Genomic DNA, 72,089 nt, shown 5'->3' with positions numbered 1-72,089 from the left:
ACAGTGATGATGCCTCTTGAAGAACTGATAGCATATCCACAAGATTGTGGTCATAACAAATCACAAGTGCCAAGCAATGCAATGCTTTTTTTCTAAACAAAGCAGAAGTGTTACATAAAGAGTATTTTCTCTAAACATTTCTGGGGAAACTGTTGCAGGTTTTAAGATCTTACATCTGAGCAATATTGCATCCTGTCAGAGGGATCTGCTGTGAATTTTAACATTTCAGATCTTGGACAATATGTCATGTTAGTCCTTACAGCATCTGCAATGCGGTAGTCATCTTTAACAATTAAAAAAACCTTTTAATATGTTTTCTGGGTTCCCCAAACCTAGAAATTAAGAAGCCTTATTACTTTTTATTCAAAGGTAGTCAACAGTCTCCAACTCCTGCTTAATTAATAGATATCACTTTAAATGAGATATGTCATCTGAATAATAGAAAATATTCTGTAAAGTTAGGCAGCTTAAGTCTGTCTGGGAAGGGGAATATTTCTCTCCATTGATCCTTCACAATGCTTTTCAAATTTGATGACTGCCATGTCGACCTTGCATAAGGATCTCTATGGGATGCTGCTGGTCATCCATGGATAATGAGATAAATAGTTGCTATTTGTAATGTACTGCTGACTGATCTGTGTTCACGCTTTCAAGAGCCATATGTGGACAGTATAGGAGAAAATGATGAAAATAGATCCATGTAAGAATCTAAAAATCTGACATTTGAGGAAAAACAGCTTTTGCCTACCATTACTTTCTCTCAAAAAGGAATGAGAAGTATAACTGGGCAAATAACACATTTATATTCCAGCATGCACCTATTTGAAATGTGTAATGAATTTCTTTGTTTTGTACTCTCACTTAAAAGGACATTTGCAGGAACAAAAGCCATAGTTTGAACCTGGAAACCAAATGATAGGCATTTAATGCTTGAATTAATAGAAAGATACCTCAGTCTGTAGTGTTAGAATCACACAAGCAGTTCGTGTTCACTTTTTATAACACACTGCAAACTTGCAGTTGATGCTTATGAGAAAGAACATTTAAATTGTGAGTAGAACATTTAAGTTTGTGTAACAAGGTGGCCATTTTGTCTTTCTAGCATAGCTTTAGAGTGATGGTCATTTCTATTCAATGGCTAAGTGGATCAAAATTTGGGGGTTTTTTTGTCCAATCTCTGTGCAGAATTTTTGTCATAAAGGTTCCTGCAGCAGTGACAGGAAGGTTCACTCATACAGTGAGAAATTAGATAAGAAAAATTACAAGTGTTTTTATATAGAAAACTCAGAACTAAGAAACATATATTTTAAGGGTTGGCTTCTCTGATAATTGCATAACAGGAAATAGTATTTTCTTCACAAGTTCAGAGCTGTCAACATAAAAAAATATGGCAGCTTTATCCCAGTACTTAATTATCTGTAAAAAAGAATTGCTTGATACAAATCTGGTATTAATTTTATAACTCTTTAGAAGAAATAAAAATTTGGAATAATATTCTTTCAATTTAAGCCATAATGGAACATAGCTTTTTGTGGTAGTTCATGTCATTATTACTATTGGACACAACCTCATGGAACTTCGAAGTCTTTTATCCACCTACATTTATTACAAGAAAGTAAAACTGGTTATTTTTAAAAAAATAGGTAAGGGAAAAAAACATGTGCTGCCTTCAGGTATTTCCAATCTACAAAAAAGGAAAAGGACACGTGATGATTCCATACACTAAATTGTTGCTAAACTATAACAAAACAGTTCTCTAAGAAATGGTTTTACCTTAGCTACAGTATATGCAATGTTTCTTATGTAAAATAAGATCCCCCTCACAAAATGGGAAACTCTGAAATCAATGGCACTCCATAGTTATTTGCCTCCTCCCAGTCTCTCAGGTAATCCCAGTATCTAGGAGGCTACTAGTTTACCTGAATTTTGTTTATTAAACCAGAAATAGGACCAGCTGAATAATATGAATCCTCTCACACCAGTGGAGGCAACATCCTCCCTCCAGGATAGTGTCATTGGAGAGGACTGGGTCTTTGTCTTTTTGCAGATATTTTCATTCAACTACCACATTTCTCTTCTTGCTGATATAAGAAGGTGAAGTGAGGTAGTGTCTCAGTTTCAGCCAGGATAGAGTTAATTTTCTTCACAGAAGCTAGTGTGAGGCTATATTTTGGATTTGGGATGAGAAAATGTTGATAAGGTGCTGATGTTTGAGTTGTTAAGCAGTCAAGGACAGTCCAGCTTCTCGTGCTGGCCTGCCAGCGAGCAGACTGGGGGTGCACGGGGAGCTGGGAGGGGACATGGCCAGGACAGCTGACCCAGGCTGGCCAAGGGGATATTCCATACCATATGACGTCATGCTCAGTATATAAAGCTGGGAGGAAGAAAAAGGAAGGAGTGGAGGGACGTTCGGAGTGATGGCGTCTGTCTTCCCAAGAAACCATTCCACGTGATGCAGCCCTGCTTCCCTGGAGATGGCTGAACACCTGCCTGCCCATGGGCAGTAGTGAATGAATTCCTTGTTTTGCTCTGCTTGTGTGCGTGGCTTTTGCTTTCCCTATTAAACTGTCTTTATCTCAACCCACGAGTTTCCTCACTTTTACTCTTCTGATTCTCTCCCCCATCCCACCGTGGGGGAGTGAGCGAGCGGCTGCGTGGGGCTTAGTTGCTGGCTGGGACTAAACCACAACAGGTAGAAAGTATTATACTATGAGCATTGGGAGAGGAAATTTCAAGCCTCTCTTTATTCCTGATTGTTTGAGCTTCACAACAGAGACAAGGCAGTCAGAATATCAGAACAGACAAAACTCCTCTGTGCTCTTCTCCAACATGCTGCTGGAGCAGCCAGCAGAATTTCACATTTTGGCAGCTCCGCGCATTTTCACATCATAAAAGAAAGAGGCAGGTCCACTGCAGTGGTTACCTACATATCACCTGTTCAATTCCATTTTGAAAGAAAGATGAAAATCTGAAAAGTCAGGCTAACTGAAGCATTGTGGGCATGGCTGTTGAACCAGCATTTCCCGTTATGTTATTAGGATCAGATCTGGCTTAGGGGTTGCAATATGAGACTGTATCACACTATACTATGAACTGATGTTACAATCAGACCATATCATATTGGATATAATGCTTCCCATAAATTTCAGGCTTCACCTAAGAGTGTGAAGTATGACTCCGTATCTATGTGTAATTTAGCAATCCATTGCGTCCAGTGTCTGTTGCTGACATGACATATCAGTATCACCAATTCTTAGAATTACACTTATATAAATTTATGTTTTCAAGGCTTTGTTGGCATAATGAAAGCTGATGTTCTCTTTCACAGGGCCAAATATCAGTTCTTTTCTCAAGGGCTTTCCACGAGTCCTTCTAGTCATGAATAATTTCTCTGGTATCTAAAATGTCACTCATTTCTTCTTTTCTCTGATTTGACCACAAGTAAATGACTCAAGACTGTCAGCGCACAGTGCAGTGTTAAAAATGTTAACAGAAGATTTTTCATCCTGAGCAATGTGATTCTCTCAGGACACAGCTCCATCAGCAAGGCCTGTTTACAGCCTTGAGCATTTGAAATTTCACAATGAGAAGCAAAGTGCAAGGCTTAAAGTCATATATTGTGTCAACTGCACGCACACTAGCAGGTTATGCCGTTTCCAGGAATGAGAGGAAGGATAGGAGATGATACGTGAAAATTGTACCAAGAGCAGCGGATAATTATGTCGGAATTCTCTCAGAATTCATGGGGCCCTATTTTCTTTTGCACTATGGAAAACTAGGATATGAAAACACATAAGTGGTGAGGTTTAACTTCTGAATATCAGCTGACATACATACAAAACAAAATTCTAAGTTTCTTCTGATGAGTATTGTAGGAACCGAGGTACTACCCCCTTTTCACACTCACAAAAGAGGAGCAGAGCTACATCTTAAATGTCTCTGATCTTCCACTTCCCATATTGCTTTAGCCCATTGTACACATCTCTCTTTGCAAATGCACAGCTAAATCAGTGCAAAAGGGAAATCTTAGGGCAAGACAAATGTTTCAGATGTGACATTACATGCAAGTTAATGAACTATGTGTCTATTTCTGGTTCCAACACATGCCGTGCCACCCACGGTGCCATGGTTCTGGGTGGGTGGCAACCTCCCTCTGACAGCCTCCCCCCCAGGATACCACTGCCCTTGGCAGCTGGGGCTCTGCTCCCAGTGAAGGACCCTGCCTTGCCCTGCCCTCTCTGTCCTCCCCTGCTCCCTGTACCCATTTCAAATGGGACACCGCCCCTGTGCACCTCTTCCCTCCTCCCACTTTCAACCTCCCTCTTCTCTCCCTACTAATTAAAGTTTAATATCAAAATAAACAAAAACCCACACATTTGATTTTTTATGACATGCAAAAACAGGAAAGAAACTTTCTGAACTTAAAGCCACAGTTACAGAAGGTTTGTTAGACAGTAAGGTATTACAATAAGATATTCTCAGAGGTCATAAAAAGGAGGGTTTTATTCCATTTTCACTACAGTTTTACAAGAAAAAATGTAACACACCTGTAAAACTTAAGACAAGCTCCATCTTCTCCCTGAATTTGGATTAACTTAAAATAACATAACAAGAACGAAGTAATTTTATTTGCTAATTCATAATACCTTCTAGTGAAATTAAACCTTGTGGCAGTTTGTGAAATAAACAAGTAGCATGCTTAATCCCAATGAGCTCTGGTCAAAGGAGACTTTGCAATTTCTTTTACAAATGTTATAGCTTATGACTGGATTTTTCTACAATTGTTGCACCTTTATGAATTTGTGGAAATTCAACCTTGGTGAGGTCCACTGCAGTGCCTGGGAACATTTCAGCTACACATGGCTGTTCTCAGCCCGCTTAGGCAAAGGAAAAGGGACTGAAGTAGCCAGCACACAATTTCACAGTGGAATAGGAAATTCCCAAATTTATCAGACAAAAACCACAGGCATAGCCATGCTGCAGATCATGAAGAGAGGGATGCCTCTGAAGACACAGAAAAAGTCCACCCACATCCAGGCTTTCCACTACAGAAGCAGCAACCGAAGGATACCCACCCCACTTACCTCCCAATTCTGAGAGGCATGTCCAGCCAAACTCACCGAATCCCCTGTGGGTGAGTGGCCGGCCCCTGGCGTGGGAGGCATCCTGGCATCTTGGTTGAAGCTTGCGCTGCGCAGGGCCTGTCGGAGCTGAGGCTGGAGCTCTGGACACGTGGAGCTGGGCTTGGCAAGCAGCGATGCCAGAGGCTTCTCCTCTGCTTAGAGAAGCCTCAATCTGCCGTCCTCATAGCACAACGCCAGGGACTTGAGGCTCAGACAGGCCCCCACTTACAGGGTGGCCATGGCACCCAGCAGCAAACAAGGCTGCTTTGCTCCCAGTCAGGGGTGCTCGCTCTAAGCTGCACCCCGCCTCCGGGCTGCTCGCCCAAGCAGGCTGCCAGGCAAGCCTAGTGCGTCCAAGACTGGCGCCCTGATGCCAGGCAGGGCAACACCTGGAGGGGACCTGAGCTCAGCTTTCAGACCCCACAGCAGCAGGAATGACTCTCAGCAGCCAGGCAGCAGGGCACAATGGCAGATGGCCACTAGAGCCCACACCCCAGGGAGGGTGCTGCCTGCTCCACACTCCTCAGCCCCACACCTCTGAAAGGCAGGGGCACGTGGCACCCGCCTGCTTACAGGGGCACCTCCAAGCCTGGGGGCACACAGAGGCCTACCGAGAATCCGGTCCCCACCGCTGCTCAGCACGAGCACCAAATACCCCCAGAGCAGGGGATGCTGACCAACGCTTACAGACTGCTCACGCTGCCTAGAGAGCTCTTCAGGAGCCTACCCAGAGACCTCAACCACAACAGTGGGGCGGGCCTGTCAGCAGAAAGCCATAGCAAATACTCAGCTGCCCCTACAAGCAGAGCAGTTCCTCAGCCTGCCCGGGGACAGGGTCAGGCAGGTGTCATTCCTGTTTACTGCTTAAAGCAGCAGCCTGCAGGAGTGCCTGAGCCCTGCTTACAGGGAGGTCCAGGTGACAAAGGCCTCCACAGCTTGTGACACACACCCTGACTACAGGCTTGTTGCGCTGAATGGGCTCCTTCAAGGACAGACAGGCAGGCAGGAGCCCAAGCCCTGCCTACAGGGTGGCCACACTGCCATTCTTCCTACCAAGTGGGCAAGTGCTGTCCCAAAGTCAGAAGGAGCAAGTCTGAATGCTCCTCACCACTGGAAAGGAGGCATGCTCAAGGTTCATCTTCCAGGTCTGGGAAGTCCAACTAATATATACTGCAGTGATTTTAAAATTAAAAAAAAAAGTTCAGTTAAACCACATACAAAGCCATGCACACAGCCACAGACACACCACACCCACAAGCGCACAGACAAAAAGTGGAATTCCCAGAGGCGGATGACCAGCCCAGGCAGGTGCAAGCCTCCCAGACAGGCTGATGGAGGCCAGAGCTCTCAGCATGCAAAGGGGCATCAGTTGTTGCAAGAGGCCACTGCTGGGACAAGTCCCGATTACAGGTTTGTCACACTGGCCGTTGGACCAGCTGGCCGAAAGCTGCCAGGGCAAGGGGGCCCATCCCTGCTTACAGGGGTGCAAGGGCTTGTGGTGAGCTCAGGTTCCCCCCCAAGCGAGGGGAGAAGGACTCTCACCCTCCTTATAGGGCCGTCACTCTCCCCACGCAGCCAACGGAGCAACGTGGTAAATGGCCCCAGACCCGCCGAAGCACCGCAGCGTTTCCCACAAAATAAGGGCGCTCCCCCCCTGAGACACGCCTCAGCCTTCTGCCGCCGCGGAGGTACCGTAGCCTTTCCCGCCCAAAGCACGCCCCCTGCTGTTCGCTCGGGGGTACACCACCCCTTCCCGCCAAAGCCCCATCCCCGGCCCCGTCGCCCCGAAGTACCTCATCGCTCCTGGGGTACCTGAGCGCTCTCCTCTCCTGGCGTAACTCGGCTGACAACCCAGCACTTTCTTCCCAAATACCTCCTCTCCCCCCGCGCGAAACGTCAGATAAAGGGGTATTGCGGACTTACTGAATTCAGATTACCAGAATATTAATTAAATTCTGTCTGTGACACCGCAAAATGAACACCCGCTGAGGTACCTCAGCACGTGCTGCACTGCTCTACCTCAGAGGCCTATTAGACTGTCATCTATATAAAACACAGTCGAGATGCCCATAATGGACAGTAAAACAAACCAACTCTAAAACTTGCCTGGATCCTCTGTAAAAGAAGCCCTAACAGGACTGCTGCTCCAAATTGCCAGCTCTCCTGAGCTGTCATGGCTGATCTGAAGCAGGTCATACCTACAGAATCGTCACAAATTCTGAGAAGCACTGGAAGAAAATGTTCCATCAGAGAAATTTTATCCATAAATTATTCTGCAAGAAAACAAGCTTGTAGATAAAAAACTCCCTTCTATTATGAAACAGCAAATCTCCTGAAAGATTTTAAAAAAAGGTATGGGGTTGAGCGCCTTTGATGCATCATATCAACACTTCTGATGGTGAAGAGATCAAGAAGCCTATTTATGGAGATCAAGATGCCAATTACATTCTTTGAGGGTTCACGATGTAAAATATTAGAAGTAGATATCAATGTTCTCGGCCTAACCCATTTTCTGTGACATAGTGATGAGAGGAATATTGAACTTAGACAGAAACAAAATAGGTGAGGTTGCTCACTGTAACACATAAAAAAACTCCTACAGGTATCAGAGAGTCTAACATTTTACTCACTTCTTTGTGTGGAAATTTCTAGTATTTATGCTTAACCTAAGAATGAGCTTTCTGTTGAAAAATAAATCAACCATGAGGACCACCAAATCTTCCCATGACAGTGTAAAACACTTAGAAGAATTTGGCTTTCCTGTCCAGTTATGGACAGGAGATAACTGGATCTCCTGTCCGTAACTGATTCCAAAGACACCACCATCCTGGGCTGCAAGCAGACTAGGAATTGCAACTGGTCACTGCCAGACTTGCTTGCCTAACAACTTCATAACTTGGCCTTTTATTTTCAGCTGAATGTCAGTGAATACGTGACTGAAGATACATTTTGATTCACCAGACATTGAGAAGCACTAGGGTTGTAAAGACTTCTCAGCCAGTTTTTTGTCTCTCTCAAACAGAAATGTCCAGGAAACACAGTATTTGAAAAATCTGGAAAATATATCAATATATAAATACTGCCTTTCTTCAAAAGGAGATGAGCTGGTGCAAATTTATTTAGATTATACATTAACTAAATGTAGGTCAGAAAATGAAACACTTTTATCTGTGGAAACATTTTAATTCAGAACAAGTAACTGTAATTGGTGAACTAGTCTTCTGAACATGCTTCAGATTAGGACTGTACCATCCGGAATTATCAGCAATTTGATGAAATGACGTACTTCCAGTTTTAAATTCATTGATATTACTGGAATCTATTTGATATATTCTTTATTTTGGATTCATGACTAACATCACAACGTACATTTTGCAGAACAAAAATTAAAAATTGCCTAACAAAAACACCTAGCTCCTTCTATTTTTGGTATTCTTATTTTATAATTAAGAGGCGTCTAGGACTAGCTGAGTAATCACTGCATTACCTAAACAAACTCTTTTTCAAAATAGTAAGTGTTTTGTTAATACTATTCCTGATCCCAGTCAGCTTCATGGAGGACACCAGCCCCACAAAACATGGTTTATTGAATACATAATACAAATATACAAATTAAATACAAATCACAGACTAGGTTTACTATATTGCATAACAACAGACAACAAAGAAGGAATTGAGTGAAGATTCCATGCACGTGGCAATAGAGTAATAAACCAAAGAAAGAGCATGCTTTTTGTTTTAGTAATTGTCCTTCGAGCATCTTTGATTTTCTTGTTTTGTGTACCAGTTACTAAGAGTAAGTGCAATTGACAGATATTTTAAAAAGATAAAAAAGATAAGCACTCAAATAATGTAGCTGCAAAATTTCTGCTTTACCTTCATACTTCAAATTTTTGAAGTCTGGCTAGCTTTGATTTTTTAGATTTGACATTACTATGGTTATGTGAACCACTAAAAAATTCTCTACTGCTTGATTGTTGCCCCCCTAAATACTCCAATATTGCTCTTCTCTGCTCTTGTGCAGACGTACAAGAGTACATAGTGTCTTTTTCCAAATAGTTTACTAGTTAGTTTATAGACAGTTTGTCCACAAACTAGGGCTTCCTATGTCAATGTCATATACATCACAATGTCACAGTCTAACAACTAACGCTCTTAGATTACCTTCTCATTCACAATTACTGCTTCTTTTTCAACTTTTACCAGTTGCCAGATTTCCCCTTGCTACCATGGACATTGTCTTGTTCTGGTGTTTGATGTTCTAGTATCACAAGTCTAATGTTTTTCTCTATGGAAATAATTGCCCTTTCACAGTTTCATTTTTCTCAATCTCTTAAATCAGTGCTTTCACCAGCCTGTCTGTCACAAAGGCTGACCTGTGCCTTGCCAGTAATTCCTCTTATTCCCAGATAATCCAATCAGTTCTCTCTGGCACTACAGTATCCAATTCCCTGATGACAGTGTGACCTCTGATCTGATATCATTTGTACTTACCATTTGAACTTACTGTTTGTACTTTTCCACCCTTGTATTGAGCTCTTCAAAGTACAATGAGATTCCTACCTCATTGTCAGAGAGCAAAGATATAAATATCAGTACTACTATTAAGGTACTCTGTTTTGAGTTCTAGAGAATGGAAAAATGAGCAATCAAATCGGAAGCATCAGCTGCCTGAATGAATAAGATGTAGGTTAAAGATACAAGGAAGTGAGTCTGAGGAAATGGCTCCACTTACAAACTTGCCATCTGAAGTTTCTCTTCTTTTCCATCTGCAGCTGAAACTCTTTCCTCTGCTCTGACACTGAACAAACAGGATGGTTACCTAAGAAGGCTAAAAAGCAGAGACACACAGCTGCCTTACCTTTCTCTGTGTCCATGTAGCCATTTTGCATATATGTGATTTCAGCTTTATGGGAATAAGGAGCTAATCCATTTACAATAAACAGGTGTTCCCAGATGAACAGAAAATAAATGAGCATCTCTGGACTGTATTTCCTTTGAATATATTGAGTTATCTGAGTAAGCAAATCCAGTTAAGGAAATTATAGGCCTTCTCTTACTTTTACCAGAGAGGGCCATGATTGTTTAAAGTTCAGGAGTGTCACTTCCTGGACACAAGATGAAGGATGCCTTTCTTGCGGATAGAATTAAGCTCTAATTATTTATCAAGGAGTTCATCTCAGGGTGTGAAATAGATGTTATGTCTCTTTAATGTTTTGCTTCTCTACTCTTTTGTTTCTCTACTCCACATTTTTGGTTTTTTTTATAGTGATCTACTTTTGGAGCACCTTCTTCCTCAATTCTTTCTCTTCTTGCCCCCAAAGAAAACAGGACAAAGCAAAGTGGTCTAGTTTCTAACATCCATCAGAGTATGATCTTGGATAGGGGCAGTAAACAGTGATTTGCAATGAACACATTGCTTCTGAGTGGAAGGGACTGAACTTCTAGTGAACTTTTGCATTATTTTCCATACTGTCTCAGAACTATGTTTCTGATGGAAGTATGCTAGCTTATACAGAGGGTTTCATCCAGAAAATAAGGTAATGATGGAAGGTAGTACTTACATCCCTAAGGAAGACAAAGTCCTAGAATATCTACATTCACAATGACAGCTTGATAGAAAACAGAATCGGAAGAAAAAAAGAGCTGGCCTGAAAGTATGAAACCTCCTAGCTGTAGACTTATTGCATACAGATGGTAGATGAGGATAAAATTGTAATTTTTGCTAGCATATGAGCATTTTTCTTAGCTTAATCAATACAGCAACCAATACTTCTCCAGTTTTTTCTGAATCCATCTTGAACAGTAAAAAAAATTTGTCTATTGCTTATCTACAAAATTCAGGAAGCAAATGTCAGATACTGACTGACAAATGGAATTTTAAGATATTTTAATTAATCTAAGCAATAAGAAAAATAAGATAATTAAGGGATATATGACATTTCCTGAAATAAACTGAAATCTAATCTGAATATACTGGATGATATGTCTCATAACGTGCTCATTTTTTGTGTGTGAGGGGCATCCACTAAATTATTATCACCAGTAAAATACAACGCAGAATGCAGATACTACATTCCTTTTTTCAATAAAAATGTTTTGTGCTTTAGAGTGCCATATTGTGCTTGAAATTAACCTTCTGAGTAGGAATAGTAAGCCAGTACTGAAACAGATTAATTTCTTTTTAGTGTTGGCTAAGATGCCTATAAGTCTCTCTGGAAAGTTCTGCACAGAATTAAGAGCAAATACACCATACAGCACATGTATTATGTCTGTCTCTTAGGCAATGTCAAACCAATTGTGTATATATGTTAATAAGTTGACTGATAAGTCTCTGAGTGTGTACAGTAACTCAGAGCATCCCCTCTGTATGCAGCTTAGAATAGATACATAGAATCATATAGAATTATTTAAGTTGGAAAAGACCTTTAAGGTCATCGAGTCCAACTGTAAACCTAATATTGCCAAGTCCGCCACTAAACCATGTCCCTAAGCACCACATCTACAACATGTCTTTTAAATACCTCCAAGTATGCAGACTCAACCACTTCCCTGAGCAGCCTGTCCCAGTGCCTGACAGTCCGTGCGGTGAAGAAATGTTTCCTAATAAGCAGAGCAGGCAGAGAGTTCCTGTGCAGTAGCCATTGCTTCATGAGTTCTGGATGTTAGGGTGTCTCAGGGGAATCAGGCACTCAGGAATTACTGCTCGAGAAAACAAAAAAAATCTGTATTGGTTTAGGCCAAAGACTCATCTAGCTAAATATCCTGTGTGCAGTGATAGATGATGGTGCTTGTCTAAAGGAAAAACATAATTAATAAAGCTAGTATAGGTGCTCCTAGCCTGCAGCAATTTGTGGGTCAGGAACTTTCTGAGGCAGTGACGTTATCTTTACAATTAATAAAAACTTCTGGTATCCAAAACATTATGTGGAAAGGAGTTCCATAGCTCAATTATATGTGTTGTGTGAAGGACCATCTTACTGTTTTTTTCATTTTGACCTGCCTCATGAAAGTTTTAATGTCATTGTTTTTATACCTCTTGTTATTGTCAAGTGTTGTTCCTTATTCATATCCTTATGAATCTCTCTGACAGTACATCTGTGTTGTCTTTTGCAGACAGAAGAAGGCTGTCTATTTAGTACAGAATCTTCCCTACACTTGTTCTAGTTCAACTATACCCTCTCTGACATGAGGGATTGCATATGGTATTCAAGATGCAGAAGCACAGTTGATTTATTCTGCAGTATAATGTTTTTTTCTGTTTTGTTCTCTGTTCATTTTTTTCTATTTTTCTTTCTCTTTCTGTGTTTGTCTTTCTCTTTTCTTCTTCCTTTTTTGGATTCTTATCGAATGCTCAGCTAATGTTTTTATAGACCTAATTGTTATAATCCTCAGGTGTCTTTCAAGATTTGTAGTAAACTGGTCAGAATCCATTATATTATCTGTAAAATTAGGGCTGTTTTGTCTCATACATATGATTTCACAATTTTTGTTTCTGAAATTTTCCTGCTGTTTTATCACCCAGCCACTCAGTCTCTCAATGTTCTTCTGCAATACTTCACAGTCACCCACATCTTTACTACCCTCATTAGTGTAATAGCCAGTAAATTCTGCCACCCCATTTTTTTCCAGATCACTTGTGACAACAGGTAAACCAAAGTTTTCATATGTTGTCCACCTAATGCCTCAGGCTGACAAGTGTCACAGGAAGGTTAAGAAGTTCAGCTCTTCCACATATTCAAAATTCCCCTTTAAAAATGAATCAGCAAATAGACCAGAGATGTTTCATGATAAAATAGTAATAATACGATTACTTTTTACTTTTTACTGGCTTAAATAGGGGGAGACAGGATATTGGCACTCTTGATCCCATTTGCACTGTACCTCTCCCTTTGCCTGGTCAAAACTAAGGTAATCTATGTAACAAATGGCCACTTAGTGCTATGGGGAGAAAGGTTTTGATTGTTTCATAAGGTCTGGTTTACTTTCTTTCTGAGGCACTGTAATAGCATTGCTTTTCATCTTATTGTACAGTTCATCAAACAAAAAGAAGTATTTTCCATTTTGTGAAGCAGAGAGTGCATGTTTTTCTAGTCCTTCTGGACCAAATATGAATCACATGATTGTCTGAGATTGCAGGAGACTGGATATGATGAGCCATGTCTCTTCCATCTCTGTTCCTTGGTTCTCAGAGCCTTGTATCTACAACAACAAATTACTACTAAAAAAAGAGATAGGATTAAGTCAAACAAATGAGAAAAAAACCAGAAGGAACATGGCATGATAAGAGAATGGAGGGCATATAGAACTCCTGGGATAGATGGTGGGGCAGTGTGAAACATAAATTCCCTGGATGGGAAACTCAAGTTAGGAGGGAAAGCAGAGTCAAAGATTTTAGGAAGTCCTCTGTAATATATTCATTCTAGTTTCTCTTCCCGCTTTCTTTATATCATTTAGGCACATTGGGTACAACTTGTGTATGTAAGGTGAAACATGCTTGCTTTTTCTCTTTCTGATGACTACTATTTCAGAATAATCATTGAGTAAGTGCTCTCAGATGTGTTTGTTTCCATGTGTGTCTTACTGGTGATGTCATGAGAAGACAACTCCATCTACACGAGTCTCAATTTTGTCTGAAGACACTGAGCTCATAGGCACCATAACTTCGCTCAGGAATGAATGCCATTATTTCATCAAGTGGGTTTCCAAAAAGACTACTTTCTACAGACATAAGTTTTACTTATGGGAGACAGTGTGATGCAGATCTTACCTATCAGTGAGGAATCAATAACAAGAGTTGAGCACTAAGGCAGTGTGCTTTCAGTAGCCATTTTTGCTAGGCAGAAAAACTTCTGTTTTCTAAGATATTTTCATTTTTTGTAAGGTTTTGGTTGTTTATTTGCTTGGGTGTTTTTTAGGTACAGAGAATTATAATCGAGCCAAAGGTCAAATATACATCGGTTCCCTGTGGTTAAGTCTGAATGCAATGGAAAGATCATCATATTCCAGCCAAACATGATGATGAAAATGAAGATGAAAAAAATGAAAAAAACCCAGTGTATTTTCTGCAAAGAACTCCCTGAGTACCAAAACAAATGTGAAGGCCAAATGAGTATGCATAAAATTCTTGAGGACATAATGATTTCCCAAAAGCTATTCAACAATGAGTCTAAATATGCAACTTTCTCACCCGCTGATCTCCTGAACCTTCTTGTTGTCTTAGGTTAGGCTACTTTCTTTGGATACTTCAAAGTATGTTTTTATGGTTTTCCATACAAAACAGTTTTTGTTTCAAAGGGACTTTTTAGAATTTTTCATAATCCTTTTGTTACTCTGTTTCTTAACATTGGTGTTTTGGGAAAAAAATAATAATCAACTAGTTCTTCCTCATGACTGGGAGGCGGTACAACTCTCAGTGCTAGAGTTTGTATATTGTCCCTTAACTCTGAAATAGCTTAGCTCTTGGGTCTTGACATTTCACATCCTACAGCCCATTTATGCTGATGCTAGCATTTGTAGGGCTACACAGTGACATGTGGGATCTGGGACTGATCTGGCTAAAAACTAAGCTGAGGGAGGATGGTGGTCGTTTAGTTTTCACTGGATTTCCCTACACTGACTCACTTGTGTCTGCATGAACACTAGTGCTGGCACAAGGAACAGGGCAGAAAATGAGAACTGGGGGAAAGGCAAAACTGTCTATTTTGCTGGCAGTGCCAGTTTATGCTGCATTGAAGTTATGAAACTACAACATAAGAAATACAATCTGAGATGTCAAGTGTGCAGAAAGTTACAGCAAAACATCTAAATACAGGGAGAAATATTTCTTACATTCAATTATTACATAAGTGGATTAAAAATTACATTCTTAATTTCTTCACATATTTCACGCCTAATGCCTGTCGTATACTGACACTTTAATGAGTGCCTGTCTACTCAAAACATTATTGCAAGCACAGAAAGAATGCTAGGCTGTGCAGACAAAATGAGAAGGATTGGTTGAGAGGAAAGCAAGGTCTTTCAGGTTCCGCAGACAGTTGGTGAAGTGCTCTGATAGCCACAAAAACTTCACACAAGGTTGTGGGAGACATGCCTGAACCGCAAGAATTTTTGATAATCAGATAAACAACCAGTTTACTAAAACTTGTTATTTTTCTTATACTAAGGGCATTATATGGAAGCCACACTCAAATTTTACAGAGCATATTACTCTCTCCAAATGTGACTCCCTGTAAACTTCAATATGCTGATTTCAGCTATACAGGCATTTGAAATTTCTGAGCTATTTATATATACCAGAATAAATCACATTTATAGATGCAGCTTGGATGAAGTTGATTTGGCAATGAACCAAATTATGCTTATATTGGTATAATTTAAAATATTGGACTGAAATCATAACTAGAAAAAGAATGTAATAGATTCTAATAAAAAACTTGATAAATGAATTGTACAAACTCTTAAAATAACTGGAGATGAACCAGTCTGTCCAACAGTGAAGGTATTTGGATTGCTATTGATGAAATTGGCTATGGGCAGCTCAATCATCAGAAAATTACTGGCTATATTTGGAAGAATAAAGTAAATGAAGAACATGGGGCCATAAGATAAAGTCGGGTATTTTTCCAGACTTAAAAATATATTTTGGGCAAAAAGTCTTTTATTCTTAAAAGTCATATTGGTTCTTTTCATCTAATTATAAACTGCCCAACTCTTTATACACTGAAAGAACTAAGGAGTTTGTGTAATTTAACTCTGTACAGTAATTTGAAGCTTTGAAATTAGTAAAACATTCTGTACTGTAGCTATTTTAATCTTGTTTCAGAACCAGATCTCTCAGCTGTGCAAGCTAAAATATTGATTCATCTGGGTGGAATGAAATATGACTAGCGAAGGTGATACAGAAAATTCTGTTGATTCTGATTTCCTCTCCCTCCCACTGCTCCTGACCATGAATACCTTAACCTCCAATAGTTCAGTTGATGAATGAAAAAAAAGAGGCTGAGATAGGAGCAGTAGTTTCAAAACTATTGCAAATTTAAGCCCATCGTTTCCCGCTGAACCTGGACTAAATATAAGGAGGAACAAGAGTCATCACCACCATATACAATGAATATCCCACCCACTGGATGAGCATCCAGGCGTCCTTGGACAAAGTCTTCACTGCAAATTGGTATACAGGCATATTAATATAGATATGTTACCAAGGATTGTCTAAGGCAAGAGAAGTGTAGATAATTGTAATTTTTTCCTGACCTTGTTTGGTAAGGGATGTAATTAGTCAGTCTCTTTCTATTCTATTTCTATTCAACGGGTGGCATCAACATGCAGCTTAAGGCTACTTCTTATAACAGCAAAAAAATGGTTTTCTGAAGGGATTGAGTCTGCAAATGGAATCAACCATTCAAAGAAAGTTTTAAAGTGATTTGTTCAATTCCCTGAAGTAATTATTCTTGGATGTTAGAGTGACAACTCAGATGTCAGCGTTCAAACATTGCTGGTCATTTTAGAAGACATATTCAGCTCATGTACATACCTAGTTTTGTAGGTCAAAATGAAAGCAATTTGGAAGACTATAACAGAAATTTTCTCTCCTTCATCAATTTAAAAAATGAAGTATTGTGAAGAGTGATGTGAAGTACCATCCTTTTGCTCTGGGTCACTTGGAGCAAGTCTGCACTAGGAACTTGAAGCATGGCAAAGGCACATAGGGATGTAAATTTTTGATATCACTATGCTGGCAAAAAGCCCCACTGTGATTGCAGTTTTATGTGTTTAAAATGCTTTTTCCAGTACCATTGTTCCAGTACTCATCGAATTCATACATTCTCATTCTTCTCTCTCTCTATTTAAAGGAGAAGGACTGGTGCAGACCTGAGCTGGAGTTGAACAGCTGTATAACTGTACCCACATCATATGAAGGAGCAGTAAGTGCTGTTCTGACCAGTGCTAATGAAAAGGCTAAATCAACACTAACGGAACTCCCATCATCTCTTGGCCCAAAACAGGGAAGAGTGTCATCAGGAGAAGAAATGATCTTCTGAAGGCGTTCTGTGATCCCACCACAGGATATTAGATAAGAAGAAAACAAGTATTTTTGTTAATCCAATTATATTATACCTCTGAATGTGTAAACAGATTTCCCAGAAATTTTATCACCTCATGGTACCTGGAGACCACATGTAGAGCTGTGAGGAGTAATTTGTCACTAAGAAGTGTCTGTGGCTTCAGTTAGTAATGCTACAGTTCGGTGAAAGGTAAATTGCATGGTAATAAGCAAGGGAAGAGGATATGGCAACTGAAACCATCAGGACACTGTAACAACTCACTTTCAGATTCTATTTTTATACACCTTTAAAACAATATTTCCAGGGTGTTCTTTTTCTTGCTTATTATTTTATATTACAAATAATTCTTAACTGACATAAGAGTCTCAAGGAAGATATAAGTAGCTGATTATACTGATGAAACACCAAAACTAGTTACTCACAAAACGCTGTCAAATTACCTAAGTAAACCAACTTGAAATTTAAGAAGAAATGTTTTCAGAAGTATACCTTCATGAAGTATACCTTCATCATACTTTGATGACCTTGAAGGTCTTTTCCAACCTTAATGATTCTGTGATATTTTTCAAATTGACTGTGTTCCTTCTATTAATTAAAGTGCACTGTTCTTATACTACCTATAATCTCTGATATCAGTGTGTATAGTCCACTAGAATATGAAAGCATAAAAAGTATAAATGATGTCACGATAGTATTTGTTTTCATATTTCAATTATATTAGGAAACATGACTTCCTTTCTTATTGATGTTTTTTTCTCTTAAGACATAAAAAGCAGCATATTGAAATCTCCAAGTGATTTTCCACCTTCAAGTTCAGGATTGATATCAAGATGAAACTATGTTTTTCAACAGATTCCTCAACTGCATCCAAGGAAGTTCAATCAAACATTGTAATAATAGTTTGAATGGTGTCATTTTAGCTTGAGAAGTATGATGGGAACTATTACACATAACTGTCTTAGCCACAGGGATAGGTAAAAGAAATGCAGAAAACAACACCTCCAGAGAGCTTCATCATAGAAATTGCAGGCAGAAACCAGGCCTACAATCACTTTTAGCCCTGCCTTGACAGATGACGTTGGATTCCAGTCCCAGCAGTGACATTTCTGAACTGCTCTGACCTTGAAAACAAGTATTAGATTGTGATACTGTGATTCAAGTATTCATCTACGACATGACTCTTTTCTTAGAACATCTTTGTGCTTGTGCTGCTGCTTTGCAGATTACTTAAAAATGCCCTGGCTCAATGGATGATTATGTTTACTATGCATCATGAGCTCAACTATCATCAATCTAAGAGAAATTCTATCTTACATGTTACAGGCTAAGTTGCAGTGTTCAGATGAAATAAAGTACCTTCTTGTTTGAAGGATGCTGCCAGTTCTGCACAAACACAGAGGCAACTGTCAAAACACAATCTAGGTGCCAGAGTACAGCTACAAAACACTTACTAAAATCCTTTAAAAAGCAGGAAAGACATGATTCATGAGACAGTTGAAAAATTTTGCTTACAGAAGTGCAAGGTAGAGACTTGAATATGCTTTTACATTTATAAGAGGTTTATATTTAGCAAATAAAATTAATTTTCATTTCCTTATCATTCCACTAATTCAGTCCTACACTATGACATAAACTATTTTACTTTTTGTTATGAAAGGATTTGGCTGATATAAGGGCTTTGTCTGCTTTGGGGAAATTATTCCCTCCCAGTCACACTAATCAACTTTCTCACACAAACTCACAGATCTTGCATTGTGGTCCATTTCAGGCACATATCAAGTCCCAGCTCTGAAAAACAAGCAAATAAATTAAAAAAACCCTCAAACTACAAATAAACTCTCCTTGCTTGGTTTTAGAATTAAAACTGGTTTTGCAGGTTTTTTGCAGGATTGGGTTTTAGTAGGACTCTGCCTCTACTTTAATTGTATATACATCTCATTTCTGTCAGTTCCTTAGGGATGAAAACCTATTTGCCAGTGACATTCAATATAAACGACGGTTATGATTGCCTGATACTTAATCTCCATGCAATTGACATCTAGTTGTTTTTGATATTTAATTGCATGGATTAGATTCTAAAGATCCCTTTTGTTAAAGAGCTTTCAGTACAGGGCAGTAATGTTCAGACCACATGCCCCACATACCTCCCTTCAGGATCCCAAGGTGGTCATTGGAGAGAAGATGATTCCTAACCTAGGTGATCCGAGTAACTGCGCAGTGAGAGAGTTTACTTCTGCTGTTTGTACGTAGAGCCTATACAGGCTCCTCACTTAAGACAGTGCAAAAAATACCAACTGCCCATAATGTGCCTGTTCTGATTGACCTATACGTAATTGTAGATAAATGTAAAAAACCCAACCAATGAATTATGATATATGCATATTTGCATATGTTTAATTTTCCTACTAAATAAATTCTGCTGATTGCAACTGCTGTGTCATGTTGCAAATGAAGAGTGTAACTACCAGAGAAAGACACCTTCTGCCTGTCAGATGCTACCTTCAACCTGTGCGGGGTTCCTGTGAAGCGCTCCTGTAATGGTTTTTTGAACATAGCTGGACTTTCTGGAGAAGAATGAAATGTTTTGGGTGCCCTTTGAGCTGTAGGCACTCAGTTCTCTCAGAGCTGGAGGGGAAGTTTATTACATGGAAAACGTATCATTCTCCCCTCTGCTTTCATCAGATACTCAAGTCCCAGTCCTCTTTGGCAGTCTCAGCATTATTGGACATAACTTTTTCATGTATTTATGAGGTTCCTCGTTAGACCTATATTGCGCTCTGCCACTCACCCTGTTGCCTGGGAATGAAGACAGCCTCAGCTCTTCATTTGGAAGCCAGTCCAAAGGGCAGAGTGATGAAGCTCTGTGACAGTCAGGAACACACAGCGTTGGCACAGGCGCACAATTGTCAGGTTGCAGATTGGAGCTGGGGTTAAAGGGTCTGTAGGCTCACAGTCAGTGACCTCTTGGTGATGCTTGTCTTTCGCACATCTTTTGGGTTTTCCCATGGATAAATCACGTTCAAGAGAAGACACGTCTTGTCTCCTAAGTTATTGTCATGGGGAAGAGCTTTAAGTCCCCAAACACACAGAGGTGGGCGAGTGCAGGGGGAATTCCCCCTTTCTCTCCTACAGAAGATACTGTGTATGGCCAGATCCCTGGATGCCAAGAGAAAAAGGCTGAGACACCAACAGGCTCCCCCACAGAGTTGTGTGAGGCATCGGGCAGACACCAAAGAGCCCTCAAGCTCCAATGGTGGATATTTATGGTGAACCTGGAACATAAATGGGCATTTATGTTGTGGTGAATGGTTTGGTGATCTTAAGGGTGTGGTTAGGCTTTGTAGAGCTAGGTTTATTGGGTTACTACAGTAGGGCTAGGTAGTACTACAGTAACTTGATACTATAGAGCATTTCTTAATTTTACATTTTAGTGACATGAATCTTGTGTTGTTGTCAGCATATTTATAAAATACCAAAACTAATCCATCCCAATAGGTCCTCAGCAAGAGTAGCAATGACCTCCAGCTTTGTCCTTCTGGCAAGCCAGGTAAAAGCAAAGCTTTGGTGTTTGATTTAACTAAAATTTACTAAGCATGAAGACTTAAGTAAACAAGGCTTTAAAAATTATGACAAAATTCATTACTATTACCTTCCATCAGTTTTTAATAGAATGCCTTGTTTTAACAGTGGGCACAAACCAAACAAATATTAACCAGGCAGTTACTGCCTCCGCGCATCCCGCCACTGCCTGCTGTGCCAGAGCCGGTGGCGGGCAGCTCTTCAGCTGCGCCGCTTCTCCCGCCCCGCAACCGCCGCGTCACGAGAGCGCCCGCCCACGCATGCGCTCTGTCCCTGCCCGGGCCCATACAATCCCAGCGTCTCGGGGCGGCCGGAAGTGGTGTGTAGCTAGGGGCGGGGCCGCCTGCCGTGTGGGGCGCGTGCCGCCAGTGCCGAGATGGAGGCACAGATGGAGGTGGTGGCGCAGATGGAGAGTTTGGCGTTTGAGCCCGGCACCGCCGGTCCGGCGCCGGGCGAGGAGCGGGCGGCGAGCACGGAAGGGGCGCCGGGCGAGGAGCGGGCGGCGAGCACGGAAGGGGCGCCGGGCGAGGAGCGGGCGGCGAGCACGGAAGGGGCGCCGGGCGAGGAGCGGGCGGCGAGCACGGAAGGGGCGCCGGGCGAGGAGCGGGCGGCGAGCACGGAAGGGGCGCCGGGCGAGGAGCGGGCGGCGAGCACGGAAGGGGCGCCGGGCGAGGAGCGGGCGGCGAGCACGGAAGGGGCGCCGGGCGAGGAGCGGGCGGCGAGCACGGAGGGGACGCTGGGCGAGGAGCGGGCGGCGAGCACGGAGGCGGCGCCGAACCCTGAGAGCCCCCAGGAGGTTGGTGGGGAAGACCAGGCGCTGCCGCCCCCGTCCGAGGGAGCGCGCTGCTCGCCACCGCCTGCGAGTTCCATCGGGCCTCCTGTCGCCGCCCCCTCGTCGGCCTCGGACAGGTGGGTTTGGCCCCGGGGCCGAGCCGCGGGCGGCAGGGGCGCGTCGCTCGCTGCGAGTCGCGCTCCCCCCTCCTAGGCCTCCTTGGCGGCAGCGCCTGTGGCCCGCGGCGCAGCGCTCTGCCAACGGCGTGTCCCAGTCCCTCTCCGCACTTACCCCCCGCCCCCCCCCCCCAGTGTTTCAGCTTCTGTAGCTTTCTTTTTGCCCTTAAGGGTGCCATTTTCAGTTATATTTCACTAGGAGTTTTATTGTTGAATTAATAAGCCTCCAAAATAATGACTGTGAGGGTCTAGGGTTTAATGAAAACATGAGTTTGGCGGCGGTGGTTTGTAGAGCGCCATGGTTGGTTGGGCCACCGGGACGACCGTTTGCATGTCTTGTTTGACATGGTCCCCACAGGGTGCGCCTACATCCCTTGTGGCAAGACACCTGCGGTGTTATTGCTGAAAAAACCTGAACGTAGGATTCAGAGTAAAGAGTCTGCAGATCTCAGCTCGTGCTCTAATGTTGACATCTTGGTGGAAAAGTTCATTATGTGCTTTTTGTAAAAGATTCCATTTTCTACTTGCATCTGTGCTTTTATGTTCGGTGTAGTTGGCGAAAGGTAACTTCGGTTAGATGTGAGCTCTGTTTCAGGCTTAGAAGCTTGCACACTTTGTCCGTTTCAGTGAGTTTTGTGTTTTCTTTTTTGGCCCTTGCAGCAAGATGGGTATGTGCTCCTTCTAACTACTGGAGGCAGAAATGAAGTCTAAGGATCTCCTCTTAAAGATAGTGAGCTTCATTAACAGTTAATGGGTTAAAGCTTAACTGCGGAAGTACTTTGTTTGCCGAGTTCAGAGTTTTCCTAGAACGTCATGAAGTAATGAAGAGCAAAATTTCAGGTCTATGGCAGGGGCTTTACCTGTAGTCTTTTTTTTTTTTGCTTCTGAAATCTGTTGCGCTGATGTTCAGATGAATATTGATAGCTTTAACTTACTTAGCTGCTTATGTTTATTTCAAACTTTTTTCTTTCTTTCTTTTTCCCCCTTCCTCCATTGATTGGTCTCTGGTAGTCTGACTGATTTTTGTCTTTCCGCTATGTTGATTTTGTTCCAAGAAGTCCATATTTGGCTTTTTCAAAAAGGCTTATTTGAGAGGTGCTCTTATTTATTGTCTTTCCTATCAGAGTTTGAGGGGGGGGGGTGGGAAAAGCAGCTGCATATAATTGAAAGCCATACATTTGTTTGTGAAGGAGACAATGTAATAGCAAAGAATCTAGAGAGGACTGTGTTTTTGTATTTATTTATCGCTTTGTTTCTAAATGCTGCTTTGTTACTGGCCAGATCAGGTAAGAAAGGATAGATGCAATTTTGCAAAAGTTTGCTTGTCTCAGTGTATTTTTGTGTAAGACTTGTAATGTGTGTTTTCAGTTACCAGGATCAGTTACCTCATGTGTTTGTTTCTTCCACCAACTCTTGAAGAACTTAAGACTTTTGCTAAAAGGAACATGTTGACATGAATAAAGGCTGGTTTCTTACTGTGCCCTTGAAATATTAAAAGTCTTAAGACAATAAAGATACCTTATGCATGTGCTAGTGAGAAATATTAAATTACTAATCTGTGTGAATGGGTACTAGGGAAATTCAGACAGGCCATGAATTATGAAACTAATCCCTTATATCTGCAAAAATTAGAGTGTCGGGGTTTTTTTACCTTCATAGTGCAAGACGCATTGCTTGGAATAAGTATTTCCTTGACTTTCACTTAGCTTTATGCTAATGTTGGGAGTGTACAAGAAGAGTGACTGTGAGCTATAGAAGGTAGCTTAGTGCATTACCTTTGAAAATTTTGGTGTGCTCAGTTACATCAAGTGATGTTCAATACTGGGAATTTAAATGGTACATAAAATGGAAATATGCTGATAGTGCGTAGACATTGTGGTCCTAGTTTGGCTGTATTGATCTAGCACCTATACTGAAGTGATCATCCTGAGACTCTAGTGTCTCATTTCACTTGCAAACCAATGAAGCGTAGGTCCCAAACGCTGATTATCATGTACGTCTGACAGAAAGAGTAATGCTGGTGCTGGACTTTTGCATGGGGCAGCCAGTGGGAGAAACTGGACTAGGTGAACTTGGAGAGGTGATTGCTCTCATGCCACATGCACCATTCAACAGTGAAACAGTGGGAACCCAAACATGCCATTGTAGTTAGCATTTGCTCTGAACTCCTGAAGCTACTACTCTTATGAGATTTTTTTTTTTTGTATGATCTTGTCCAGTGGCTTGTAGGTTCAGAAATGAATGCTGCTCTTCTGTATACAAATGTATAAATTTAAGAAAACCTATCTGGTAACGAAGAGTATTTGAGAAATGTATAATTAGCCACTCTTTTCATCTGTATTGTAGAAGTCTATATTCTAACTCCCATGTTTGTTTTATTCAGTGATACAGATTCAGATAGTTCATCAACTACATCTTCCTCTTCATGTTCTCCTTCAACAGTATCTGATGAAGATGATCATCCAAATGAGAAGGATAACAGGTCTTACTGTGTTAAAACAAAAGATGAGCTGCCTATTGATGTGAGTACAATGTGGTGTCTTTTAAACCTTTTTCTATTAACGAAACTTAAAATATTTTAACTTAATGTATTTTTAAGTCATTGCAATACTTAGTGATTGAATGTACGTTTTTACACTAGATCAGGTATAGCAGAGTTAGGAACTCCAAATGTCTTATTTTTTCAGTGTATTAAGACCACTCTGAAGTGAGGTTCGCAGCTCATTTTAGGTTCATATTTGTATAAAATGACAGTTGTAATTAATGAAAACAAATAAGTTTCTGGATATTTTAGTACATCTTTGGTTATTTGTGTATTGCAGGCTTTGATCATCCTTTCTCTGTGTGAGAGACTTGAAGGTCTGATATGTCTTACAGACATGTTTCAAATATGCTTAGCCTTGAGGTAAAAATTTTGAATGTTGTATTAAGCCTCTCAGAGGTTCAGATTGCATTGCCTCTACTCACTTAGGCAAAATTATTAGAGTGGCCATAGAAGTGGTTTGTATTTGTTTTATACCACAGTTTTTGGTATAGCACTGGTTTATGTATTGCAGATCAGTACCTTAATTTGCATCAAGATACTGTCTTTTGTTTTTGGTTCTCATAAATACTCACTAAGCATTGCTGCCATTGTTCCTCATTATCTCAAAATTAAGTGGTTTAAAGGAGTGAGTTTTAGTAGTAATCAGCTAACAGATGATTAGCTGTGCATCATTTGTAATGGATTACATGGAAAAGGATAATATAATAACTCTATAATGTCAATTTACGTTAGCAGTTTATGTTTATCTGTTATTTTGTAGATCTCTCCCCTTCATAAAAAATGCTTTCTGGAATGAGAAACAAGTCAGGTGAAGGGTACAAGAAATTATTAGAAAGGTAGAGAAAAAAACCTCTGAAGAGCAGATACATTTGGATACGTTTACCTTTGCTTCAGTACTCTCCAACAGTTTGTAATGAAGTGCTAGATGGCTGAAAAGGCCGAGGCATTGACATGCATTAGTAGTAGCAACAACAGGAGATAGGAGTATGTTAATTCTTAAACTGTTGCTCTAGAGTTACTTGGAGTAAAGAAAAGCTCTTAGGATATTCCTTTATTCCTGAAATTAATCAAAGATTGAGAAACACACATAATGTTGTGTTCTGAAGGGGTAAAACTTCAGAGCAATTCCTGCTTACATGTACTTAGTTTTGAGGTATGATTAATAGTAGAACTGTTATAAGTGCTTTTTTAACAACTTTTTTTTTTACAGCATTGAACTTTTGAACGAAAGTCCTTGCTCAAATAGATGTACTTATCAGGTTTTATTTACTTTTATCTTAATTATTTAAATAAAATTCATGTTAGTCTGAATGCTTTGTTGATCTGCTCTTTTGTCTCATTAGCTTACTAGCTTCAAGTACAAGTGTTTACAAAACGTTGTCTGTCTTTTAAGTACTGGTCTGATTTAATTTCATTGGTTCAGTAAAGCTATAGCTTTTTGCAAGTGATAATTAATGACAGAAGTTCTAGCAACTACATTATTTGCTGCACCTAGTACTAAGCCATTCTACAGTAATAGAATTAGTCTATTTGAAAATGTTGTAGATTGTCTTATGTAAATTTGAGGGAATACAATTTGAAAATGTAGATATTAAAAATGAAACATGATGATTAGTCTCTTACCCAAAAGTCCCCAGTAGTAGTGAACTTGCTAAAGCATGGGTCAAAGGTAAAAGAAAAGATTAAAGAAAGTATGTGGCTGGAATATGTGCTTAGGGGGAAAAAACATGCAATTATGAAGGAGTGTTAGTGGAACGATTTTAGAAACCTCCTGCTTTGAAGTGTAGGGTTGGCAGATATTGTATATAGTATGACAGATAGTACAGTTTACCAATTTGAGTTTTACGATAAAAATCTTAGCTTTCTTCCTCCTGGTCTTTGGCCTTTTACTTGCTCTGGCATCCATGACTCGGTTAAGTCTTAGCAGTGAAGTTGGTTAAATCTTGGAAAATTTACTGTCCTGTAGAAGGGTGTGGTTTTTCTATCTGAATTCACATCTTGGCTTTAACGCTGTATTATATGATCTGGGAAAGTCTTGACCTCTGTTTGGTCTTTCAGTTGCTCTAGAAGCCTTTTCTAAGCGCTTTTGTTAACAGTGAAGATTATCAGGTGAAGTTTTGATAAGACAAGTTTCTTCTGTTGGAGGGGGATTTTATTTCTGGTGATGGCCATTAAAAGTGCAGTTCAGTGCTAAGATTTGGACTCTACCTCCAAATTCAGAAGATGTTGAATTTGAAGATAATTCTTACTCTAGTTGCCTTTACCTTGTATATTGTATAGTCCATACCGAATTCACAGCAGTATAGTATATACATAGAAATCTTAGTTTATGCGTAACTGTCCTGGTTTCAGCCAGGATAGAGCTGGTTTTCCTCACAGAAGCTAGTGTGAGACTGTGTTTTGGATTTGGGATGAGGAACTGTTGATAATGTGCTGATGTTTTGGGTTGTTGCTGAGCAGTCAAGGACAGTCCAGCTTCTTGTGCTGGCCTGCCAGCGAGCAGGCTGGGGGTGCACAGGGAGCTGGGAGGGGACACAGCTGGGACAGCTGACCCAGACTGGCCAAAGAGATATTCCCTACCATACAACGTCATGCCCAGTACATAAACTGGAGCTGGCCGGGGGGCGGAAATCGCTGCTCGGGGACGGGCTGTCGATCACGGGGTGGTGAGCAATTTCTGTATTGGGCATCACTTGTTCTTATACATTCCTTTGTTGGTATTATCATTATTGTTCCCTTCTTTCTTTCTGTCCTATTAAACCGTGTTTATCTCAACCCACGAGGTTTTTCCTAATTCTCTCCCCCGTCCCGCTGTGGGAGGGAGAGTGAGCGAGCGGCTGCGTGGTGCTTAGTTGCCGGCTGGGGCTAAACCATGACAGTAACTTAGAGGTGGATGATGAGTTTGGTGTTAATCAGCCTTTGATAGCAAATCTTAATAATTATAGTTGAGGAAAAAAGTTTATAATTTGAATATTGTTTGTGCAGTACTCATTTGTATATCTGAAGTTCAGTGCATTTTTCCAAAATGTTCTTGATGATTATCCTTTTGTACCAAATACAACTTTTAGCTAAAAATAGTTTTCTCTGTAGGTTGTTGTGATCTTTACATCTTCTGTAGTGGTCTGAGTCATGGCATAAATGGACAGACACCATTTTGTTGAATCAGATGATACATAACTGGTGTATATCATACTATTTTATCAATTGTTACGTACATTTTTGTTCTGTCATGCATTGAATGTGGTTACAGGTTGTCTGATTTTTTTGGTTATTAATTATCTAATTATTGTGTTGCACATTGAACTTAATTTCTCTAACTTGAAAGTTCAAAAAGATGAACAAAATGTCTATCAGTTGTTGGTTTTCTCCAGTTGAATAAAATTGGCTTCTACTTTAGTTGCAATGGAAATATGTAGTGTCTCAATAGAAAAGCTGTCTTCAAAAGTGACATTCCTCCAAGATGAGTTCATTTAGAATTATCCTGAAAGAGACATATCAAACTAGATTTATTTTTAATTAAATCTTCAAAATGCTAGAAGGTTTTTCTGATTGTCAAATTTAAGCAGCAATAAAGTGATGAATGTCTTGGTGTGACGAGATTATATTCTGAACATGGACTTGATATTTTCAGGAACTGCCTCCTGTTGAAGAATTATCAATAATTTTGCCTGATGATGTTGAACTGAAGCTCTTTGGGACAGTTTCCAGCATCATTGAGCAGTTAGGTAGGCAAGATTGTTTGCTTTGTTTTTAATTAAAATAACTTTTGTATACCTCCGCATTAATTGCGTACTTAACTGTTCCCTCACTGCGTCAGTACTGCAGCATTCTATTTCAGGGGTAGTGGGTTGCTGATTGAACTCAGACCACTAAATGACAGCTGTGTTGAATTCCCTTTTAGTTGGCTTACATCTTCAGAAGATGTAACCTACTATGACTATTCTCCATGTGTTTCTGTGTGACTTTCATGTTCTAATTTTTTTTATAAAAAAGCCTTTCTTCACCGTGTGTTATGATCTTTATATTACTACTGGCAACAATAAGATTGAATGTTTACAGTATTTTAAGAAATCTTCTGGTTATACATGCTATATTTGAATTGTCTGTAAAGATACAGGAGGCATGTAACTGACAGCGCAGATGCAGTACAATGCAGTCCAAGTGCTTGCTTGTTAGTATATGAGTACAGGAAAAAGACTTATTTCTTTAGGCAGTGGAGCAGTGCTTGGGTAATTGGTATATTATTATGTTAGTTTTTTAATTCTTTGAACTTCAGTTCATTGCATACCTTGTCCAAATAAATGCTGCTCCTGTCAGCAGTCATCGGACAGCATGACTAACATGATATAAGGTGCTGGAGGGTAAGCTTAATGGGATTGAGACATACAATGGATGTAAGCTTAACTGCAGGCAATATGCATTTAGGGACCTCTTCAGATCTGCCTGGGACCTCAGTTTTTGATAGGTGAAATCAAAGTTTTGCTGAAACTGGTATTAATAAAATATATCCATAGTATGTTTGTATTTAAGCTTATTTCAAGTGTTCCATTCTGCTTGAACTGCTTTTAAAGCAACTTTTTTAAGAAAATTAGAAATTCAGTTCAATTTTGAAATTAAAGTATTTAAGTTTAGTGGGGTACAAAAGAATTAAAGCAAATAGCCTTTACTGTTAAGTGTATTTTATTGTAAAAGACTATAGGTAATCCAGGAAATTCCTTCACAGTATTTCTGTCGTTTTTGTTGGTTTGATTTCATTCATGTGCAGGAAGCTTGTTAGAGAGTGTGGAAGGTAGTAATCTGGTCATTGTCATCTTGTTCTACTTTGATCAATAAGCAAGAAAGGGCACAGAAACCTTTTAAGGTCATGTAGTCCAACCCTGCTGCAATAAGCAGGAACATCTTCAACTAGATCAGGTTGCTCAGAGCCCCGTCCAACCTGACCTGGAATGTTTCCAGGGATGGGGCATCCACCACCTCTCTGGGTAACCTGTGCCAGTGTTTTACCACCCTCATTGTGAAAGATGTCTTCCTTAGATCTAGTCTAAATCTACCCTCTTCCAGCTTAAAGCCATTACCTCTTGTTCTGTTGCAACAGGCCCTGCTAAAAAGTCTGTCTCTATCTTTCTTATAAGCCCCCTTTAAGTACTGGCAGGCTGAGTAAGGTCTCCCCAGAGCCTTTTCTTCTCCAGGCTGAACAACCCCAACTCTCTCAACCTGTCCTCACAGGAGAGCTGTTCCAGCCCTCTGACCATTTTTGTGGCCCTGCTCTGGACCCGCTCCAACAGGTCCATGTCTTTCCTGTGCTGAGGGCTCCAGAGCTGGATGCAGTACTGCAGGTGTGGTCTCAGCAGAGTGGAGTAGAGGGGCAGAATCACTGCCCTTGACCTGCTGGCCATGCTTCTTTGTATGCAAACCAGGCTGTGGTTTGCATTCTGGGCTGTGAGTGCCCATGACCGGCTTTTCATCCACTAGTACCCCCAAGTCCTTCTCGGCAGGGCTGCTCTCAATCCCTTCATCCCACATCCTGTGCTGATACCGGGGGGGTTGCCCCAACGCAGGTGCCAGGACCCTGCACTTGGCCTTGTTGAACCTCATGAGCTTCACTCAGGCCCATTCCTCGAGCCTGTCCAGGTCCCTGTTGATGGCATCCCATCTCTCAGGCGTGTCAACCACACCACACAGCTTGGTGTTGTCTGCAAACTTACTGAGGGTGCACTCGATCAATAATAATAATTATTATTATTGATAATCATGGGGACTTCAGGAAGGCTGTTTTTAGCCAAAATGGCAGTAAGTTAAAAGAGAAATGGTTGAATCATAGTTTGCAATTGTTCTTATTTTTGATATAGTACATGAATGTAAAAAAAGCTTTATTTAAAAAGACTTCAGTTTTGAAAACCGTCCTTAATTTCTAATCCTCCTTGGTTCATATAACCTTTTCAAATCCTGTCAGTTTGCGGGTAGGTGAATTCTTGAGTCTGTATTCTACTCTGTGTAACTGGAATGTATGAATTGTTGAATTTAGATTGGTTGGTGAAAGTTAGAAAACGGACTAATAATCATACATGAAATAAAGCTGTAAGAATAGACTAAACCCCAACATATCTGTTATTTTTCTGCTTTTACTGTCTTGCTTTCTACATGTTTTCTTTTCTGTTCTTCTGGGAACAGGTGTCTGGCCTCAATTTCAGTGGAGCTGTGGCCATATTAGCTGTGCTAATTGTGGGGGTGTTTTTGATTTTTGAGCTAAATTGATATCTGTGATTACAAGGTTTATATGTGGTATGAGGGGAGTTGAGGTCTTATTTGTAATTTCCAAATATTATTTTGGCACAACTATCAGTATCCTAAGCACTTTCTGTCCCTTTGATGTATCAGAAGTCACTGCTGTTCTCTGTAGCAAGCTTCCAGGTTCATCAGTCTGCAGTGCGTGATACCTGTAAGTTGGCTGTTTCATACTATGAGGTGAATTTAAGGCTAGAACAGTATAGATTCATGCTTGCTTTTCACACTAGCTAAAAGCAAGATGACTTTCTGTGAACATTAATTTGTGCGCAGTGTGTCAGAATTTAAACAGAACTTTTGCTATATTTTGCTTCAAGGTACTTAAAGAGGAAGGAAAAATTCAGTGTGTGGGTTGTAGCCTGGAAAGTAAACAGCTTTGGTATATATGAGCAACCTGCCCTGGGGCTGCAGTTTGTGCCCTGGAATGTGGAAGCTGAGGATTTTGGGTGGGTTGGGGTAGGGGGAGCAATAAGTCAAAGAAGCTGTAGGCAATAATGTTTTTCCTGCGTTTCATGGGACTGGCATGAGTTATGTTTTCAGAACATTTTCCTTACCCTACTGGAAGACTGGGGGCTGTGCATGATCAATCAAGTTGGGAGCATCCTTTGAGAGTTTTTGGTGTGTGGTGTTTGTTTTGTTTGTTTGGGTTTTTTGTTCCTTTTTTTATGCTAAGGTATATTTCTCATGAGGGTTAAGCAACACATTGGGTTCTTTCACTATGTATTTTATCTTACAGGTAGGCAAAAAATCAAGTGATTTCTCTACTTCTCTTGAAATTCAGAGAACTATTAAGGCTGTAGCATTGTCACAGACTTGCTTGGCATGTCACAAGGTATTTGCAGATTGAAAACATAGCAAAGCTGGAGTTTTAGCTTGATGAGATGTTTATTGCTTTAAGCCCTGTTATGTAAGTTTAGCAGTGATAATCTTGTTAGTTTTTGTTGGAGTCTGAGTGACACTAAGTGCTTGATGACTTTTTGATGCTGGAGAGGCATTGAGAATGCTTAGTTGAGCGTTCTGTTGTTTTAGAGGTAGAAAAGATTACCTTCAGAATCAGAATTACTGAGTGTAATGCTGCTAGGCTTGAATGAATTCCTGCTACTTCTGTAGACTAAAGCAACAAATGTGAACTACTATCAAAGAAGGGAGTGAAGTACTCTAAAGATTACAGTAAAGAATAAGCTCTTTATGTCTCCGAATCTGGAAAACCTAAAAATGAAGTAGCCTGTATATCAAATTACGTATTTAATGGAAGAGCATGCTTCTGTGTCCGTTTATAAGTGTTTAAGTCTACTAAGTGTTAAGATTTCATATTTTGAGCTACTAGAATGACTTGCTTGCTCTGACCACTCATAACATCCTTAATCATGGATTAGGCCCAAATGTAGTATGAGACTATGATATGACATTAAATGGTGGAAAGGTTTCAGATTGTTTATCTGCATACCTCAATGACACCACCAGTAGTTACTGTGACTGGACTGCTGGACATCTTTTGTGTTCTGGTCTGATTCTTATGACTTACTGGGGGAAGTTATAATGAATAACCATCTCCTATTCGTTTTTACAAGGATAATTTAATTTGGAATACTAAGGCGGCAGAATATATCTGCACTCAAAAAAACATATTTTTTTTTTTAAGTTCAATTGCTATGGACTTATTTAAGAAACATCCTGGGTAAATACAATGGGTATCTCCCATACATATCTGAGATACCTCTTTTGTACCTATTATCTGGTCTCCTTTCTTCCTGCACCCTAGAGAACAATAATTCTGTAAACAAGCGTAAATCTTAGCTTTGGTATATCATTGGAGAACGGGGGTGTGATTGTAAGTAGCTTTGTGTGTGTGCAAGAATTTTCAGGTGAAGCTCTATGAACTTTTGTAGACAAATAATGGAGTGGTTTGTTAAGTTTCTCTGCAATTAACTGCATACTGCTGTTGAAACAAAGTTCTAATTGATTTTTTTCCCCCCCCATTTTAGTAATAATTGAATCACTGAGAGGCCTACCTCCAGTAAATGAGGAAAGCATAATTTTTAAAGAAGATCGGCAAGCAGCAGGAAAGGTGTGTGTAAAGCATAAAAACCTGTTATTCTAATATAAAATTCAAAGTATTTGTTTATGTTCCAACAAGTAGTGTTGAAGTCAACTAAATGAAAGGCAATGTTTCCTTGATATGGACTTTTCCTTTCTGCTTTTGATTCTTGCTGTAGTCATCTATTTTTTTAATCTCAAATTCCTAACTTGGAATTTGTTGCATCCTTACAGAATTAAAATGTGTGATGAGTTTCTGCTATTTTATGAGAGTGCTTGTGCAGAGGGAGAGGTTGCTTTCAGGTATATGATGTCTTGAATAACAGGCTGTACTCTTTTATTGCCAGGAGTTGGGGGCAAAGATTGGAGAAATTAGAGTCAAGTTTCAGGAAAAATGGGGAATGTTTACATGTCTAAGCTCTGCTGTTCCAGTTTAAGGCCAATGTGTGCTTTATGCAAGTATAATGAAGAATGTTTGCTGAGAGGGGTGCTGCATTGAATTTTGTATGTTTTCTGGGGAAGGAAAACCATCATCTAGAGCAGTTGGTGCTATAATAGCTTTGAATGCTAGATGCGAGTGAAACAAAAAAACACAGCCTGAAATTGTAGCTGTTCAGTACAACATCTCAGAATTCTTTGCTCTCCATGGAACTGGGGAGCAGACAGGGGAACTGATATAAAGGTGTCTTATAAAGATGAATTGTGAGGAATAAGTGATCAGGAGATTGTTCCGGGTGTAAGAAGTTTAAAAGCATAATGGAGAGAGAACAACAGAGATCTGACATAAGGAAAGATTACTAAAGTAGAGGAAGCAGACAGTGAAAGCAGTGCAGTTGGGTGGGTGAAGGCAACATCGACATGTGAGAACTTGCTTTTCCACATTATGACTTAAACAGCAGCTGGGGAAATACTGTCAAACAACATGTGCTAATAAAACTAAAGCATGAAAGTAACTATTTCATGCTGCATTGTGAAGAATGCAAAGCATCTTAGGTTTCATGGTTGTTTACAATGAAATTATCTATCTACTCTTGATGGCGTATTTAAACATTTTTAATTTTGTTTGTGTTTCAGATATTTGAGATATTTGGTCCTGTTTTACATCCCTTTTACGTGTTAAGATTTAACAGCTCTGAGCATATCAAAGCACAAGGTATTAATGTGCAAGATAGCATGTATTTTGCTCCATCAGTGGAGGACTTCACCCAGTATATATTTGCAGAGAAACTAAAACAGTGAGTCTGACTTCTTCTCAATCTGGTTATAATGTTTTTTTTTAACATTGCTAAAAATCCTGGATTAAAGTTTAGCCTTGAGTGAGAAACTGTAGGACTAAGCTTGATACTAAAACTTTTATTTTTTTAGGTATTCTCAACTGTGTTGTAATAACAAGGTTTTGCCTTTCAGAACAGTACAGAGTAGCTGTAAACTACAAGCTTCTAAAGTGTTATAATTACTGAAGTTTAGTAGCTTCTTATTAAATTTAATATTAAGCTTGCTTTCTTCTCATGTTGCTGTGTTACCTAAAATGTCATAACCAGAAAAAAATTCATTGATACTTCCCTCCCCCACACCCTTTCATATACATACACATGTATGGGTTTTGCAAGCTGAACTTTCTGGAGTTTGTTGTTCTGCAGATTCTTGTTTAATTTCATAACTTAATAATAAACCTCTTTGAATTTTGTACAAGTTTTATTTACTATTTTTATTTCATGTTACAAGGCCAGAACTGAAATTTAGTTATCAATAAATCTGTTCTGCAGTTGGAGAATAACAATTCCATATGAAAATTACCTGCTGTAAATTTGGGAGAGGGGAGGGATTTGAGTGGCAACGTAGTATGAAGTTCAGAGACTTCTCAGTCGTATTTGTGTGTCCGAGTCTGCCTGAGGAAGGTAGCATGTATGAATAGGACTTGTTGCCATTTAAAAGGAAGTGTACTTAGATACAGAATAAGAAATAAAGCACAATAAAGGACTGCTAGACATTAGTGTTCTAATTATTGATGAATAATTGTCTGAAATAACTACAGGTTTAAAATGTCCTTTGTCATATAAGTGACTTAGTCTCCATTTATTAGGATAAGTTCTTATCTGACTTGAAAATTTTTTCTAACTATAGCCAAAAATATTAGTGTCTGCATTACTTGCAACTCTGCCAGTATTCATACTGAATAACTTTTTTCTTTAGTCATACATGTGGCCAGGCCTGCAAGAGTGTGGGTTTTTTTTCCTTCCTGTCCCATTTCTGTGGAAGCAATAAGCATATTTTTTTTTTCTTTCAGTGAAGACCAAAATAGATCACTTTCTCATTCTGCTGCTTGTTTGTTTTTCTGCAGCATTTTGATGCCAGCTGGTCTTTGATTTGTGCCGTTAAACTTTGCTTAGCACAGTAACTGCACAGACTTTAATCATCTGCTTACTACATCAATAACTGTGTGCCATACTCAGCATCTGAGACGTGAGACTCATGTTTTAGTTTGTTACGTGCTTTGCAACTAGTTTTGGGAACTATTTGTCTTTTGGTAGTACTTTACTATCATAGGTAAGATGTTTCACACTGTTGTGACTTATCAGTGCAGCTGAACAGTGAGTGCATCAGACATTGTTTCTTGCCCTGTATTAAAATGAGCATTGTGAACACCTATTTAATCTCACATAAACCATAATTTCTGAATAATGTGATTTAAGTTATGTTTCGCTGAAACAATGGTATTTCTGAGTTTTGTCAGTAGAGGTTCTTAAACTTTTGTGAGGCAGTTGGTAATATTTGTTGAAGCTGCCTTTTTACAAAGTAGGTGTCATTGAAGAAAGGATAAGGAATTTTGTTTTCTGATCTGTGCTCTAATGTCTCTATAAAGAAACCAAGATAGTATGGATAGTAGAAAATCTGAGCTTTGGTCAGTGCTTCACAAGAAGGCTTTTGGACCTTAGCAGATTGCAAACTTGATGACCAATGATTTTTATTTCCTGCTTTTTGTTAGTTTCATTGTGTGCAGACCAGCTTGTGGAGGTTTATAAGCTTAAAGTTTTAAAACTGCTGCTCAAAACTGTGATGGTACTTTGGAAAGGTAAGGAATCGCAGTTAAGATCTAAAAGAAACCTTAAGTTTGAAGCTTCTGAAATCTGGCATGCAATCTGCTTGCATTGTACAAAGTTGCAGTGCTATGAATAAGCCTTACACTTTATAACAACATAAAAGGAAGTGTTGTATAAAACTTCTTGAATGCAAAGTAATTTGTTGCTAAAAATAGATTTATATTGTATTGCCTGAAACATAAAGTAATTCTGAAGCACGTGTATTTTCATGATTCCTCTGATTCACCTTTTGTTAAGACTTCCAGATCTTACAGTATATGAGTTCAGAAATCAAAGAATTACTGTCTTGTTCTTTGCAGAAGATTATTAGGTATCTCAGAGCATGAAAAGTGTTTTGTGTGTTGCTGAAATGGGGAAGGCTGCCATGGGAGAGTGAGATAAGCTGCCTGAAGAACTTACAAGGTTTAAATTTTGCAGTCAGTATTACTACATATTGCCTAATGACCACAGGTCTTGGAGTTTCTTCTGTGCTCTGGTATTTCTGGCAGGCATGCATTGATCCAAAATAACAAGATGAGAAGCAAAACCAAAGAAGTTGGTTCATAAAAAATAAAAAACAAGTGTTACTTTTCATTTTTGCATAGGTAGAAAATTTTATGCAACCGAGAAGTTACTCATATAGAGCCTTATCTTCCTTTCCTCCCTGTAACATTTTCTTCTAATTGAACTTTAAAATGGCTTGCATACTAATATGATTTGTTCATAATCACAAAGGTGGTGTGTCTTTATGGTTTTCTAGTGATATGTAGAGATTGAGCTTCAGTTTTATGGTTGGGTGTTGAAGCACGAAGTACCTCCAGATGACTTGCCAGCTTTCTCATAGGCAGCCTTTGACTAAGGGTTTCTTAAGTCCAGGCTACCTACAGCTGGTGGTTATGTACTTAATAGCTATTGCTACTTGATTGTTGCTGACTTGGTGAATACATAAAAAACCCCCTTGGTTATTAGAGCACTGGTTGAAGAGTTTTCACACTGGACATGCTGGTGTTTTTAACTATATGGTTCCATTTTGCAAGTAAGAATTTTCAATATTGCATTATTTTATATAGTTTGTCTGTATAGATAAGGATTGTTTCTTGACATTTCAGACCAAAATATTTTAAGTTTTTGATCAGTCTGGAAAAACCTTCCACAGACTTTAACAGCGTAATTTAAATTTATTCCACAAATTTGTTGCTAATCAAAGAAATAGCTTCATTTTTAGTGAAGTTCTTAAAGTGATGGGTAAAATAAATGGTACCACTTCAAATTAATTTTGATGCTTGTCAGGCAAGATGATTGAGGTTTTGCTTCCTTAAATGTCGTTTACCTTGCTTTTTAATTTATATTCACAAGAAACTAAAAGATGAAACCTAATTATCTAGCTAGCACTATATTAATACAATTGTATACCAAGCTTAGAGGTTTTTTTTTGTTCTGAATTCACTTGGCTATAGCTACACTTAAGGCCTGTGTCCTACTAGACTGGTTCATTGTCCTTTTTAACTGGAGATATGCATTCTGAAATCAGAAGAATAAAGAAAGCTTATGACTGTGGTCAGCAATTAGTCACCATAAGAAAGTTGCAGTGAACTACCTCAATTCAGGTTCAAAGCAATTTAGGTTCAGAAAGATCTGTTGAGAGAGTGTTGATCAAAGCTTAATACTAGTTGTATGAAATGTTTGGTCTTCACTCAAAGTAGGAAGTTTTTTTCAAGTGATGTATGTAGTGAAGTTCTAAGACGACACATACATTACTACTAGAAACAACATTAAAAAACAAATGCCTCTTTTAAAACAGGCAGCTCCTGGTGTATTGGATGTTAAAGTACAGTTCTTGCAAACTATTTCTAACCTAGAATATGTTGCTACTGTGTGACTCAAATGAGATGTTTCATACCTTCCTTACACTGTCTTCCTTCATCTTGATTGTCTAATATGTGTGTGTGTTGTTTTTCTTTTAGGGAAAAAGGTTCAGATGCATCGTGGAAGAATGACCAAGAACCACCACCTGAAGTAACTATAGGGGGTTTTAGTTTAACTGGTTTTAATTAATTTGTTTAATTGATTACACAAGTTTCTGTGCAGAGTAATTGGCAAGCTATATTTTTTTAATACAGGCAAGAGTTGGATGTACTACTTTTCTTCATTGAGAAGGAGGTCATGCTATTCTTGGAGAGGCCTCATAGTCGGTGTAGAGAGTACTAGCTGTCTTTTCTACTTGCTTTTTGCAGTGAGGAAAATGTGTATCTTTATCTTCAGTTCCTGTAGTCCTTCAAGAACATGTTTGGCAACCTGAACGTTCAAATTTGAGTAGCAGTGCTTTTGCTTTGCCTAACAGTTTTACTTCTGCTAGGGAGTTTTTGTCCTTGCTGTTCTTTCACTGCAGCTTTGTCTTTTACCTTGCCACAAGCAATTGTTTGTCTTTAAAGGCCTGCTAGTACTCTGCAAACTCTACTACTTAGGTGTTTAAGCTGTATGCTCTAATCTGTTAAATTAACTTGACGCCTCCTCTGTTGCATTCTTTGAATTCTTCTTAGTGAGATTTCCCTACTGTTTGCTACTATAAAACACTAGTTCCATGAGAGGAGATGAGATTCTTCCATAACAAGGCAGTCATACAGGATCATGTAGAAGTGGGAGCTCCTCATGACCATTGATATAATTTACGCTAGGATCTGTAAAGATTTCTTCAGTGACATCCAGGCTTCCTGTCTAGTGCTCCTTAAGTCCACTCTAACTATGCTTTTCATGATTATTCTCTTCCATAAGAATTGCAAGGCAGATAGTTTTATTGAGACTTGTTTTCTAGCTCAACACTTGAGTCACTTTTCCTTACAATTTCTACTTTAAGTCTATCTAATCCAAAATAGCTGAAATTCCTAGAAGCCTTGTTTCTACCATAGTATGCTAAAGATATCTATCTCCTTGTTCTGAATCTTTCAAAAGCTTGCATATTTCGAAGCTATGTAGTATGTGCTTCTTACTCTATAATTAAGTGGGAAAGGTGTTTTTTTGTGGTGTAGTTTTTTTTCTTTAGTGTTCTAACCAATTTTTAGAATAGGCTAGACTTTGAGGTGGAAGGAACCTACAACAGTCCTCTAGTTCAACTGTCTGACCAATTCAGGGCTGACCAAAAGATAAAGCATGTTATTAAGGGCATTGTCCAAATGCCTCTTAAACAGTGATGGGCTTGGAGCATCGACCAGACCACCTCTTCAGGAATCCTGTTCCAGTGTTTGACCACCCTCTTGGTAAAGAAAAGCTTCCTAATGTCTGGTCTAAACCTCCCCGGCGCAGCTTTGAATCATTCCCATACATCATATCACTAGATACCAGGGAGAAGAGATTGGCCCTGCCCTCTCCACTTCCCCTCCTCAGGAAGCTGTATGGAACAATGAGGTCACCCCTCAGCCTTCTTTTCTCCAAACTAGACACACCTGAAGTGCTGAGCTGCTCCTCATAGGATGGACAGCCCTTTACCTTTCACCAGCTTTGTTGCCCTCCTCTGGACACATCCAAGGACCTTCACATCCTTCTTAAATTGTGGGGCTCAGAACTGCACACAGTACTTGAGGTGAGGCTGCACCAATGCTGAATACAGTATGATAGTTGCCTCTCTTGATTGGCTATAGTGTGTTTGATGCAGTTTGCCCTCTTGGCTGCCTGGGCACACTGACTTATACTGAGCTTGCTGTCAACCAGCAGCCCCAGATCCCTTTCTGCAGGGCTGCTCTCCAGCTACTCCTCTCCCAATTTATACTTGTGTCTGGTGTTACTCCATCCTGGGTGCAGGATCGTAGAATGGTTTGGGTTTGAAGGGACCTTTAAAGATCACTTGGTTCCAAACCCCCTGCCATGGGCTGGGACACTTGCTGCTAGAGCAGGTTGCACAAAGCCCCATCCAACCTGGCCTTAAACACTTCCAGGGATGGGGCATCCACAGCTTCTCTGGGCAACCTGTTCCAGTGCCTCACCACCCTCATAGTGAAGAATATCTCCCTTATATCTAATCTAAATCTACCCTCTGAGTTTAAAGCCATTACCTCTTGTCCTGTCACTACATGCCCTTGTAAAAAGTCCTTCTCCAGCTTTCTTGTAGGCTCCCTTCGGGTACTGGAAGACTGCTGTAAGGTCTCCTCAGAACCTTCTCTAAGCTGAAGGACCCCAACTCTCTGCCTGTCTTCATAGGAGAGGTGCTCAAGCCCTCTGATCTTCTTTGGGACCCCCCCTCTGGACTTGCTCCAGCAGGTCCATGCCCTTATGTTGGGGGCTCCAGAGTAATGGTGCATTCAACTCCTACATCCAGGTCAGTGATAAATAGATTGAACAGAATCAGCCCTAGAATTGAACTCTGAGGAACACTGCTGGTAACCAGTTGCCAGCCCATTTGCCACAACCCTTTGAGCTCTGCCCTTCAGCCAGTTCTTCATCCACCAGTGTACCAGGAACCCACTCATCCCACAGTTGGACAATGTGTCCAGAAGGACGCTGTGAGGAACAGTATCAATTTTTGCATTTGCAGTCCTTATCACAGTCTCGTTCTTGCTTGAAGGAGAGAGGTTGTGACACAGGCTTTTCTGTGCTTAAAAGATAGGTCCTGCAATGATGTAGCAGTCTATGAACTCAGAGTATTGCTTTTTCCACGATGGTGTGGATGCATTTTGAAATACCTTTTTTTTCTTCCCACAAATGGGACTGAGCTGAGCAGTGTTAACTTCTCTCAAAGAATGCTTGTCTGTCAGTTCTGACTGCAAATTGCCTTTCTTTCTTGGGGAGACATCTCACAGGGAATCATCATTTGAGAATTAGGTGTGTTACATAGAATTGGAGTGTAGGTATGTGATCAATAGGGCTTTGAAAGACTGTGTATACGTGGAAACTATTGGCTGGTCTTAGCTTTCTTTTGTCAAACAATTTTCTAGTGATGATGATACAAAATGTGCTTATTGGCTAATGGTGGGCTTTTTTTCGTTTGTTTCTTAGTCATTTTTTTAAAGCTCTTCAGGAGATAAGCTTGTAAATATGTAATTTGAACTTGTAGGAACCTAAGTAACTTTAAAACTTGGCTAAATATAGTCAAGCAGCCAGCTCTTCTGCATATACAGATTCATTGCTTTTTCCAAAGTTGGTATTTATTTTATTATGATTTTTCTTAATTATGATACTGTTACCTGCAAGTTAGAATCTGAAAGTACAAGGGGAGCTTGAGGTTTACGATAATTCACTATAGGAGGGAAGGAAGCTTGAACAAAATCAGTGATGGCAAGGATGGGCAACTTTTTTATTAATTTTTATGACACCTTTGTTTCCGTGGGTGTTCTGACTTTGTGGTATGTCTGTGTGCTCTGTTTTGGAGAAAACACCACATTTAACATCTTGTAATCCTTAATTAGAATAATCTTTGGATAGCTCTAGCAGTTAGAGTTTACACTAAGATACCTGAACTGTGATAGCTGATGAACTGATAGAAAGTAGCTTTTGCTGTGAAGGTAATGGCTGTTGACAAGGGTGCAGATTAAATTTTATGCTACTGATGCTTGAAATTGTGTCTTAGAGCCAGACTCTTTTAGAGCCCTCAGCTGGCAACTGATTCTATAACTTTTCTGGCCAGCTCCCATGATAAACTGCATGCAGTTGCTGTAGTCAGTTCTTTTTTGTGATAATGTGAAGCTTTATTTTTTCTCAACATTAAATTAATCCATGTTAGGCCTTTGTGCTTGCTACTTTAAGGTATATGGTAAGTGTTCCTTTTCTGGTAGGCTTGTAATTAGTCCAAGTTAACTGTAGATTCAGTAATACAATCTCTCTGGGCCTTGTCTTTGGGGTCATAGGGTGATGAAGCATGATCTGTATGCTGCAAGGCTAGCAGGAGCAGATAACTGTGATTTGTCTGAGAGGCAACTTTTATGGAATGTTACATGGAAATTAGCTAGCTACAGAAGGTACCTGTTTGTTATTTCTGCTCTACTGGAGGATGGTATATTGAAGTCCTTAGAAAAAGCAGGGGTTAGTGAAAGATTTGACTTCACGGTATATATCATCTTGTATTCCTTATGACTCTCTTTTGAGCAAGAATGTAATCCAGTTATGTAGAAGAGGAAATAGTTGTATTCAGTATTAACTTTTACATGGGTTTTTTAGCACTGTTTTAGTGCAATGTTTTTGAGACCCGTGCCCTGCATATACTATAGAGATACATCAGTAAGCAGCAAATCCCTTCCTTTCAGAATTGGGAGGGTAGGAACAAACCCTACCCTTTTAAGTTACATGAGTGAGCTTTTTTCAGGGAACAGATTTTTTCCTGTCACTAATAACTTTTCCTTATTCTAAATGTAAGCTAGGATTCAAAATGTAGCAAAACCTTGTGTAACAGAACAAAATGTTGCAGTGACATTGAATCTATTGTAAATGACAACGTTCTCCAAAGCTGAAAATTCCTTTGGAATAACATTGCTATTGCAAGTTTAACTGGAATAGTGTTTTTAAATATACTATAGAAAATTCCGATCTAGTGACAATTTTAGACAAGAGATACTTTTTAATGTAGTTTAACTGTGCTAAGTGAAATATTGGTTGCCAGATTAATTTTAACTTATTTTAAAAATCTATATTTTAATTTACCTAGTCTGCAGTTTGCCCTTTGAAAGCTTTTTCTTGGAATCTTGCAAGCCAGCTCCTTCAGATTCCCAGTTTTTTTCTTCCTAACATCTAGACAATCACAAATTTGTGTTCAGTACTTGAATGTTGCTGTTTTTAGGAAAATTAGAAGGAATAACTGAGTATTGTGTAATTTGTGGAGTGTCAAGTTTTTTTTATTGTGTTGAGAAGCCATTTGAACACATGATGACTCTTTGAATGCAAAATAGGAAAGTGCAGCTTTAATATTCTTTGAAGCTGACTACAGGATGGATTGTTTTCTAAATAGTCATTTACTGCTAGAACTGAAGTTCTCTCTGCAGTCTTTTTATGGCTTTTTTTTTTTTAATTAAAACCAGGCCTTGGATTTCAGCGATGATGAAAAAGAGAGAGAGGCAAAACAGAAGAAAAAGAAGCCTCAAAGTCAAGGAAGGAAGAAACTCAAATCGGAAACAAACGCATCAAGTGAGTGAATGCTCTGAGAGAATGCTTTTATCTATTAAACTGAGTTTGAAATACTCAATGATACCTATCTTGATGATATATAGAGGGGTCTTGGGCAAGTTCAAGGAATGGGCCTGAGTGAACCTCATGAGGTTCAACAAGGCCAAATGCTGGGTTCTGCACCTGGATCAGGGCAACCCCTGATATCAACACAGGCTGGGGGGTGAAGGGATTGAGAGCAGCCATGCTGAGAAGGACTTGGGAGTACTAGTGGATAAAAAGCTGGACATGAGCTGGCAATGGGCACTCACAGCCCAAAAGGCTAACCATAGCCTGGGCCGCATCAAAAGAAGCGTGTCCAGCAGGTCAAGGGAGGTGATTCTGCCCCTCTGCTCTGGTGAGACCCCACCTGCAGTACTGCGTCCAGCTCTGGAGCCCTCAGCACAAGAAAGACAAGGACCTGTTGGAGCAGATCCAGAGGAGGGCCACAAAAATGATCAGAGGGCTGGAACAACTCTGCTCTAAGGACAGGCTGAGACAGTTGTGGTTGTTCAGCCTGGAGAAGAGAAGACTGCAGGGAGACCTTATTGCAGCCTTCCAGTACTTAAAGGAGGCTTCTAAGAAAGATGGGGACAGACTTTTTAGCAGGGCCTGTAGCAATACGACAAGGGGCAATGGTTTTAAACTAAAAGAGGGCAGATTTTGACTAGATAAAAGGAAGAAACTTTTCATAATAAGGGTGGTGAAACACTGGCACAGGTTGCCCAGAGAGGTGGTAGATGCCCCATACCTGAAACATCCAAGATCAGGTTGGACGGGTCTCTGAGCAACCTGATGTAGTTGAAGATGTCCCTGCTCATTGCTGGGGGGTTGGACTAGATTGACCTTAAAGGTCTGTTCCAACCCAAACTATTCTATTGTTCTATGATTGAGCTTTCATACAGTTAATAAGTATTTCTGTGCTTTTCAAAGTTGTATTTGTGAATTTGTGTCTACATGCCTTAATTTTTTTTAAAAGGAAAATGAAAGGTTTTTTTTCATTAAATTGTGGAAGAGAGGTATTATTGGCGCAGGACAGTTGTCAGAGGGGATTCAAAGGCTCTTACAACAGCGTCAGCTGACACACAGTGAGTGTATAGAATAAACTCCAAAAGGTGGCATCTAGATCTTGCTTCTTGCAGGGGTTATTGGGGCCCAAGTTCAGCTTAAGCCTTTGAGTGCAGGGAGGAGATAGAGGAAGGCCATGTGCAATTTGTGGGAACCCTTTTTTTTGAAAATCAGGGAGAAGGCACATGTCTTAGATGAGGAATTTATTCCTCTATCTGAAAAGGAAGCTCTTCCTCACCCATGGCATCGAAATACTCCTTTAAAATAACTCTTACTTGTGTAGCCCACTGAGAACCTTTCTGTTTGCCTAACATGGTCATTACATAAACCTATAGTAATTCAATAAACTATATATAGTTTTTCATAATATATGTAGCCTTCTTCACCTTCCTTTCTCCTGCTGTTGACAAGATCTGTCCAGGTGTATGCTTGCAGCTCTGCTCTGTGCTCTGTTTGTAATAACCAGATTTTCCTATCTGCCTTGTCTTACGCCTCTTTACTGACAAAACTGTCTACTTTTTGGTTGCCATTCTGGTTGAGTAATTTAAATTGGATCTCTTTTTTTCCCCCCCTCCTCTTTTTTTCCCCCCTCCTCTTTTTTTCCCCCCTCCTCTTTTTTTCCCCCCTCCTCTTTTTTTCCCCCCTCCTCTTTTTTTCCCCCCTCCTCTTTTTTTCCCCCCTCCTCTTTTTTTCCCCCCTCCTCTTTTTTTCCCCCCTCCTCTTTTTTTCCCCCCTCCTCTTTTTTTCCCCCCTCCTCTTTTTTCCCCCCTCCTCTTTTTTCCCCCCTCCTCTTTTTTCCCCCCTCCTCTTTTTTCCCCCCTCCTCTTTTTTCCCCCCTCCTCTTTTTTCCCCCCTCCTCTTTTTTCCCCCCTCCTCTTTTTTCCCCCCTCCTCTTTTTTCCCCCCTCCTCTTTTTTCCCCCCTCCTCTTTTTTCCCCCCTCCTCTTTTTTCCCCCCTCCTCTTTTTTCCCCCCTCCTCTTTTTTCCCCCCTCCTCTTTTTTCCCCCCTCCTCTTTTTTCCCCCCTCCTCTTTTTTCCCCCCTCCTCTTTTTTCCCCCCTCCTCTTTTTTCCCCCCTCCTCTTTTTTCCCCCCTCCTCTTTTTTCCCCCCTCCTCTTTTTTCCCCCCTCCTCTTTTTTCCCCCCTCCTCTTTTTTCCCCCCTCCTCTTTTTTCCCCCCTCCTCTTTTTTCCCCCCTCCTCTTTTTTCCCCCCTCCTCTTTTTTCCCCCCTCCTCTTTTTTCCCCCCTCCTCTTTTTTCCCCCCTCCTCTTTTTTCCCCCCTCCTCTTTTTTCCCCCCTCCTCTTTTTTCCCCCCTCCTCTTTTTTCTTCCCCCCTCCTCTTTTTTCTTCCCCCCTCCTCTCTTTTTTTCCCCCCTCCTCTCTTTTTTTCCCCCCTCCTCTCTTTTTTTCCCCCCCTCCTCTCTTTTTTTCCCCCCCTCCTCTCTTTTTTTCCCCCCCTCCTCTCTTTTTTTCCCCCCCTCCTCTCTTTTTTTCCCCCCCTCCTCTCTTTTTTTCCCCCCCTCCTCTCTTTTTTTCCCCCCCTCCTCTCTTTTTTTCCCCCCCTCCTCTCTTTTTTTCCCCCCCTCCTCTCTTTTTTTCCCCCCCTCCTCTCTTTTTTTCCCCCCCTCCTCTCTTTTTTTCCCCCCCTCCTCTCTTTTTTTCCCCCCCTCCTCTCTTTTTTTCCCCCCCTCCTCTCTTTTTTTCCCCCCCTCCTCTCTTTTTTTCCCCCCCTCCTCTCTTTTTTTCCCCCCCTCCTCTCTTTTTTTCCCCCCCTCCTCTCTTTTTTCCCCCCCCTCCTCTCTTTTTTCCCCCTGTTCTCCACTGGTCTGCTTTTGTTGTATGCTTTTTGTACCACTCCTTGTAAGTTCTACTGTCTATCATCCCTTCCCCTCTTTACTGCTTACGTATCGGGTTGCTTCATCTGTCTGCAGCACAGTGCTTCCCCCCATTGATTTTCTTGGACTGACTCCTTCTGTGAGTTTGCTCTTTCTTTGTAAAGCTGCTACACATTGCACCCCACTGAACCCATTTTATCTTGATCTGGGAAGTCAGTAACTGTCCTGTTAGCCGTTTTACTCTTGTGTATGGTACATGTCTCCCTTGTACCCTTTAAGTAAAGCTGCGATCTTTCTTGGACTGGCTTTTGCTGTATGGTTTTGACAGTTCTTCTGTAAGGAAGGATCTGAATTGTGCCATAATTTCCCTTCATTGCTGATAGTTATTTTCTCTCCTGATTTCTGCTTATCTAGCATACGGCATATATCACCCCATATCCTTATTCTGCCATGCTTATTGCAGCCCTGCCTTTGCCTAGGGCTTGCTGAGGCTGCTACTGAACTACGTTCCATAACTGAGAACACAGTAGGAGGAACTGTCTCAATCTGTCAAGGGAGTATGGATTATGATTTGCTGTGTTTTTCTGTAAATAACATGGTATAAATTGACATTGTGTGCAATTTAGTTTGGCTGTGGAATTCAGCAACAAGGATATATGGCAAATTGAGGCACAAACTCTGTCTCAGCTGGAGTTTTGCTTGGTTGCATATTAAGTATATTAAAATTGGCTTGTTGTTACAGTCTTTGATAGAAGAGAGAACAAAAATATTCACTCAAGTATTTTCACTTCAGTGCTTCTGAGAGGACTGCATGCACCAAAGGAATCTGAATTCTAATCCCCCATGAAAATGAGTAGGAATTTTGATACTCAACTACCTTTCCAGACTTAGCTTTTCAAAGATGAAAATGTTTCTCTGTAGTCTAGTGCCAAGGATTAGGTCTACATGGGTTCTTAAAATTCAGTGATTTTATGCGGTGTTATGTCCCTAAATACCTTATTGCTTCTAGCCCTAAAATCCTTTAGAGATCATGTTTAGGTTTAGATTCTACAGTCTTTTGAACGTCTTAGCAGCTCTTTGGAACATTTTTAATAATTCTGTGCTTTTAATTATATAGCACTTACTCCATTAATACTCTTACAGTATTATGTACAGTGGCAGTACATTTATTATGAAGCTTAAATATATGCTTACAGTGACCTATACAGGGAAAAATTCATCTTTGAAAGATGAATGCTGAAAGCTAATTGGTTAAAGGTAACAGGGGCCTTTTTTTCTGATGGAGTAAGTTAATTTTATTAATTAGTATTGAATAATTTCTTGTGTCCTGCGTCTGTGCTGTAATATCAACTCAGGTTTGAAGGCTGTAGACTGCTTTAGCGTAATGCACTGTTGATTTAACTTTGGTTTTAAAATGTGTTGCTTTTAAATCTTGTTTTAAACCAAAGCTTCCAAAATACTCTCTGATTGTTCCTGTGATTCATTAATACAAATGAAAATACCTGGAGGGGAAGAAAGTGAAATTTATTTTTTAATGACTGAATTTGCAACCCTCTGGATCTTTCTTTCTATATTACTCTAATAAATCAAGATGAGTCACTAAACAGTAGACTTGCCAGTGTTATTTTTTTGTTAATGTATTATTTGCCAGTATTATTTGTTGCTAAGCTCACTCTTCAAGTTTCCTTGACTTCAGCTTGAAAGATTTGTGAGGATTGAACTTAATCTTTCCAAAATAATAAAAATGCGTGGTGGGTTTTTTGTTGTTTTGTTTTTTTTAAGGTGAGAATAAAGGACTTCATCAGTCAATGCAACAGCCTGCTTCAAGTTATTCGAGGGGATACCGTGGCAGAGGCTTCTCCAGGGATCCATTTCCTCCTCCATCAGGCCCTCCAGGTTTTTTGAGACCACAAGCAAGACCATCACAGCTATATTCTTCAGACAACAGAATACATCAGGAATCTCCAGTGTTCCCACAGCCTCATAGAAAAGAAAATCCAATGATGCAACAGTATCCCTTTCCTCCTCCAGTTTTTGATTCTGTTAATGAGATGCATCAATTCCACCTTCCACCTTCAAATCTGAATATGATTTGGACAGGCCCAAACATGTACAACTCATCATATCCATTTTTGCCACCACCACCGCCGCCGCCACCTCCACCTCCTCCAGATAGCCATCCTTCTCAGTTCAGGCCTTACTAAGTTTCCATGAATATGCATACAGAGTGTTGCAGTTTAAAGGGAGGAAGAGCAGGCTGTCAAGATGGTATTCCCTTATTTTGGAGATGCTTCGTTTTTCTGTAACAATAGAATGAATGCAGAATTTGATGCCTTGTGAGACATCTGTAGAAAACTGTTTTTTCTATATATGTCTTCTGTTTCAAAAAAAACCCTGTATGATAAAAATAACCAAATACTAAATAATGGTTTATTTTTATAATATCTACTAGTTTGGGATGATAAATAAAAACCTTTCGGAGATTGTTATGTAGTGGTGGAAATCTATTTTGTAATAAACTTAAGATTATGTAACTAATGTCTGATAGTGATGAGGATATGTCACAGATGGTATTTTAAGATTTTTAGTGTGGTTGTATATTGCTATGCTAAACTCTTTTCTCAATTTCTGTAAATTTTGAGATCTACTCGCATGGAAACTAAAAACCTGACACCTAATTTTTAAGCTAGGTTTGCAGCTGTTTATATAAGGTGTTATCCAATTTATATGTAACAAGAGTTACGTAATTCCTGTTATCCAATTTTTAATATGTCATATTAACTAAAAGACTGGAGCTGGGTAGTCTGTTTTTAAATAGCTGGAGTAGCTAGGTCAGAAGTTGGACCAGCAGCTGAATTACTGTCGGATTTAGTGTCCTACAATAGCTATAGAAGATCAACTTATGTTTTGCAATTAATTTTAGGAAGTAAAACTGCATGGTATGGGGAAATTAAAAGCCAGCACAACTTCTCTAGCTTGTCTTTGCTCCTAGTGCAGAAGTGCACATAGATACATACAGTAGGTAGTCAGCCTTTCTAGGAAGAAGTCATCAGACCTGTCAGGGAGAGAAAGTATACCATTTCAGAACTCTTGTTTAAATTTGTATGCAAAATGCAGACAGTACTCAATTGCTGTTTGATTGTCTTTACAGTCAAAACGCTTCTGAAATTAAAAGGTTCATCAACTCTCCCAGCTTATTTCTAGGAGGGGGGTGGTCTTTATCAACCAAAGACAGCCTGGAACAACCTCCACCTGTCCAAAGGGTCAGTCCTACAATTGCACCTAATTACTCTCCATGGAAGTGGCTCTGACTAACTAGAAGGGAAATCCTTACACTGCATGAGATTTTTAGAAAGAAAGAGGAGGAAAAATAGTAGTGGGACAGAAACATCTTAAAGATGACTTTTCCACTGAAAAATCACTTGTAGTTGTAATGATTTTTGAATTGTTAATCAACAATGCAATCACTCTGAACCATTGAACAGGACTGATAGAAATGTGCAGTATGTATTTCTATTCTCAGACTTGTATTGGGCTCATTACTTTGGATATGTATTTACAGGCTAATTAAGTACTGCAGGTGTTGCTTAGACTTGTACTCTAATTCCAGATAACTTAAGAATGAAGTGAAAATTTAATGCACAGAGGGAGGAACAGTCTTGTCAAGGTACTGTTCATGTGAATTAGAATTTAATTTCAGACTTCTAAAATTTCATTTAATATACTTAAGTAATAATCCTATTCTCTAATATATCTAAACTGTTTCACAGTTGCAACTGAGAAGGTTGTATATATCTCAAATTTTGTCAAACAGGTACTGTACAGTGGCAACAGACTGTTTCAGAACAATAGCATTCCAGACAATGTTTAACTCTGTTCTTAACAGATTTTTTTGGTAGTAAACCAAATGTCCAATTCTAGTCTGTTGCAAATGCTTACATTTTGGGGGAAAGGAGAGGGGAGTGAATTTTTGACTAAGCTGTAGCCCAGCTATTACCATTGCTAGTGGTAAGTTGCAGGTGCGAGTAAACTCAATAGGGCCTCATGTCTGAGCTTCCTTTGACTCACCTGGAGCTTTCTTTTTATTTGGTTCATCTGTAACAAATTTGTTAACACATTAATATGTTAATACCCATACATTTTTGGGTATGATTGATTTGGTTGACATGTACTTTTTTCCTATAGTATACACATAGGTTTTTACATAGATGGCAGCAGCAAGTAGTTACACTGTGTAGAATGGGGTGTTCATGGGTTTCGTGGAATAAGATAGATAGTGTAGAGGAAGAGAGACCTGACATGATGACAGAAGCCTCAAGTGGCAGTGCAGGATGCAGTGTAGAGGAGTCCCTGGGATATCAAGACATGGGGCACAGGCTGGCACTGGAAACCTGGGTTGCAAACTATTCCTCAGTGGTCAGTTGAAGAAAATGCAATCCTGGCTCTAAACAATACCTGTTTTGAGTATAACCAAGAGAAAAAGTACGTAGCACATGTAAAATGTACCATATACAGTCAAACTGGATGTAATTGTGAATATGCAGACAGATGAAGAGCGAGCAAGATGTTACAAGTGTGTTACCAAACATAAAAGTGATCCCAAGTTGATTATAGACTTAGGAGGAAGAAACTCTCAACATCATACTGGGACCTGGGTTGCTGATGACTTGCTGTGTGTCCCTGGCACAAAGGAGCGCTATCAGCCTCAAGATCCAGAGGGGCAGTTGAAAGGTAAGTGTAACACCAGGAAACGGAGGGGAGTAGCAGGAAGTGTATGTCCAACAATTTTAACTACTAATACTATTGAGACCTTTTATGTATAGTAATGTACACTTTTTTCCTGCATAATTGGATCTGGACTAATAATTCTTTGATTAGGCTGTTAAGATTTCAGGTATGCTAAGGTGTATCCTCTTTTCTCATAACATTGTGTTTGTAAGGAAAAAAACCCCAATATCAGATTACAGAATGTAGTTTGAATGATTAATGCTTGGTAGTTAACTGCAATACTGATTTTGTGTACTTGCTTGGTTTTTATGTTGAAACAAGTTTTGCAGGTGTTCTGCATTTAGTACAGATCACACCTGCAGAACTTTGCTTGGAATCTAGTTTAGTTCTTCATGATATGATTATTCGAGGGCTAGGTGTGATACCCAAAATAGTGTTGCACACAATGTCACACTGAAGAATAAGCATTGCGATACATTGCTAGACTAGCGCCATCTGAATTTGAAAGTAGAGCTACTGTAACTCCTTTTTTTCTTTAAGAAAAAATCTTGAATGCAGTCATCGTTAAGTTTCCTTGTATAGCTGTAGTCAGTAGTGGTGTACAGTTACTGTCAGATCTTGGTTCAGTGTGTTGGATGCTTGCTATTGAGAAAGCAGTATAAACTTGCAGTAATTTGGGGAGATTGGAACCTGAGGTGTGTTTGCAAGTTCAGCTGTCTGTGGAAGGAAAATAAAACTAAGTACGTGACAGAAAAATGAATGTCATGGAAGTAGTTCTTTTGTATCTCTAACTCTGAAAAATGTCGCTGTCTTTGTCCGTAGGCCTTTAAAGCCTTGACTGTAATGCTTGGGAAAACTGGCCTGACAATTTGAGTGGCAAAAATAGCTAGTTTTGTTTGGCCTCAGCTGTTTTTATGTCAGGCTGTTTTACAGACATCTGTGTTACTGTGCTACATTAAACATGTTACTACATTAAAGTGTTAGAGCAATATGCTATAGCAGGATTACAGTAGCTCCTCTGCTGAACTGTGCTCTTGTGTCTGGGACAAAATGTTCAGCCATAGACGCACCAAGGACAGATCCTTGGCAAATGAAGCACTTGAAGCCACCTTCCTTTTTCTCTGCGCTGGAAATTGAACAGTAACACACACCAGCTCAATTCTTGATCAGTGCTACTTAGGAGCGGGCTGAGCTTTTTAATCTGAAATAATTTGGTGTGTAATGCACTCTCAGTAGAGGTACTCCAAATTAAAAAAGCCATCCACCCAGAAAATAGAAGCTATTAAATGTGAATCGTGCAAATATCAGGTCCTCAGCACCAACACTCTCTACAGATCTGCTCTAGCTGGTCTATGCTACTTGCTAACGTAGATGTAATTTTAATGTTCAGCATGTGCTGCAATAAACCTTATTTTTTGTAGATACTACTTAGGCATTACTGTAGTCAATGTTTCTGAGAGAGGCACACAAAGACAGAAGGGCTTAAAAATCTGTTCTTTCTGGCTATCGATAGCATCCAATTCTGATGCCATTTGAAAATACCGGCAAACACCTACTTGCGAGGAATTTCACTATGACCTATGTCTTGGCAGTTGGCAGGTTGCTGGATTAGTACACTGATATCAGAACAGGTGATAAAACCAGTATTTAATTGCACAAAGTCATTGGAGTATATCTGCTATGTTGTGTTTAAAAACAAACAAAACCATCCCATTTCCCCCTCTTCCTCCTTCTCCAAAAAAACCACAAAGAGAAATACCTCCTCTCATCCCCCCATCCCCCTGCTCCTTGCTAAATTTGTGAAGCAGATTTGTGCAGTGATGTCTTGAACTGTGAGGGAAGAGGAGGTGGATCCCAGCTTCTGCAACCCTTACTGAATGCACTTCATGTTAGTCCTTGTGTTTCAAAAAAAATGAAACAGAAAAAAAAAACCAAACCACCCTCCCCAAACAAACCAGCCCCCCTTCCACCCCACCTTAATTCCAGAATTTGTGCATACGTGCAGATATCATTTTGCAATTCTGCTGGGTAGTCGCCCTGTTTTGAAAAGAAGTTTGAAATTCCACTGTAGAGTTCATCTAAGATGAATCAGACTGGAGAAAAAATACCATTATGCCTTATCTTCCCTGTGGAGTAACTTCACCTGTGAATTCATTTATGTTCCTTCAGCTAACGGACCTCATCCACTACTTATGACTGAAATACTGTTTTTTTCCAAATGTATTTGGTGTAGGAATACTGCAATGGCATGTTTATACAGTATTTAACTTTCTCTCATATTTTAACTGAATTGTTAGGATTTAGATTTACTAAATTGTTCGGAGGTTAGAACTTTACAATAGTTTGCTTGGAGGAAAAACAGAGGCTTAGAGGGAAAATTGGCTATAATTTCTCAAAAGGCTGAGGTTTATAAATAGGACTATGGATGCAGTAAACTATTGCACTGTATAAATGACCGTAACTATGGTGACATGGCAAAATGAAAATTGTAATCACATACTTGACAACATTCCTTTTAAGTTTGTAAATAAATAATGTTGGTACTTTTCCTGACTTATAACTCCAGTTTTAACAAGAGTCAGCAGTGAGAAGGGGCCCAACTTTTCCTGGAGGTGAATAGCAAAAGGACGAACAAGTTTCTTAAAGTAAAATTCTGACGAGTGCTGTGGGGAGAGGGGGAAGCCCACGCTGCCGCAGGCTGCTTTGGCAGGTGGTGGAATCCACCGCGTTGGAGATTGACGGCTGACTTTGGCCAAGGGCGTGCGTGATACAATGTCCTCACTTTGAGTGGAGAGGTGGACCAGAGGGTGAAAGTCATCTCAACCTAAACTCTTTTTGTCATTCTTCTCAAGTTCTGTCTTCTCACCAGAGACTTTTTGTCTCTAGATGCTAAAAAGCATGAATAGCCTAGCCTGAATTACTGGTGTTCAGGAAGCCTAGCTTTTAATTTCTGCTATTGTGCTCTTTCATCATCCTACAGACTTTTGTATCTAAAATACCCATGCTGTGCTAAAAGTTGGACTTGCTGTGGAAGATAATGACTGCTTCCATTTCACTGGATATAAGCTGATTTGAAAAATTGTTCCTTTATTAGTTGTTTGGGTACTAACGCTAATGAAAGTCTCAGCTGCTGTCATTTTCCCTTAGGGGGTAAAACATTTTGTATTGTACAATTTATTTTAAGAATCATATAATGAACAACAGTACCCAAAAAACTTTTTTATGAACCCAACAAAACACAAAGCAAAACAAATCCTGAGAATTATTTTTAACAAACGTTCTCTAAAGGTGGGATTTTTGCCTGAGCGGAAGCCTGAATCATGCTGGGCACTTATGCCAGGATGCATATTAGTGCCACACAGATGAAAGCTAGAAATAAGCATGTTTTTTGTAGGTTATATTTAGCTATTGCCAAGTTCAATTTTCTATTTCTTTGTAAGTCAAAGGTATAGTCAGTTATTCTTGTCTGGTGAATGTAGTGATGCACATAGTCTGACTTAAAGGATTGCTGAGTCTGCACAAAACATTTGGTAATAGAATTTGCTATGTTGACTGGTGAAAATACGGAAAATACAGCCAAGGATGACAAGGCAATTAAAAGTATTACTGTAGGCACAGCACCATGCTTTCACAGAACAGCTTACCTTTCAGAGCAAATACATAATTTTGGAAAGCACGAGTAATGTTCTTTATCTCAATCACTTGAAAGTTTGCTCAGCATTACTGAATGTGGGGTAGTTTTCACTTGCTGTATATAAAATCTGTGGTAACTATGGAAGGACATTATTGTTGGTTTTCTTGTGAATCTGATGCTCTTAATTTTTTAGGAGATGATTTGTGAAAAAGCTCTTAGAATTTTCTGTATGACCTCTGAGGTCTAAAATAGACAGAAATGATGCATAATGGCTGCCATTTATTAGCATGAAGCCAGCCACCTACACACAGACAGCATTGGGGAACTGTCATATGCTTTACCCTTGAACTTGGAAACAGAATTTTCTTTCTCTGTGTCTTCTATTCCCAGCTGAGTAATGTGAGTACACAGGCATAAAATAACTTGCTCCACCAAGTGTTGAAATTAATGTGCGAGTGGTGATGGGTATCTCGTTTTTTTATATTAAGTTTGAAAGGTTATTGTTTGCATTATGTCATAAATGGGAAGATCTCACTCTAAGTTTCCTACTGTGGAAAGTAAGAAACAAAAATCTAGGAATTTCTTAATCAAGAATGTCTGCTACTTCATCTCAGACTAAGTTGTCATGGAAGTCTATCTTTTGAAAGAAGTGATGCAGGTAAGATTTTCTTTAAAGAGAAGGAAAATGTCATTGCCTATACTCGTTTAATAATCTTGACTCAATTTTTAATATGTAAATTAGGTAATCTTAAACCTGTTTTGTAAGGCTTGCTTGCATGTGAGGTCTGAAATAACAAAATATTTTCTTCAGCATGCAACTAAAGAAAAGAGTATATTTTGTGGGTTTTGAGTTGAATCCTTTAGTTGAATGTTTGACCAAAAGTAGACTTTGTGCAGTATTCAACTTACAAGTGAAAAGTATACCTGAAGACCTCTTTAGCCTTTCTGTTGGGTCTTCACACACTTGATTCCACCATTCCTGTAGAGTATGCCCCCTTACACCCAAGCAAACTTTATTAAAAGTGCAAAGAGGAGGCATTTTTGTGAGCATTTTTCTTAGAAATCGTGGTCAGCATTTAGTTTCTTGGTTACACTCTTCATCATGTTGCATTTATTTTAGAGAGCCTTACATTTATTTATTATCCCCTGCAATCCTCAGTCTCCACAGCTTTACTTGGCCACATAGTGACGTACTTAATCTTTGGTCTTGGCTAACGCATTCTGCAAGGTAGAGAGCACACAGATATGTCGGAGTTTTTTCCTACTTCTTGACGCTCCCCAATGCTCACCTCTTCCTCTGTTATGTCAGAAAGAGGTGCAGTACCACTTGCATTGATATTCTGCTTTTGGTGACCGGCTGTTTGGTTTTTTCCTTGCAGTGTATCCAGTATATACCTTTCTATTTATGGTATACCTGATTTTTGCTTTCAGTACAATTCTGACCCTGAAATTGTTCAGGCATTAAAGATTTCATTCCCTCCAGCACAAGGTGATGAAGCGGTGCTATCAGAGTTTGAGATGGAAACAATGACTGTACTCTGGAGGGTAAGTTATGTAGGTCGTGATGCTCTTTTCTCTGAGTACAGAATCCTGTTTGCTATTCATCTTAGTATTCCAATGTAGTGAAAGAAGGACGACTCGGTGACCTTGGCAGGAAAGGGATTATCATACCCCTCAAAATTGAGGTGTGTCTGGGCGTGACAGCGTAGGACAGTCGGATCATTATTTTGTCACCCTCAATCTCTTAAGCAAATCAACCATTTCTTCTGCTGGAGAAGCAGGAGGGGAAAATCAGCCAAAAGCTATGGTGTTTATGAAGTGTTGGATTCCTAGGCAAAATATTTCCTATTTAGTTTAAACTCATTTTAGTGGAATATATAACATGTTGTAAGATGAGTTTATAACCATATTGCTAACCATAGAGAAAGTGTCCTTTTAGAAAAGAGATGATTCTAGTTTGTCTCAAGTTAGGTCAGTGTCTTCTGTGCCCTGTAACTGGTTCGGAGATGTTGTTTAAAACGCAGTTTCAGGCAGAATCAATGTGGCTAGTATGGATGTTGGGAAAACATTAAATTTTGGATCCTGAGAGAAATTCAATTTGCATTTCAGACAGAACTCAGGGTCAGATACTACGTTTCTCTTGTCCCATGCTAATGAATATAAACCAGTCAGAAACTTTTAAAGCCCCATTTTATGCATTTGTGTGACATAAGTATAGAATAGAAATGAGTGTAAAATGCTTTTACTTAGTGATTTTTTTTTGTTATTTCTGCACGTTTGGTTAGTAAAGTGTGATCTTGAAAAAGGTTTACTTTGAATTTAATTTATAGCAGGATACATATAAATCAGAACTGTACAGTGTCAATAAGAAAATATATTTTGTGTTGTTTCAAGCAGCTACAGACAAGCAGGAAGACAAAGATACCTGTGATAGATACAGAAAACAATAACACCCTCATGGATTCTATGAATAAGCAAAACAAAGAACAATCAATCTCTCTTCAGAGTTTTAACTGTTTACAGTTAAGTGTCTTTATCATTAAGTGTCTTTAATATGATTTTTAGACTCTGCTCTAATTTGAGCAGGCTAATTTGTAGTTCTGGTTTGGGCATTCCTTGACATTTACTTGTCATTTACTTGTCATTTATTCTGTGGTGTTAAGAAAACTGTTGAATGTGAGGCAAAGGACTAGAAAGTAGAAATTAAGCTACTGCTGATGCCTTCTTGACACTCACTGTATCTCAAGCCTGAGAAAAGCAAATTAGCTCAGAATTTTTAAAGTATAAGGGATTTAGATATGTATCTTCCTGAAAGGTTAATGGGAAATGTGCCCAAATCCCATGACTTTTTTTTCCCGTAGTCCTCTATGGAAATTTTAATCTAAAATTGCTTTGAGGGAGAAGATTGACCTAAAAATAATTTAAAATGCTAGAAGAATCAGATGTTTTCCTACTTATTTTTATAATGAGTAAAATAATTTTATTTGCATTGAATAGTGGTGCAAATGAGACTTTAACATCTAGGTTTTGTTGACTTACAGAATTTTGATTTGAATTTTCAGGGAATTAATTCCTTTTTGAAAATTACAGACTAATCTGATTTGCCTTTTTATCAGGATTCAGGTACTGGGTGTTTTGTTGATAACTCAAGCCTTTGCGTGATGTACTTTATATATAGAACCTATATTACTTTTAAAGACCTTATGAGCAGGACTTCTGAGTATTTAATCCAAAAGCTGTTTAAACCCCAGCTTATTTCTTTTTTTATTTGTGGATGAAAAAGTATGTATCTGTAAAGATATGCTTAATTTTGACATTCCTGAATTTTGAGTGCTTCACTGTCCAGTGATGATGATATTCTTTAAAGGTGATATTTTTTCATAATTTGTGATTAAAAACAAGTAAACCTAAAAGTAAATCTATTGCAAATGCATCTAAGGTGGCACAGAGGGACTGGAAAATAAGAACTCTACCCTGGTTTTGGAGGCAAAAGCTTAAACTCTCTTTCAACAGGCATCTAGGGATTTTTGAGTGGAATATTTTGGCACTAATTTGGAATTTTAAACCCTGGAAAAAGGCAGTTTTGGAAACATTAGTGTTAGATGCTTACTTGTAGAGAGGCAGATGTCCGTCTTTCAAACTGTTTCCCAACTTTGCAGCCATAACCAGAAAAAATTATTTATTTCCTCCGTCAAATTTTTAGGCCTATCCGTTTTTTAAAATCTTGAGCCTTTTTTCTTTAGAGACAAAAACCTACAAAGTGTCTGAGTTCCTACAGGTTCCTACATCGCTAATCCGGTTAAATTGTGATGTTCTTCTTCACTCTCAGAATAAAGAATGTGAGTAAACAAAGAATAATCATGACTGACTCTGAACTAGCTTATAATGTAATAAAATAGGAGACATAGAAAATCTTTGAAGCTGTGTTTTATGTCTTGATTAGATTCTAATTTTCAGAAGTACTCTTGGGAAGCAAATCCCCTTTTTATCAAGGAAGAAATTTTTTTGATAGGGTTGATCTTAAGTATCATCTAATGTTTTATTTCCTGTAAACAGTTTTGGTATCAACATAAAGAAATGTGTACATGTATATATGATTTAATAATTACAATACATGGATTTTAAGATATAAATATTAAATTATGGTTAGTAGTTACATATCTGAGTATATCTGTATAAACAAATATTTGTTAGTTATTCTGAACTAATACAACTTGGCCTGCCTCATGCTAAGTTTTGTCAGCAGACAGAAAATTACAAATTACAGAGTTAGTGCTGCTTAACCAGTTACTGCAAGGCTGCTGAGTCAAAGTGACTGAGCATGTTAGTGCTCTTCTTCCATTGCATTGTATCGAGTAAAATGTTGATTTAAATTATCCCTTGAGACAAAGAAAGCATTTCTTTTTGGGAGAATCTGTTAGTGTTTTCCTCACTTCACCTGTGGTTGCTAGGACAGCTGTGCCTGTGTTTTCCCTGAGCAAATGACTGAATAGAGGGATCCGTGCTCCTCTCAAGTCGGTGCCTGCCGTAGTTCACTGTTCTGCTCCATGTGGTATGTTGGCAGATCAGCACCTTGCTGTCCTATGGGAGCTGCCGCTGACTGCCTTTTATTTTATTAGTATTTAGGATGTGGTTTCATGAGCAGTTAAGTGGATGTAAAAATGCACTGAAAAGGTGGCCGTGTCTTCTCCACTATGTTCCTGTCTGCTGCTTCTGAGAATAACAGGGCTCATCTTTCAGCGGGATCAGTTTTCTGACTTGGTTGAAGAGCAAACCTAATAGTAAGACAAAAGATCTTGAGGAGATCCATACTGTCTTGGAAGGCAAGGATTGGAGCAGGTCCAGAGGAGGGCCATGGAAGTGATCAGCGGGATGGAACCCTTCTCCTGTGAGGACAGGCTGAGAGAGTTGGGGTTGTTCAGCCTGGAGAAGAGAAGGCTCCGGGGAGACCTTATTGCAGCCTTCCAGTACTTAAAGGGGGCTTATAAGAAAGATGGGGACAGACTTTTTAGCAGGGCCTGGAGCGGTAGGACAAGGGGTAATGGTTTTAAACTAAAAGAAGGTAGAGTCAGACTAAATATAAGGAAAAAAAAATTCATAGTGAGAGTGGTGAAACACTGGAGCAGGTTGCCCAGAGAAGTGGTAGATGCCCCATCCCTGGCAACCTTCGAGGTCAGGTTGGACAAGGCTCTGAGCAACCTGATGTAGTTGAAGATGTCCCTGCTCATTGCCGGGGAGTTGGACTAGATGACCTTAACAGGTCCCTTCCAACCCAAACTATTCTATGAAAGTGGATGGTCTTCTATATTGTTTTGGAAGTTTTCAACATCCATATGTCTTTATGATGAAACAATTTCATTGTAGTAGGATATTTTTCCACATTATCAGTACTGTCAAACTATCAATGATTAAAAAAATAATAATCTGAAGCTTTAAATTTACTGCTATGCCTTTAAAGTGATTCATTTAATTCCCCTATCATAACTTGTTTCCTATATTCAATTCTGTTGGCATGTATTATTGCATTTCAAATTCCATTAAAGTTGTGATTATAAAAGAGGGTAGGTTTTTTAAACTCAAGAAGCAATTTGATAACTTCCAGATGTAATTGCAGTACCTCTTGATGATCAAGTAATCTTGACGATTAAAAACACCACTTGACAAGTATTTTCTTATTTTCGCTTACAACATCATGCAGAAGCCAAAGACAGCAAGTAAGAGTGACACTTTGTAACATGTAAGAAGATGCACTTAAAAATTTCAATAAGGAAAGAAAACTTTTTATCTTCAAGCAAATAAACTTTTTTCCTGATGTTGTTGATTACTTAGGGTGAAATTTTGCATCCCTTAATTCTTGTTAGAAATTGCTTTGTATGCAGCAGAAACAGAATCAAACTTGATTTTTTTTATTTTTTTATTTCTTTAAAGAAGTTCTTCTTCCCTCACTCTGGTATGGAAATAATTTTATGAAACAATAGTATATGAGATAGAAACACAAAAGAGAGAGGTCTCTATTTGCATCCTATCCAAAAAATTGGCAGAATTTGCATACAGATTTTTCTGAACAAGGCCTAGGGAAGTTGAATATGTCTCAGCGAGATCAGATACTTGTGCTGCTTTGGATATAATAAAGTAAAACAACCCACAAAACATATCTGTGAGTAACCTTTATCGTGGTACCTCCTAAATTCTTATTTGTAGTGTAGCACTACTTATCAGCCTCTACAAATGTTTTGTGTGCGAATGTCTCATCTCTTGTACAGAAGACAAGAAAATGGAAATGGGCTTTGAATGGAGTACATAAGAGAGCTACTTAGTCAGCCATAAGCACAATAACATCAGTCAACACTGAGGTTTTAAAGTTTGTATTTATACTCACAAATTGTCCAAGTACATAATGGGACCCAGCTTTTAAGGCTTAATCCTGAGCAATTTCGGTATGTGTCCAAACAGAAAACAATGTGGTATGTTAGTGCATAATGACAGACAATGTAATTTATAGCCTTTAAATATAGTGGCTACAGATCACCTTCATCTTTCAAGGGTGAAGACTGGGAAGCATCATCATTATATGATCATTATGAATAAATGCTCCAGAATACACTTGAGCTGAAAAATGATGCATAGAATATTGGTTATGTGTTTTATTATTTTAAAAAATGCCCTTCCATTTTTCGTATATTACAGGGCTTGTATTGCTAGCAAACCCTCTCATTTATGTTTGCCTCATCTCTGCCATTTGCTTTTTAGTGGGCAGAATAAATAGGATGACATGCCTTCCAGTTCACAATCAGAAGGAATAGCCTTTCATAAAGGGAAAAGCCTGCCTAGTCTCACCAGACTAATGCACAGTGTTGGAAGAAAAATACTTGTAACTGCAGTCCAATTCAAATATTGTAGCAGCCCAGTGTGGACCACTATTTTCCTGTAATGAGAAAACTATCAAGTTGAAGTAATATCTAAGCAGGGTTTTTGGTAAGTAGACAGGTAAGTTTGTACTAGGAAGGTATTTGTTTTTAGACTGATAAGTTCAGTAGTCCAGTTTACTACTTAGTACTCCTGTGGACACGAGAAGAGGTCAAGAGCACAGGCCAGGAGCATAGGGATGAGCAAGATCACCTCTTGATGGCAAGATGTCTTAAGGTCCCTAGGATATCTCATCCATGGTCTTCATTAGCAATGTTGATGTCAATGAGGATTTCCCTGGATAAGGAATTGGATACGTAGTGTTAGAAAAACTTGTGTTGTCTTTGTAGGAAGTCCAAATGCATTTGTCAATCTACCCCTCCTTTCATTCCTGCCCTTCCAATATCCTACTTTATTTCTTCAAATTAGAGCATAATACCACCACTGACATAATACTAATACTGCCTGAGATAGGTCATTTGAAGTGCCAGGATTTAAATATGTTGTGCTCTTTTGGGAGTGTGGGTGAAATAGGATGTTGTTAATGGGTCTCAGTTAGTTGAATCATGGATGGTTGTTAAAAGTATGTTGAAGCTCTGTCAGTAGTTTTTAAAGAGGGAAGGAGACTTCTTGGTGCCCCCCTCTGCCTCTTGCCAAATTTTCCTTTAATTTTCCTGCTCCCAAAGTCTAGTTTTTTTTATTTATAGATTACTCATAACAGTGATAGGTATGTTGGAACAGATATATAAGCAGAAACTACTGAAAACTTCAGTATGTTACCAGTTTGGGAATATCAGAACGCCATGCCAGGAAGTACTCTTAGGGCAGACTCAGTTTTAAAGCTGTACTTTGGAATAGCAGAGTTAAATTATTCTTTCCAGACTATACTGAGAGAGCACAATTTTTCCAGTGCAATGAGTCAACAGTACAGATTTAGCCTTTAGTGCAGATCCTGCAAAAACAGATGCATGGGTGTAAGTCTGTAATCACATGAGAATTTGAAAGGATTCTTTAATATCTGCATAACCATACTCTATTTTATCTCCTCAAAAAAGAGGTGATTTAACATCTTGGATATAACCGTCTCATAAAAGTGAGGGAGAGATGATCATAGAAGGAGATGGGGTGCATATTCATGGCTCCTGAGGTAGGAGGAGATTGCACAAGGATGTTATTTGTGGTCTTGGGGGAGAGAGGGGCATGATATGGAGTTCCTAGTGTATGCAATAACCTTGGCCAGCAGAATTCAGTGTGTGCAGTCTTACAGCTTCAAATGCTTTATTTCTTGTAGCATTTCACCATTCATCTCATATACTTGAGATATTCTTTACCTTTATATTTGAGAACTGTAGCCTGGTTGTCACTCAATGTTTAAAGGACTGGTGTCTGACTAGAAGATTTATGTTAGGTAATACTTAGTCATATTCACATGCATATATGGATACGCACACAAACATCTTTTGGATTTGCAAGGATGCCAAAGTTTGTTTTTAGATAAAGGGAACATTTGTTGAATTTATTTTCTTTTTTTTTTTAAACACGAATTATAAAACCTTAAATTTGAAGTGGATATTTAAAACTGGAAATTACTGTTGTGCATCTGAAAATATCAGTCTGTCAAAATGGAAACATCTCTTGAAAAAGTATCAATTAATGAAACTCCTGGGGCAATATTCTGAAAGGGAACTTGGAAGCTCTGGAAACAGTGTTTGTTGCTCTGTTGTGTGGCCAGTGACAGAGGAAGGACCAGGCCATAAGGCAGTGTGACAAAGGTGCTTGGCTCCCCTGGAGGTCCCTGGAAGTTTATGCAAATATTTTCAATGTTGTTTAGTTGGAAAATTCTAGTTAAGAGTCTTTTTGGACTTTTTCTGATATGTTCTGCCTATTAGTTTGAAATGCTTTGTGTGTGCTGGATTTGTGCAAGGTTTCCCCTGTGTGTGGCTGCTGTCCTCTTTCTTGCCTGCACTGGCACTCAGTTATATGGAAAGAAGAGTTCTTCACGCTGCAAGACACAGCAGCGGTATCAGTAAGGCCAGACTAATTTGGAGGTGGTATGCGCTGGCTGCTTGTGCTGAGATTAAATTAAGTTGGATGCTCAGAGTTGGGTTAACTTTGTAACAAATACCCCTTTCATCCTAGGTGGAAGAAGTAGAATGTGTAAGGGCGTGAGATCACCTGAACAAGAAATAACCCCGACGCCTGTCTGGGGCTTCATCAGTTTGTGGTTGAAGGTCTGGTTTGGTGCTGCAGAACAATATGATGTTGTTTTAGTTTTATTCTGAAAATTATTAAAATGTGAGTTATTGTAATCCTGAAGGATTCAAGAGGAAGAACAGTGATAAGAAAAGGTATTAAACCGTAAGAGAAAAAGCAAGGAATTAGAGGTTGATGACTCAGTAAGGTTGAGGATTATCCCGTTCTGAGGAGCAATAGAGATCAGTTGTTTTCCACTGAGTGATGACTGCTGCAAGAGTGGAGAGCATATTAATGTCTATGTACTGCTTGTTACACTTAGGCATCTCTTGTGTGTATTCACAAGTAAATAATTGCTGTGTACTCCTGAACTTTGTATATATCCAGCTCTGTGGAGTCTCTTGGCACCTGGTAGAAGTTGCTGAACAAAGTGACCCAGAGAAGGAGGGTTACAGTGCTAACAGCTGAACCAGGCTCTGCGCAAGTGTAGGTAAGCTTGAAAATGCCCATAGACAAGATTTTGGTCGAAATGAAAACGTAGACCTAGTTAAAAAACAAACAAAACCCTACCAAAAAAACTCAAACAAAAAAAAACCTTGGGCACTCTTCTAGCATGAAACTTGGCCCATAGCTTCTTAGGGGCAACAGCAAATTAAGCAGGCTATTTTCTTCTGCTGGATGTCTTTTTCAGCTTCAGTAGTGCTCTACTCTGACTCATGCATAAGTATGTGAACACTTGTGCTAGCCTAGCATAGGGCAAGGAGGAAAGCAGGAAAGCATTAATGCATGTAGAGTTGGAGCTGGAGAAGCTACAAAGAACCATGAGAGTCAGGTGTTGAGGTAAGAAGTAATGAAAACAGACCAGATTTTTTTTTATCTTGACATATGGCTCTCTGGAGTGACAACTTTGGGAATTTCTAAACACACAACCCACAAACCACGTCTTTGATTGTAGATATGGCCTTCTGGGAAATAAGATTGCATGTGTTATTATTATTATTCCTCAGTGTGGAAGAAATATTATGTCATTGTTTTTATTATCTTGTTTAGAAATATAATTATACTAAGTAATATGCCTAACTCGATACGTAATTTTGTTTTCTACTGCAAAGGAACTGGGTTTGCATCTTAGCTCTCTGCTTGAACTATGGGGACTAACATGGAGGAAAATGTACTACATGTAGTAGAAAAAGTGTTAATTCTACTGCTCGATACAGAAAAGACTGGGAACTATGTAACTTAAAGTGATAGGAAGAAAAGTTGGATTAAAGAAAAATAAACTTCTCAAAATGTATATTGATATCTAATATTCCTGTTGTGTGCAGTGATTAAATACAAAAGCGAGTATCTTTGAAGGACATCATGAGTGCTGTCAACACTCCTCTGGCATTAGTGCAAGACATAACTTATCAAATTGGGTTTTGTCAAGAATGGTCAGTACTCTGATGGTTTTGAAAAAGTATTAAGACTTTATTCTTAGTTAAAGTAAAATTTATTTGGAAAACGAGCATATTTTAGATTTATTCACCTTTGTAAATGAAGTGAGAGTAAAGGAATAATATCCTGCTTAATCAGTTTGGAAATGGTGTCATTTACAGTGGCGAGATGCATAGATTGGTGATCTCAGAAGGTCTTTGTCAGGTGAAGCTAAACCAAAGTTGAGGAAAAGCCCTCCACACAAAAACCCTCTGTCTACAGAAGACATCCATAGATGTAAAACAAACAAAAGATCAAAGGGATGAAACACAGGAGAAGACTGCTGAACAAAGCTTTTAAAGGAAGGAGAAAAAAAAAAAAGGCCTTACCTGAGAAGACAGGGATATATCTGAAAAGCAGAGAATTATCATAATGTGCTGTAGTTAACAGAAGAACAGTAAAAGGTAAGAACAATTAATTTGGCACCTTCTACACATACAGAGATGTTAGAATAATTTTAAAAAATAAAGAGAAATGGGGAGACACTAAATAAGCCATTCCTGGGCATTTGCAGAAGAGGAGCTGTACGCCATGTAAGTACATGTAAGTATTCGATGAAGCTGTACAGCTAACAACTAGACATAATCCTCTGCATAATAATGTCAGCTACTTTCCAGAGGACAATGATACTTTGAGAGGTTATTAGAGAAATAATTTTAAGGACTAACCATAAATATTGTAGATTTTTATGGTTTAGGATACCTGTAAAATGACTCTCATTTACAGTTATCAAGTCTTGGCACTTTGCCAGAGCCGGTAGCTTTCTGATGAGGTGATTTAAAGAACAAATTTGTGTTAATAAGAAGTTTAAACCATAAAGGGTTTGAAAAAAGTTAATAATGCAGATATATTTTTTTCAAGAAAAGTTTTTAATCCTACTGAGGTAATTTCCAGCCCCCTTTACCAGGACCAGTTCAGTGATGTGAGCTTTTGTTTTCTCAGCTTCCTAATCCATGACTTCTCTGGTTTTGTTGTGTTTTTTTTTTCCCTTTAATCATGCTTGCTATACAAATAACACCCTGCTATGCAAGCTCATCTACAAGGCCATGAGCCGAATCTTTGTGTGTATCAGTTTTACTGTGCTACCTTCAAGGGCCTAAATGGATGGTCATTGCAATGTGTTTGGATGGACTGTTGTAGAAAGATCAACAGTTATTAGACTGATATCCTGTTGCTGAAAATAAACTCTCTCTGTCCTTCTATTCTGATGGATAATTTTAAGGAAGATATGAAGTGTTATTTCTTTTTTTTATTGTTAGGTTTTAGCTGTAGAAGTATGTAATAGGTACTAGCTTCATTTAAAAGCGAGTGGAATACACTGCCTTTTTTCCCCAGAAAACTATTTTATGCTGGCAAACTGGGTAACTGAATGCAATAACTCTTACTATGGTCAATAAGAAATTATAAACATTGAGGTATGGGGAGGACACAGGATGCCTACTTTACTGCTGTGAAAATGCAAGAGGGAGGAAATGTGAAGAGCCAGATGCAGACATCCGTAGATGTGAATTATTCCAGAACCTTATTCTCTCTATAGCCCATGTCAAGAGAATCACTAGTCATCTAGTTTAGGCCAACTATACATCTGCTTTGTTGTGCTTATTTTCCAAAATAAGTAGCTCAATTTTCCTTTCTGAGTGTCTTTACCATATAGAAGACATCAGATTTAGGCATGAGAAGCATTCCATAATGACTGCTGTGTAGACCATGAAAGATCTGGCAAAAGAGGGATCCTCTACAAGATTAGTTTCTCACAGATGACTCTGAAGAAAATATGTGGAATAATAGTGTGTCCTTTCTATTCAGGAGGTCACTGTGATTTCATGAGGAATACAACTTTTTCCCATACGTGTTTGAGCTGAATTCTTCCACAGCCTTGAATGGCCTCAAGATGTAGTTGTAGTGGAAGGGGGTCAGGTAGCTAAATGCTTTTTAAATACATCTGCTCTTTTCTGTGTGGTGCTATTGCCATGACTTTTATCATGTTCCTGAAATTGCCACCTTCTGTTCTTGGTTGGTAGCCTGTGTATTGGTTAAGATGATATTGCTTGGTTGCTTATATGAATTTAGCATTGTTCTAAGAGCACCTAGATTGTGTGCTCAGTACTGGGAGCTGAAACTGTCAACTTTGGATGGCCTTTACCTGATCTTTATAGAGATTAACTTATTACCTATTTAGAGGTTGAGACGATTCCTAATAGCTTTTACTGGCAAGCCTCAATGATTTTTGTTCTTTAATTTTCTGCTTTTCTTTTTTTAATTCAGAATGCATTACTTTATTTTGGAACATACTCTCACCCTGTTTTAGAGCAAAGGGACTCATTTGTGGTGGTTCGATTTGCAATTCTTTCGTGGCTTTGATTTTGTTAGGCAATTTCTCTTATATCACCCCGATTCCTAAGTGGAAAGAAGATGGTGTTTATAGGACTACAACAACAAAAATTCCAAACTCTCTAAAGATAGAATAGACACAGTGCGCTTGCAGTTGTTGTTAGATGTAATGCAGCAGCAGCAGCATTTGGGTACCTAGAAGCAGCTGACTTGCATTACGTTGCAAGGAGCAACTTCCTCCTGTTAAAGAACAGCTTCAGTCTGAGAGAGAGGTTCACAGCACGAAGGTGGGAGGGGAGTGGATTATTCAGGGTCACACAGCAAGTCGGAGGCAGAGCAAGGTGTGAGAAGCAGTCTGGTACCGCTAGGAATGTAAGCCTTTGAGCAATTGATTTCCCTGGAGGCATGCTACTCCGTTCTTTGATTTTGAGTGAGCCTTCACTTCAAGAGAGCTAAGATTTAACCCGTCGTATTTACAAAAGAGGCTTTATGATGTAGGTCTGAAGTGCCCGTCACTCTGATATTTTGGTTCCCACATAGCTGATTCACTGGGATTTGATCTTTGTTAGGAGTGGCAATGACATTACTCATACTCTGCTTGTTTGTAAGTTCTAAATTCACAAAGGATACTTTAAGTGGTACCGGCAAGAGTTGTAGTGACCAGCTTTCGAAGTATTTGTGAGTTGATTTATTCTGGCTTGAGCTGGTGGCTTTCTCACATTGACACCAGAAGCTCCAGCTCTGTCAGGAATCTCAGCCCTTTCCAAGAAAGAGCTCTTCCTTCCATCCACTTTATACTTAGGAGGGTGGCTGGAGAGAAAAAGCAGAGGTTTCTGCTTGTGAACGGAAGAGGGTTTTGTGTGAATTGGAGAAGAGTGCAAAGAAGCGTCAGGATGGTTCGTCTCTCTCTGCTACCCCTCTTGAGTTCTGCTTTTGCTCTTCTCTCTTCCCATTCTCTCTCAGGGATATCCAGGTCTGGAAAGGGGCAGAAAGGGGCTCTGCTTTAAACAGACAGATAAAAGTTCTGTCAGACACCTTTCTTGCACTCTTAGCTCAGCTAAAGTATGCAAAATGATGGTGTTAGGAATCTGTAGATTGAAAAAAATATTGTTGTTAAAATAGGTGTAATGAAAGCAAGTACAAGTGGTAGTCATCATGTTAAATTTAAGGACTTCTGAACATAGCATTTGTGTGCATGTAAGTGTATAATTGCATGTTGCAAAGTAGTATTAGTGTCATTCAAAATTCAGCAATGAAATTCATTACACAATGTTATTTTTAACATTTTTCCAATAAGTGTGGTCTCTAGATTATCCGCATTTTACTAACGACTTGGATGAGCTCATAAATGAGACCAGACAAGAACTGTTGATACAGGAAAATAACTGGGAATTGAAGCCTACCCTGAACTGAGACTATACTTGAGCAATACAATACTGTAGAAATTAATCTCTCCTGGGGTCTTCTAGGTAACAGGTGTTCAGTGCTAACCTGCAAATCTAAGTAATCTTAAAAAAAAAAAAAAGCAACCATTTCTTTCAGAAGTTCTGTACTACTTTCAATCATTCTGAATCGGTTTTTATTACGTTTTTAAATTGATCAGTGACCGTATGTGCTGTACTATCACTTTTAGCAGCAACCTTAGCTCACTAAAAGTCCTCTCCCTGAGGAATTAAATGGATGAAATTTTAAATATTACTTGTATCACTGTTGCAAAGCTACCTGACTCCTCTGCACTTGCTGACTGGAGCCTCAAGTGCCGTATTTCCCCTCCTGCTGTTGCTGTGCAGGTGTTGATTCAGCACAGTTAGAGATTAGTGTTTGAAAGATATAGCACAAACCCATAAATTCAAGACATGATTGGGAATTTTTTTTTTTTCTGAAAAGTTCACTTAGGTTTTTACAAGCACTTTCTTACGTGCAGGAAATGGAATTTTTTGGCTTTGTGGATCCATCATTCATTATCCCTTATTAATCTCTGGCAAAGATGACAGTCTTTTGTTTGAAGTGTACCTTATTAAAATTTGCTCTTTTTTCATGAAGGAATGTGTGTGATTTCTTAACTAGTCATTCGATCTCATCAAAGCAGTTAAGATTGTCTTTGTGCAATTTAGTCATTGTGCCCCAACTCTACTCAATCCTGTGTCAACTTTTACCACTGGTCTTGTAAATTGTATCATCTTCTTCGTGGGAGCTGGCATTTATTTGGTATTTATTCAGCATATAGAACAGTGGATCACTATTTACATGATGTCGTGAATGGCACTAAATCCAAGTAAGTAAGAAAAATAATTCTAATATACTATCTTATGTTGAGCTGGAAGAAAAAAAGATGCTTCAGTTTGAGACACTTGATCTTTTATCTACAGCATAAGTACGTCAAACTCCAATGAGTTCAGATACTCAACTCTTCGACAAGAATTTGCTCCTGGAAGGTGTCAGCTAGACTTCTGTTTTACTGTTCTTATTTTTGCAGGTGAATGTGTTTGTAAAGGTTGTTCTGAATGTTTTCTGAACCCTGTGATCTCACAAGACCAAAAATAGTGAAAACCAAACCTTTTTTTGGTCCCCAAACAGTTTCCCTTTTATTTCTGAAATGGAGAAGCCAAATGCGTGCAAGTTTTGCAAAAATATGTCTATCTTTCTATAAACATTGCTTCAATGTTCTGAGCCTGCTGCTCATAAAACTCCTACTGTGTTATTTTGGACAGTTTGAGATCCAGCAAGAGTGAACGGGATTCCATGAGCAGTTAGAAATAGGTAATGAATCATGATACAAAAATTTTTCCTACACGTTTTACCTCTGATTCAGCTGCAGAGGGTAGTTCAAGGCTATTTAAAAAAATAGTTAAACCATTTATAATTTAAGAGCAGTTGGAGAAATCATATAGAAGATAAAATGCTTTCCATAGGGAAATATAGGAGAAATTTTATTTTCATAGGTTATTCCATAGCTTTTCCTAAGGATCCATTTTGTGTTCTGAGGCAACTACAGACCAGCAGCAAGGTTGAAGATGATTATTGTGAGAGGCTTAAATGCCAGCAATATTTACTCTCACTTTTTTTTTTTAAAGGGAGAAGACCTGAATGCTCTCCATGTGAGGGCATTCCTGGGAGTATGGACAGTTCAGGAGCACGTCTAAAATGCTTATACACCAATGCATGCAGTATAAGAAGTGAACGGGATGAACTGGAAGTGTTGGTCAGTTCCCAGAGCTATGACATCATCGGTGTTAGTGAGACTTGATGGAATGAGTCCCACGACTGGAGTGTTGGGATGGAGGGCTACAGGCCGGGCAGGTGAGGTGGAGGAGTGGCACTGTATGTTAGGGAGAGGTTTGATTTACAGCCCTTGCAGTTAGTGATGATGTAGGTGTGTGACTTGCTTATATACATACTGAGGTTGTGTATGAAACGCAACCCAAGCAAGTTATTTCTTTTTTTAATCCAGAGCCTTGAAACAGAACAGAAGCAATAAGCTTGCCCACAAACCAGGTGTTTTCCATAGGAGGACAGTATCTTCAGTCACAGTCCAGGTTTTCAAAATCTACAGCAGTGCACACTTGTGTAACCTGAAATGGTGCAGAACTATAATTTTTCTCTGTGCTTGAAAGATGTTTTAGTAGTGAAATAAAGGGTTGCTGGGAGAGTGAGTCCATCCTGAGGTTTCTTTCCTGCTGTTCCCTTTAAGACTCTGCATGGTGCTCAGCTGACACCTCCTTGTTCTTCATAAGCCTTTTCTGAACCACAGTCTGAACAGAAATCAGTTGCTTGCAGGTATAAGGTGCTTTCAGGAAAAATCATAACTTCACACTAAAAAAAAAAAAAATTAAAAAATTTTAAAACTAAATTCATAGTGAAATAATTTCTGCAGCTGGAGATTGTCATAATGTCTTCTTGGAACTTGCAGTTAGGATCAGTGGTGGACATGGCAATATCTTTAACCTGTATCTTGATGAAAGGAAAAAGATAGTTATTTCAAAAGGTTTACTGAAATTGAAGTGATTTATAATGTCATGTATGTTACGTTCCTCTGGTCCTTATGGAACTAAAATGAGAAGCTTCTTAAAAAGGATACACTCTTTGGAGCCTCAGCACATACCTAAATTACCGGCCTGATCTAAAGCTACTTCAGATCAATGTAAGTAGCTTTTTCTTTTTGAAAGCTTTGAATTGGCTTCTTAATCTCCTTGGTATAATTTGAAATAACTCTTCCTATTGGAAACAGCAAAACTGAGTCTGAAGCTTTCAGACATTGACCATCCCATAGCCGGGATCATACAAAGATTCATAAAATGAAGAAACACTGATTTAAGTACCAGTTTTTATTGTTATATATAGGAGTATTAGTATGTCTTTAACATGTCACCTGAGATCCTACGTAACCTAAACCAACATTATTTTAGTATTAACTAGCTGTTTTAAATAAACTGAAAAGATATTAGACACCCTCAATATTTCTAGTAATCCAGGAATTTATTATAGCAAACTAAGTAGATTGCTGATAAATTAGAATTTAATGTTCCTAGTCATCCTAAGTAGAACAAGTCCATTATTACTTAAACTGTACCCATAGAAGAAAATCACTGTACTGTCATGAAATGAGAGACTCAGAAATAATTTCCCTATAAGAAGGAAGCAGAGCAATTTCTTGGGACCACAGGTGACTTAAATTGACAGGATTCCAAATTAAAAAACAAACAAACAAAAACAAGGAAAAAAGAGATAACCATAGTGACAAAGTTGTATTTTTTTTTTGATGGGGAATAATGTAAATCATGGATTATCTGTTTTACAAAGAGCTAATTAAGATTGCAGGTTGCATGATTAAATCAAAGTGCTTTAAAACCCAACATGCCTATTCTTAGCTTCTGCTGTGGTTTATGGTATCACACAGAGCAGAACAATTTTTCAAAGAATTTCCCTATAGACCTGCAATGGTTATAAGCTGTGACACAGCCATTAAAAAATATCTAGTTTTGATGCAAAAATGTCAAATAATGAAGAATTAGCAACCACCAACTTCTGTTTCAGTGTCACATTACCTTTAAAACTAGTAAAAAACTGTGATTGAAAAATAATCATCATGTAGTTTACAGAGAGACACAAATGTAAACTTTCGCTTCAAAGTAT

The 72,089-nt window shown here is 39.2% G+C and overlaps 1 protein-coding gene across 1 annotated transcript; it reads left to right on the top strand.

Annotated features, from left to right (window-relative positions):
* Window positions 1–21,146: 21,146 nt before the first annotated feature.
* NAF1 (nuclear assembly factor 1 ribonucleoprotein) lies at window positions 21,147–47,892 on the top strand (the record flags this gene model as incomplete). The annotated part of the gene is made up of 8 exons (XM_081998895.1): window positions 21,147–21,679; window positions 24,102–24,240; window positions 27,895–27,988; window positions 32,534–32,616; window positions 33,660–33,820; window positions 37,630–37,681; window positions 42,664–42,769; window positions 47,471–47,892. The coding sequence occupies 8 exons, from the start codon at window positions 21,147–21,149 to the stop codon at window positions 47,890–47,892; spliced, it is 1,590 nt and encodes a 529-aa protein (XP_081855021.1).
* Between the last annotated feature and the right edge of the window lie 24,197 nt (window positions 47,893–72,089).

Source organism: Phaethon aethereus (genome assembly GCF_964289735.1).
Source record: "Phaethon aethereus genome assembly, chromosome: 4".
In the NCBI taxonomy this organism is placed as follows: Eukaryota; Metazoa; Chordata; class Aves; order Phaethontiformes; family Phaethontidae; genus Phaethon; species Phaethon aethereus.
This window is presented reverse-complemented; position numbering and strand designations above follow the sequence as displayed.